Here is a 72,089-nt window from a genome sequence, read left to right as displayed (position 1 = left end):
TTTTCAATTATCTATACATCTAACATCAGTTCACAAACTCAATCATAAAGCATTCATCTCAGAAAATTCGAATTCATAGCAAGATCACATGAAAACTTCAATTTAACATATCGGGAGCATACGATAACGAAATCAATTGATTCTTGAGCCTAAAATTAGTAGTTTTTCAATAGTAATCCATCTACATACTTATATTTACAGATAACAAAGTCAAAATTCCAGAAACATGGCAAAATAATTCGGATTTCATGTAATATCATGTTAAACTTCAATTAATCATACCGGAAGCAATTCTAAACGAAATCAAGTGATTCTTGAGCCTAAAATTAATAGTTTTTCACAAGGGTTTCATTTATAAGTATTTCATAAACTAAAAATATCATGTTCATATCAGTAGCATACCATTCAAATTCGTGATTCATCAACAAGTCAACAAATGATCAAATTAACGAACAATATCATGCATACATACAAGGACTTGAGCACTAGACACTATATCTACCCTAATATGTAACAAAAATATGAAAACTAGAAAATTAGAGTTTTTAAAACTTACACAAATCAAGAAATTGTTGGTATGGCTGAGTAGAGCTCTTCGAGAGGAGTCCGAATATGTAAACGATTTTATGATCAAGTGATTTCTTAAAGGTGTTTATAAGGAAAGAAGATCGATGATGATGATAAATAGTAATGGGTATTTTAAGGAGAGAGTCTATGTACGTGTGTGTTAGATGAAATGAATTAGGTTTAATAATATAGATGGGATAAAGAGTCACGGGTGATAAATCTATCTCAATTATTGATATCACGGACGTAATAATGTGTAGTCACGGGTATAATAATTAAACACGGGTATTACTATGTAATCACGGGTTATAATTAAATTTTTATCCGATATCTAAAACCCAATGTATTTTATTTTAATATGATTCAATAATTGGTAAATTTTTATATTTATAAAATACATTTACATATATATTGTTCGAAACCTTTTAAATTCTAGACATCGTACCTAGTTGGTGTTTTTCATAAATACTTATTTAATATATTTTTAAACTAAATAATATATGTCTTTTATTGAAAATATAAGTGTTTAAAATAATCCCCCGAGTTTAATTTAAGAGTATACTAATTAATTAAAATGATTTTAGAACTCAATTATTGTAAAATATAATATTTATATTAAGTACTCATACGTTTCGTTCTCTGGAAAAAAATTATTTTATTTTATTATTATTTTATTTATTTATTATTTTTTCTGGTTACACTAATTGTAGTGTTTTATTTAACACCTATAAAACTTATGTAATAATATATATATATTTTTTTTAAAAAAAAATTTAGCGTTGAAAAACGTTGAATTTAACAGACAGTTGTTAAGTTTTTAACGAAAAAAGTCGGGTTGTTACATTACCTACCCCTTAAAGAAAATTTCGTCCCAAAATTTTGGTTGGTGTGATTAAACGGCGTTTAGGAAACAAGTGAGGATAGATTGTTCATCTTGACGTAGTAAGATCGAGCATCTTGTAGTTAAGTATGAAAGTTGGGCAAAACGAGATCATATTTCTTTGTTAACGAATACCTTTGAATAAATGGTTCGGAGTGTAAGTATGATATAACAAAGATGAGAAGGAAACCACACGTGACTCAAATGATGTCACATATAGAGTCTTGGTATATTCAGATATCAGCGCAGAAAACAGAGTCTTGTAACATGGTACGTGGTGAAGATAAGGTTGATCAAGCATTACCACCATCACGTTCCATTAGAACTTCTGCATGACTTACCGTAATATAACCACGTTGATCAAGCGTAATTATATTACACTAAGTCATACTTCCATTCCAACACTACTCCAAAATATTTTTGGATATGAAACAAGTGTTGAAAGGACCCGTCCTAATCCACCTGGATGAAGTCATCAACATTTGGTCCCATTGCAATGATCAGCTCCAAGTAATGTCCTTATATTGAGCAAATGCATAGCGGAAGACTTAATTCGTACCTGAGAATAAACATGCTTTAAAGTGTCAACCAAAAGGTTGGTGAGTTCATAGGTTTATCATAACAATCATTTCAATATGTTAATAGACCACAAGATTTCATAATCAGAAACATAATACACTCGCAAGTGTATGTAAAGCATTCTAAGTGGTTGAGCACTTGGTAATCATACTTAACATTTAATCAACGTCGCATATTCCCTTTATTATGAAATTTCACTACACCGTACCAAGTGTAGTCACCAAAACGAAGTACTGTGCAACCGTTGAATACTGGTCGTCCAGTCCGGTTGGGGTTGTCAGGCCCGATAGATCTATCAACAGGATTCGCGTTTACAATACCCATGTAAATAGTAGTTACCAAGCTACAGGGAAAGATGCCAGTGGTACAACTCAACGTAGAATATATTTTTAAGTGCTTGTGTCTATTTTGTAAATATTTATAAAAGCAGCGCATGTATTCTCAGCCCAAAAATATATATTGCAAAAGCAATTAAAAAGGGAGTAAATGAAACTCACTTTTGCCTTGAAGGTATTTAATTCGACTTGGTCTCCGATAGATATCACGAACCTAACCATATATATAATATATCAACATATTTTCTTTTTAAGTAATCGTTATATATATATATATATACTTTTAATATTTTCTTAGTCCGTAGTTAGCGGTCAGATGTTAGTGGTCTACAATTAGTTGCTTAAATAAAATAAATAAAGACCCCATCGTATTCGTATTGATCAGAATTAATCTAGACCCATGGTACCATGTTGTCAAATGACGTGTTGCGTACATAAAGTACCGTGTTGTCAAATGACGTGTTGCGTACAATCATGAGGTCTTATGATTAATCTTCTCGTGTTGTTTACGGGTGGTCCTGATATATATAAAATCAAATCATAAGTAATTATATATAAAATATCATATTAATTAGAAAAGATATGATTAATTTACTTTTTCTCCAAATATTTTCGTAGCTAAACTAGCTTCGGATACCCAATCTTGTTTTAGTTGTAGTTTCTTCATTACAACTCCGTTTTTGTTGGTTCAACTTGCCACTTCCTTGGATCGAGTTAAATTTTAAGAATATGAACTGAAAATACCTTAGTTTGTATTCGAAATCATAGGTTATAGGTCAAACTTTGGTGAAACTTATGAAAGTGATCATTTTCCATCATAAAAACAACATTTAATGATCATTTTTCTAAAAATACTTACACTTTGAGTTAAACCATGAAATTTTTATGTGTTAACATATTCATAAGAAATATCATTTTTCCGGAACATGAACTTCCAATTCAAAGTTCAAGATGGTTTTTAATTATCCAACCCAAAACAGCCCCCGGTTGCACTCCGACGACGTAGATTCAATTTTTAAGATGTTCTTTGTAAAACCAAGTTATATCTTGTTAGGTTAGCATATCATTATGATATATTACAGGTCTTGAAGTGTTTTAAAAGTCAAGTTAGAAGGATCTATTTAGTTTGCGAACAAGTTTGAAATCATTCAAACTATGTTCTTGTTGTTAAAATTTTATACCACAAAATAAGATAGCTATATGAATATGAATTGAATAAGATTATGAACAAGGTTACTACCTCAAGTTACTTGGACAAAGTTACTGCAAAAGATAAGAAATAATCTTGGAATCAAAGAGTGGTGGAGTTAGATCAAAAGGTTGGAAGTAAACTTCTTCAAATGGGTGGTTATTTTGATATGTTCTTGAAAGAGTTTTCTTATGGTGTTTAAGGCTTGTAATTGAAGCTAAATGATGGGGAAAATGCTTGGAGATGATCAAGTATGAAGTTAGGAGTATTTTTAGAGAGAAATGAGGGTGTAGGTATGAGAAAATGGAGTGAAGAAATGGTGTTCATTCATAAAAACATTTTTAGTTTATAAAGAAAGAAAAGGATTCCTAATTTTGTTTTCTTACTAATAATTCATGCTACTTGACAAATCCTAGTTACCTCATATCTAGGGCAGTAATAATGTTGATTAGGATGTTGATTTGATGTGTATATACCAATAGTAAATACAAATAGAAGTTGGGTATGATACGGGTACATATACCCTAGATATATGTATAGAAATCTTGAGGAAACGGAATGAGAATTCAATTATAGCTATCTTTTGTGAATATACTTATATTGTTTTATGTATTTAAGTCCTTAAAAAGTGATTAAATACATTATATATACGATACATGTATAAGCATTATAGGTTATAAGTATATATATCAAAGAATGTTACGTATAGTTATCGTTTTGAAAACTTAAGTTAGTAGTTTCAAAATATACTTATAACTCATTGTCATTAGTACATAATGAGATGTTAAACCATCCTTAGATCATGTTAAATATATATAAATACATATATATACACAAACGAATAATTATCGTATGTTATATAGTTCGTGATATCATCGATTAAATTGGACGGTCAAACGTTGTGTAAAACTCTTTTCAAAAACATAAGTCTCAACAATTTGGATTGCTTATCATGTTGGTAAGGTTTAATTTATGTAAATATTAATCTCATAAGTATAAAACGATTGGAAAAATCCGGGTCGTTACAGTACCTACCCGTTAAATAAATTTCGTCCCGAAATTTGAATGGGATGGTCACGGCTGACAACAAGTATGTTTTCATGACGTATACGAGTTGGAAATTAGAGTTTTATTATCATCAAGTAATATTGATAAAGCAATTTGATTTTTGAGAAGAGTACGAGTGAGGCTATCACCAAAGGGTGAAATGAGTAGGTATAGATTCGTCATATCTTTTAACGTAGATAGGATTGATTTCCAAGTTCAAGAGATTTGGAGTAAAATCTTCATAATGAGATTTGATTCTTCGATAATCAAGGAAATTAGAATCTGCTTTAAATGCGATCATCTATTTTGATTGCTCTGTCAGATCTTTTACTATAAATCTACCTCCCTTCATTTCCTTACAACTCATACCTTCTATTCTTCCTCCCTCAATTCATACTTTAAAACATTTATCAGTATGCTTCATCCAGTACTGATCCTGGATATACTCTTAACTTTCATCTCTGTCATTCTTCTTTTTCATCTACCACCAGAAGAATCTATTTACTTCTACTATACTCTTGTGTTTATAGTGTTTCTAATTCTCCCGTGTCTCTATATTGCTATCTGCATCGATATACACGGTTTGTAATTTCAGAGTTATTATCGGAGTTTATATTCTTCATTATTTTTCGGAGCTTCATGCTTTCGTTTTCTCTTCCCTACTTCGAGTCATGCGAGTAATGGTCCGAAATTCGTAGATATGAAATTCAGAATGAACATAGCTAATGCTCTAAGAAGAAAATGGTAATAGAACGATTTTGATTTGTTAAATTACCAGAATACCCTGGAGAAGACCAAGTCATCCAGAAAAATATTCTCTTGATATGTTTAGAGATTAGATAGAATGTAAGAGTCGTGTAAATGGCACATGATGACGGTACTGTGAATCATCATGCTTCATTAGAAACTCAGCATGACTTACTGTAATATAATGATGTTGATCAAGTGTCATTATATTATACTAATCCATGCTTCAGTTCCCAACACTACTTCAAAACATTCATATTTTAAACTCGAAGGTTTCAGAATTTAGAGACTAACACAGTTTCTTTTATGTTGCAAATATTAAGGAGAGATAAATGATCTCAGATAAGAATAGTTGTGAAAATATCGCCAGAAATATGGAGGATATTTATAATAGAACATACGAGAATATCTTAGAATTTCTAATATCAATGGATGATGGAGAAGATTTGTCTGTGAAGGTTTAGAATGAGAAATAAGATGTTTGCTAATGATTTCAGCAGGCACAGAATCATTTGGATTCTTTGAAGGCAAACTTATTCTTTGTGATTTGTCCACAGCTTTCTTCATAGTTTCGCATAATCCGCTTTTCGGTACTAAATTTTCTATCGAGCGTTCCTAACACTCCTTTCTTTATCATCAAACTTTTGGCCATTAAGATCATCTACAACATGCTGCTTCGTCAGCATTTTCAAAGTTAACTGATCTAGGTCATCGGTTATCAAACCGAGGTAGTTTTAGGAGAATTGTGTTTTTAGAATGATTAATCGCTGATGGTAATATTGTGGAATATAAAAGGTTCCCCAATAACAATAAAGAATACGCATATATATCGCGGTTATAATAAAGTTGTTTCGAATGAAAAGTCGGAGTTGACTTGCTGGAGCTGTGACAAAATTAGCTACTTTGGAAAGGGATTGCAAAACGATCTTCGGTAATAACAATGTCAAAGGAACTAGAACAGATACGTGTCAAACGTTTACTCAGTTTCCGAGGGTTTTTCAGGTGCATAACTATATGCATCAATCTTTTCTTCCGTAGATGAAGTGCGGTTGGTTTATCCTCTCGATTGAGGTGTTTTTAAGAATCATGATAGATTTGAACGCTGATTGCAATCGTCGAGATACAATGAGGTTTAAGATGAAATCAAGTGGCAATCTTGAAGAAATGTTTAGTTTCATATGTTATAATCAATATTTTAATTCATTTTAATTGTCCAATATCATTAGTCCACAGTTGATAGTCCACAGTAACAGTCCAATAATTCATATATAGTTTAATATATAATATACGAATTAATTAATACGTGTCGTGACCCGTATACGTCTCAGACTCGATCACAACTCAAACTATATATATTATTGTAGAATCAACCTCAACCCTGTATAGAGAACTCGATCATTACTGCATATAGAGTGTCTATGGTGATTCCAAATAATATATATAGATGCGTCGATATGATATGTCAAAACATTGTATACGTGTCCCGATATTTAAAGTGCGTAAAATAATTACAGAAATTAAATGACGATAAATAAAAGTGCGATAATTAAATTGCGATAAATAAACTGCGATAAATAAAATGTAATCACTTAGCTAGGAACAGTTAGCTGGAACAGTTAGCGTGGTTTCTTAACAAAATTTTTCATAGTTAATTTGTTTGTTTCTAACAGATTTTATTTTGTCATATGTTTTCTTCATATGCCACTTGTTGGATTCTAGGAAGTCAAAATCCAAATATAAAATTGAATGAAAATGGTTATTCTGCGGTGAACGGATACGTATATCGGTGGTTGTAAGTAGGATAGTAAATGACTGTTGAATCAGCTTCGACGAATGTACAATGTAACTTATTTAGATGAAATCTAATTATTCCTCGGGTATTACCTACCCGTTAAAAAAAAATTTCACCATTAATATTTTGTACAAAAGAACTTTTAATTACAATCTTTATGAAAACATATATACACATATATTTTCTTCAGATGAAATCATGAATTTAATGAGTTAATATGATATTAATCTCATTTGCTTTTCGGTTTGAGCTAGAATAAGAAATCTCTAAAACTTTTTGAAACCACATATTCTTCGCAGAATATCAATGAAGTTATGGATCAATACTTCATCGTTCATTATTGTTGGTACTCCTTGGTATCTATGGTGCGTATGATGTTGATGTTTGTGGGGCAGATTATGATGTCGAGACGTGTGATGCGGATGTTGTTTGTTAGTGGTGATGATGGTATTGTTGATGTTATTGATGGTGGTGCTGATTATGCTGCTGGTGCTGCTGCTGGTGTTTGCAACCTTCGCACCATGTTCTCCAAAGCCGTCACGCGAGCGCGAAGTTCGTTAACTTCTGCTAGTACACCGGGATGATTGGCGGTTGGAGCGAGCGAATGAACAAGATTTGTAATATGGGATAGTATATAATTGTGACGAGATACTCTAGAAATGAGAGAGAAAATGGTGTTTCGAATAGGTTCGCCGGTAAGTGCTTCAGGTTCATCTCCAAGAGGGAAATTTGGTGGATGGAATGGATCACCTTCTTCTTGTCTCCAGTGATTTAGTATATTACGAACCCATCCCCAATTAATCCAGAATAGATGATGGGAAATTGGTTGATCCATTCCGGTGACGCTGCTTTCGGAGCCCGAATGGAAATCCATATTGGCATAACTGTCGGAATCTGAAGAATTCGAACTAGATGCGGAATCCATCTTGTATAATGGGGAAAATGAATTTTTGGTATGGAATAGATTATAGGAGTTAGATTTGGTACTCTTCAATACATAATTTACATATGTATATATAATACCAAAATCCTGTAAATTACGGAGAATCTTTGAAAAGGTATCAGTCAAAGTTCGCAATAACAGATATGCTAAGATAAGAATTCGTCTATACACTATCAATGCAGTAAATGCAGTAAAACGTGTCTAGACTTATGAATGATAAGCAGGTAATTTCCTAAGGATGATAAGTAGATGATTTCCGACTAGAAATGATAAGCAAAACCTTTGACATGTAGACACGGTCGAAGTCCAGACTCATTAATGCATCCTAACAACTACAAGTTAGACACACTAATGCAAGACCTGGTTCGCTACGACCACCGCTCTGATACCAACTGAAAGGACCCGTCCTAATCCACCTGGATGAAGTCATCAACATTTGGTCCCATTGCAATGATCGGCTCCAAGTAATGTCCTTATATTGAGCAAATGCATAGCGGAAGACTTAATTCGTACCTGAGAATAAACATGCTTTAAAGTGTCAACCAAAAGGTTGGTGAGTTCATAGGTTTATCATAACAATCATTTCAATATGTTAATAGACCACAAGATTTCATAATCAGAAACATAATACACTCGCAAGTGTATGTAAAGCATTCTAAGTGGTTGAGCACTTGGTAACCATACTTAACATTTAATCAACGTCGCATATTCCCTTTATTATGAAATCTCACTACACCGTACCAAGTGTAGTCACCAAAACGAAGTACTGTGCAACCGTTGAATACTGGTCGTCCAATCCGGTTGGGGTTGTCAGGCCCGATAGATCTATCAACAGGATTCGCGTTTACAATACCCATGTAAATAGTAGTTACCAAGCTACAGGGAAATATGCCAGTGGTACAACTCAAAGTAGAATATATTTTTAAGTGCTTGTGTCTATTTTGTAAACATTTATAAAAGCAGTGCATGTATTCTCAGCCCAAAAATATATATTGCAAAAGCAATTAAAAAGGGAGCAAATGAAACTCACTTTTGCCTTGAAGGTATTTAATTCGACTTGGTCTCCGAAAGATATCACGAACCTAACCATATATATAATATATCAACATATTTTCTTTTTAAGTAATCGTTATATATATATATATATATATACTTTTAATATTTTCTTAGTCCGTAGTTAGCAGTCCGATGTTAGTGGTCTACAATTAGTTGCTTAAATAAAATAAATAAAGACCCCATCGTATTCGTATTGATCAGAATTAATCTAGACCCATGGTACCATGTTGTCAAATGACGTGTTGCGTACATAAAGTACCGTGTTGTCAAATGACGTGTTGCGTACAATCATGAGGTCTTATGATTAATCTTCTCGTGTTGTTTACGGGTGGTCCTGATATATATAAAATCAAATCATAAGTAATTATATATAAAATATCATATTAATTAGAAAATATATGATTAATTTACTTTTTCTCCAAATATTTTCGTAGCTAAACTAGCTTCGGATACCCAATCTTGTTTTAGTCGTAGTTTCTTCATTACAACTCCGTTTTTGTTGGTTCAACTTGCCACTTCCTTGGATCGAGTTAAATTTTAAGAATATGAACTGAAAATACCTTAGTTTGTATTCGAAATCATAGGTTATAGGTCAAACTTTGGTGAAACTTATGAAAGTGATCATTTTCCATCATAAAAACAACATTTAATGATCATTTTTCTAAAAATACTTACACTTTGAGTTAAACCATGAAATTTTTATGTGTTAACATATTCATAAGAAATATCATTTTTCCAGAACATAAACTTCCAATTCAAAGTTCAAGATGGTTTTTAATTATCCAACCCAAAACAGCCCCCGGTTGCACTCCGACGACGTAGATTCAATTTTTAAGATGTTCTTTGTAAAACCAAGTTATATCTTGTTAGGTTAGCATATCATTATGATATATTACAGGTCTTGAAGTGTTTTAAAAGTCAAGTTAGAAGGATCTATTTAGTTTGCGAACAAGTTTGAAATCATTCAAACTATGTTCTTGTTGTTAAAATTTTATACCACAAAATAAGATAGCTATATGAATATGAATTGAATAAGATTATGAACAAGGTTACTACCTCAAGTTACTTGGACAAAGTTACTGCAAAAGATAAGAAATAATCTTGGAATCAAAGAGTGGTGGAGTTAGATCAAAAGGTTGGAAGTAAACTTCTTCAAATGGGTGGTTATTTTGATATGTTCTTGAAAGAGTTTTCTTATGGTGTTTAAGGCTTGTAATTGAAGCTAAATGATGGGGAAAATGCTTGGAGATGATCAAGTATGAAGTTAGGAGTATTTTTAGAGAGAAATGAGGGTGTAGGTATGAGAAAATGGAGTGAAAAAATGGTGTTCATTCATAAAAACATTTTTAGTTTATAAAGAAAGAAAAGGATTCCTAATTTTGTTTTCTTACTAATAATTCATGCTACTTGACAAATCCTAGTTACCTCATATCTAGGGCAGTAATAATGTTGATTAGGATGTTGATTTGATGTGTATATACCAATAGTAAATACAAATAGAAGTTGGGTATGATACGGGTACATATACCCTAGATATATGTATAGAAATCTTGAAGAAACGGAATGAGAATTCAATTATAGCTATCTTTTGTGAATATACTTATATTGTTTTATGTATTTAAGTCCTTAAAAAGTGATTAAATACATTATATATACGATACATGTATAAGCATTATAGGTTATAAGTATATATATCAAAGAATGTTACGTATAGTTATCGTTTTGAAAACTTAAGTTAGTAGTTTCAAAATATACTTATAACTCATTGTCATTAGTACACAATGAGATGTTAAACCATCCTTAGATCATGTTAAATATATATAAATACATATATATACACAAACGTATAATTATCGTATGTTATATAGTTCGTGATATCATCGATTAAATTGGACGGTCAAACGTTGTGTAAAACTCTTTTCAAAAACATAAGTCTCAACAATTTGGATTGCTTATCATGTTGGTAAGGTTTAATTTATGTAAATATTAATCTCATAAGTATAAAACGATTGGAAAAATCCGGGTCGTTACAAGTGTCGTTTTCCAAAATTTATGAATCAAAATGATTTCAAAAAGAGTTGTACTAAAAATAGTATGGGAATATAATATTATAATTAATAATATTGAAAGGGAATGTCATAAGAATGTCTTTGAAACTACTGAGAATCTTCGTGAGTCGGAAAAGACTTCTTCCGATTCACAATTTGAGACGTCCGGAATTTCTTAATCGAAGCACATAAGCACATGTTATAACACAAATGATATCTAAAAAATTATATAAGTAATAACTTACGTAGGAATGTCGGAAATTTCGAAAGTCCTGAATGACGCTTCCTGGTTTTTCAATGACCGGGGTGTTGAAAATGAACTCGTTTGAGCATGAGAAGGCTTGTAATCAAAGGGAGAAATACTTTCTCACCGATAGTAATAATAATATTATATTAATATCAGAATATGCACATAATCACATATAAGTGTAATGACACGGTTCTAGACTAGATCACTAATGTATCCTAACGGTCCATGTCAGACACATTAATGCACCTAATTTCCTAGAACCAATGCTCTGATACCATCTCTAACGACCCGCCAAAACCGCTATTGACGCGGTACGTTATCTACGGTCCCACAGCGAGGTTTCGACCTCTATATGATATGTTTTGATAAAACGTTGCATTCATTTAAAAAAAACATACTTTCTATACATAGAAAGTTTACCAAAATATAGACATATCCCAAATATATATGACAACTTATACAAAATGACTAAATCATCAATTTATTTGATAACAGATTATAACATTAATATTTGAATGCAATGTCTTTTTGAAAATATGGCATAAAAGACTCCATGCAGCACCTTGAGCAAATAGCAAGCAAAGAGCGGAAGCACTTTTGAAAGACCTGAGAATTAAACATGCTAAAAGTGTCAACCAAAAGGTTGGTGAGTTCATAGGTTTATCGTAACAACCGTTATCAATAGTTTCAATAGACCACAAGATTTCATAATCATAAACATAATACACTCGCAAGTGTATGTAAAGCATTCTAAGTGGTTGAGCACTTGGTAACCATACTTAACATTTAATCAACGTCGCATATTCCCTTTATTATGAAATCTCACTACACCGTACCAAGTGTAGTTACCGAAACGAAGTACTGTGCAACCGATGAATACTGGTCGTCCAGTCCGGTTGGGGTTGTCAGTCCCGATAGATCTATCAACAGGATTCGCGTTTACAATACCCATGTAAATAGTAGTTACCAAGCTACAGGGAAGTATGTCAGTGGTACAACTCAACGTAGAATATATTTTTAAGTACTTGTGTCTATTTTGTAAACATTTATAAAAGCAGCGCATGTATTCTCAGCCCAAAAACATATATTGCAAAAGCAATTAAAAAGGGAGCAAATGAAACTCACCTTTGTAGCCCAATAAACAATTCACGTAGATGTAACCAATACTCGGAATGCAAGTAACCGTAGACCTCATTCTAAAGAATATATGTTGGTTAATAAATGTCTAACAAGCTAGGTCAGGTCATAGGGTTCGCATAGTCCTATTGCTCAAGTCCGACTCATAAATTTATCAAAATTTAGCAAAAGTCAACAAAAGTCAACGCAAGTCAAAGTAAGTCAAATGTAAGTCAAACGCAAGTCAAACACAGTCAACATGATTAACACAAGTCAACAACCGCATAAAATTACACAAGTTGATCAAGTAGTCAAACATAGGTCAAACTTAAGTTATTCATTTTTACTTAGAAAAATTTATATTATTTACATATATGTATTTTTTAGTATTTTGCAGCTGATTCCGGGTCCCACTAAATTTGATATAATACCTTAGGTCATGACCATTGGAAAGTATGTCATCCCACCTTTCTATAGACAGTTTATTTGACAAAATTGGAGTTACGGTTTTAAAGTAATGACCTCGCGAAAACAGTCTCCCGAAACATAAAATGCTGATAAAATTTTTGTTAAGTGTTCAAAATCAGCAACGATTGCCCATTTTCTCGCTTGTTTTATACCTGTTTAAACTCAACAAAATTATACAAATAATATATCGTTTTAAAGCTTGTCGCAAATAATTTCAATACCAAATAATAGTTTTTATCTAAACTTAACTGATTTCAACTTGCGAGTCCTCAAAGTAGGTCCGAGAGTCATTTTGACAATTTTGTTAAAATACTAAAATTTTCGGTTGCCGATCCAAATTTGAATCCGGCTGACCTGACTTAACCAAATTTTTATCACAGCTCAAAAATGACATTTTAGATGTGTTGGTGACTTTCGTTTTCCAAAATTATGCATATGGGTCAATTTATGCACGTTTGACCCGAATGAGTCATAAAACTTTCTTTAAACCAAATTTGACCCAAACTCATTTTTAAAGCACCAAAACTTGCAAACATACTTAAATCAATATACGGGATGTGTTACATACCTTTGGTTCTCAATATTTCGCACATGGGTCAAAGTAGGCTCGTATGACCCAAATGGGTCATAAATACCCATTTTGACCAAAACATGCCACAACTTATTTTTTAAACACCACAACCTTTAAACTTACTTAAATCGACGTTTGGGACTTTTCTACACTGACCGTTACCCATTTTGACCCATTAAACCCATTTGGTCAAACAAAGTCAATTGCACATATTATTTAGCTTAAATAATGTAGTCAACTTCCAGAATTTTTATAAAAATAAGTACAGGTCCATTTGACTTGAAATACGCGCCAAAATCTCTGAAATTTAGTCGACTATAACATATCCGAAGCACAACCTCTAACCCTAAACAGAAAGCTCGCAGTGACTAAAAACGTACCAGGCTTTAATGCTGAATCGTTTCGGTACTCATGTATAAACTTTGAAAAATCATATCAAATCCAAAAAGTATCCAAATGACGCGTTTCTGGAGTCTAAACTTATTAATTTTTCGATACGCATGCAACCGTGAACCCAGAATTCTGAGATCAGGTCGCACGCATCCCAATGAAACTGTTCTGTCCGGTTTTAAATAATATAAAATTCTAACTTTGATTTGGCCATAGATTTTGACTCTTTTATCGGAATTGGACAATATCTAAATGAAAACCAAATCTTTTTTTTCGCAAGCAATACAACTATATACCTCTCCGGACCTGAATATATAGCATACTTTCCCAGATTCACAGTTTCAATTACGAATTTTTAAACCGAAATAAATTTTTAAGCATCAAAATCACAAACCTTTAATTAACCATAACGAGGGCTATACATATCCGATTAACATGAATCTTAAGTCTATCTTGGGTGTTCTTCAATTATCTATACATCTAACATCAGTTCACAAACTCAATCATAAAGCATTCATCTCAGAAAATTCGAATTCATAGCAAGATCACATGAAAACTTCAATTTAACATATCGGGAGCATACGATAACGAAATCAATTGATTCTTGAGCCTAAAATTAGTAGTTTTTCAATAGTAATCCATCTACATACTTATATTTACAGATAACAAAGTCAAAATTCCAGAAACATGGCAAAATAATTCGGATTTCATGTAATATCATGTTAAACTTTAATTAATCATACCGGAAGCAATTCTAAACGAAATCAAGTGATTCTTGAGCCTAAAATTAATAGTTTTTCACAAGGATTTCATTTATAAGTATTTCATAAACTGAAAATATCATGTTCATATCAGTAGCATACCATTCAAATTCGTGATTCATCAACAAGTCAACAAATGATCAAATTAACGAACAATATCATGCATACATACAAGGACTTGAGCACTAGACACTATATCTACCCTAATATGTAACAAAAATATGAAAACTAGAAAATTAGAGTTTTTAAAACTTACACAAATCAAGAAATTGTTGGTATGGCTGAGTAGAGCTCTTCGAGAGGAGTCCGAATATGTAAACGATTTTATGATCAAGTGATTTCTTGAAGGTGTTTATAAGGAAAGAAGATCGATGATGATGATAAATAGTAATGGGTATTTTAAGGAGAGGGTCTATGTACGTGTGTGTTAGATGAAATGAATTAGGTTTAATAATATAGATGGGATAAAGAGTCACGGGTGATAAATCTATCTCAATTATTGATATCACGGACGTAATAATGTGTAGTCACGGGTATAATAATTAAACACGGGTATTACTATGTAATCACGGGTTATAATTAAATTTTTATCCGATATCTAAAACCCAATGTATTTTATTTTAATATGATTCAATAATTGGTAAATTTTTATATTTATAAAAATACATTTACATATATATTGTTCGAAACCTTTTAAATTCTAGACATCGTACCTAGTTGGTATTTTTCATAAATACTTATTTAATATATTTTTAAACTAAATAATATATGTCTTTTATTGAAAATATAAGTGTTTAAAATAATCCCCCGAGTTTAATTTAAGAGTATACTAATTAATTAAAATGATTTTAGAACTCAATTATTGTAAAATATAATATTTATATTAAGTACTCATACGTTTCGTTCTCTGGAAAAAAATTATTTTATTTTATTATTATTTTATTTATTTATTATTTTTTTCTGGTTACACTAATTGTAGTGTTTTATTTAACACCTATAAAACTTATGTAATAATATATATATATTTTTTTTAAAAAAAATTTAGCGTTGAAAAACGTTGAATTTAACAGACAGTTGTTAAGTTTTTAACGGAAAAAGTCGGGTTGTTACATATATATATATATATATATATATATATATATATATATATATATATATATATACTTTACAATATAACGAGATATAATAATAACGTAGTCATAAAATGTTTTGAATTAAAATAATATTATTATATAACGAGACATCGATTTATAGAAGCAAATGATCAAAACACTCAAATGAATAAGTTACACTTTGAATGAGATAGTTTTTCATTGATTTGAGTCTTGTCATGTATAAAGGTACAATACACGAAACATAAAGTACCAGTTTTCTAAGCGTACAAAAATGCGTTTGAGAAACTGGAACCGGAACGTAAGTCAGGCGTCAACGTACAATTCATCGGTACTAAAATTACAAATCAACTATGCACGAGAATATAATATAATATTTAATTAATTCTAACGATTAAATATATTATATATTAAATAATATAAATAAAGTTTCAATTGAGATCTAAAACGTGTTGTAGTGGGACAGAAGGCCATGCGATCGCATGGCCATGAAACTCAGACCCCATGCGATCGCATGGAGGGGGTAGGTGGGATATATTGCCTATAAATCAAATTCGAGTGTGTTTCTGATTCATTCTAATCACATCCTCCGTAATATTATTATTATTATTTATATTATTATTATTATTATTATTATTATTATTAAGATTAATATTATAATTAATCGTATTATTATTAGAGTTATTATTATTAGTAGTATTATACATAAAATACTACGATGAGATCATGAGCGAGTTATTTCAAAACATGTTTTTGAACGGGAAGGAGCTAAGGAAATTATGGGTTATTGCTAAGGAGATTATGGGTATGATTTGTGGGTATGCTCGTGAGGTCAAACTAGTGTTTATCATCTCCGTTACATCTACGTACTTTCCTGCAATATTGAATCACAATATTGATGCGTGAGCACTCATAACTTAATTTTTTTATATGTTAATAGTGTATCCCTGACTAGTGCTCGAGTATATATGATTATGCATGCTTGTATGTTTAATTTTTGTCGTTAGATAGTTATGATAAATCACGAATTTGATACATATACGATTGAGATAAGGTATATGATATGCATGTCGTTAGAAAGCTGGTGAAAAATTGATAACTTTTCATTTAGAAAGCGTATGGTTTCGATGAACGGTTTAAAAGATATAGTCAACTGAATTATTATTAATTTTAGTGTTATTATTGTTAAAAAGATTATTATTACTATCGTCGTTATTATCATCGTTATAATTATTATCTAATAATAATAATAATTATTATTATTATTATTATTATTATTATTATTATTATTATTATTATTATTATTATTATTATTATTATTATTATTATTATATTTATTATCAATATCGTTATAGGTATTATCATTAAAAATTGTTATTGCTATTATTACTATCATTATTATCATTAAAGTTATTATTAATATTATCATTATTATTATTATTATTATTATTATTATTATTATTATTATTATTATTATTATTATTATTATTATTATTATTATTATTATTAGTATTATAATTATTATTATTAGTATCATTATTATTAAAACTATCATGATTAGAATTATCATTTTATCATAACTAATATCATTATTAGTAAATATAATTATTGTTATTATTATTAGTAAAATAATAATAATTATTATTATTTCAAAATAATACAACTTTTAATTCATTATTATTATTATCTATAGTATTTAAATATGTGATACAAATATATTTTAATCACACGTAATATAATTACATTAATAATAAATACCACTATAATTTTACGATATTAAGTGAACTTTATAAATTTTATTATTTAAGATATATAAAAGTATCTTTTTATCATATATATATTTTAATATAAATTTTTATTAATAAATGACTTTTATTATTTACTTTAATAAAATCTGGTAAATATATTTAAATATATATAAAACGACTATATTTAAGTTATATAATAAACACGTATAAATTTTGGAAAAATCATTTTTAGTCAGATTGACTTCTGTTGACTTTTGCATGATAATCTCGAGCATTAGGATTGTGGTACACTATGACTCGACCATAATTGTTAGACAAACATTGACCATTATATAAATATATATATACTTTATATAGGTTCGTGAATCCGAGGCCAACCCTACACTTGTTCAGTGCCGTCATATGTATTTTTACTACAAAATACAGTATTGTGAGTTTTCATTTGCTCCCTTTTTAAATGTTTTTGCAATATATATTTTTGGGACTGAGAATACATGCGCTGCTTTTATAAATATTTTACGAAATAGATACAAGTAATCGAAACTACATTCTATGGCTGGATTATTAAACCGAATATGCCCCTTTTTAGTCTGGTAATCTAAGAATTAGGAAACAGACACCCTAATTGACGTGAATCCTAAAGATAGATCTATTGGGCCCAACAAGCCCCATCCAAAGTACCGGATGCTTTAGTACTTCGAATTTATCATGTCTGAAGGGAGTCCCGAAATGATGGGGATATTCTATATGCATCTTGTTAAGGTCGGTTACCAGGTGTTCACCATATGAATGATTTTTATCTCTATGTAGTGCGAAATGCCTGATATGAGATGTATATTTATGAGAAATGGAAATGAAAATCTTGTGGTCTATTAAAAATGATGGAAATGAATATTGATGATAAACCAATGAACTCACCAACCTTTTGGATGACACTTTAAAGCATGTATATTCTCGGGTATTAAAGAAATCTTCCGCTGTGCATTTGCTCATTTAAAAGATATTACTTGGAGTCAATCATGGCATATTTCAAAAGACGTTGCATTTAAGTCATTGAGTTTAATGAAGATTATTATTAAGTAAATGACAGATTAGGTCATTTATAGTTGGATATTATGAAATGGTATGCATGCTTGTCAACTTACAATGAAATGAAAGTTTGTCTTTTCAAAACGAATGCAATGTTTGTAAAATTTATCATATAGAGGTCAAATACCTAGCAATGTAATCATATATTATTGTATTCGTCCTTATGGATTAGGACGGGTCGTCTCAGGTTCTATCTAGGTTTGTGGTTGTTTGTGCTGCATGGAACGCTTTTGGTTGTTGTTCTTATCTGTATCTTTATTATTACTTTTAATAATAATATTTACCAGATAAAAACTTTTACCCAAAATAATAATAATAATAAGAGAAGTTAATACAGAATCTAGTTCTAACAATTTACTTAATTCTAGTATGGCTCTATTTTCATTCGCACCTCGCAATGATAATAAAACGAAGAATATGCAAAATAGCAAAAGGAATTTATGTTATAAGCAAGCCCAAAATATAGCTACTTAGTATTAATCATAGGTCTCCTTTGGAGATTCTCAAATATACAACCACTAATCCACCACTTGAGTAAAATAGTAAAAGGAATAACACATGTAAGGGTAATTCTAGGGGGTAAAATTTTGTTTTTAGTGGAGACGATTATATGGAACTATATTACAATAGAAATCGTTATATCAATCAATTCTATTGCATTACAAATCTTTTACACAACCTCTTTCCTTGTATTTTTGTGCGATTTCATGATTTTTTTGAGGTTTTACTTGGTCCGCGTTCAATTAGATCCATAACGACTACTTTTAATGCTTTGTTGGACGTTACACGAAAAGACTTGGGATTTATGCGCATTAGTTGTATTTTGATATTATTGATTATGTATTGCATCAATATTGTTTGTTTTTTTTACAATTGTTGTGAGTAACAGTAGTAGATTGTTAGATCATTTCAAGTAGATTTGTATCATGTACTCAATTGGAACTCATGTGATTATTGAATGGCTTTTAAGTTATTTTTTATTTTTTGAAAAAATATAAATAATTATATGAATATGAATTAATAAACCATGCTTTAACTTTCCAACTAATAAAAAATATTTGTTGTAGATATGTTTAGTAAGTTATGAATGAGATTGAAGACATGACTGGTTCGACGAGCAAAATGTGAATTGTGTTCGTTTTCGCAGATTCGATTTTTTGGGTGTCCAGGCTTTATGTTTGATGCTCCTTATTTAGCTTTTGTCATCATATTGGCGTGTTCCTGGAACCTTATCCTCACAACGGTAATTTCAAAATTTTCAAACTCATATGCCTTCAACCACCCTATTCCGCTACTCACCTCCACTCAACCTCCTTCTTCGACTAACCTCCCACAAGCTTCTTCACCCTTACAATGTCCATCTCATGTCCGCGTAACCTTATTGGAATACCTCAACTCGAACAACTTACACTCCCCCTCTGATGACGTTTCTCTGCCGGGATTTTCTATGTCCGACAAAGATATTCTGACAACCTTCGACGCTTCCAATTTCACCATCTTCAATGATAGGTTGTGTGTGGGGGTTCGATAGGGGTAGTCTCTCCAAGATACTTTTTTAATTGTCGAATTAAAGTTGTGTTCATTCATTTGATCCAAATCATCGACGTCGTTTTGTGTTCGTACAGTGATAATGAGGTTGAACATAAACATAAATTTTGATATCACTGACAGGTTGAAACTGAGTGTTTTACTAATCATTTCAAGGCTTGTTCTAATGATCATTTGGTAGCTTATCTCACTCGAAGAAGAGTAATCGCAAATGTAATTTTTCCATGGGGAGCTTTTTGTTTTATCGTAGTTGTTTCTGAACCATGAAAACTTGAATGAATTCTTGGTCGACCACCTTAGTAAGGACGGGCTGACCTTGATCTCTCTCTTTTTCACTCGTGTCAATAGTTTTTTACGATTTACATGGGTGGCAACTTCTGGTATACTGGTTAACTATTTACATGGGACCTGAACCACATGCTAATCATTTTGATAAAGTAAACGTTGTTAAATTACATTCTCTAAAGGTAGCCGATTCCATTGTAGTCGCGAACATGAATGACGTCGTGCCAGTTTGTTCTAATCATGTTCTTGGGGATATCGTTGAATGAAATCACATTAAAAACTTATACGAACTAAATATCAACAACAACAACAATAATCAGTATAATAGCAGCAACAACAATCAGTATAATAGTAGCAGAAATCAAATAGTAGCAGAAGAATATGAAGAACAAAATGAGGATCAGTAAATAGAAAATGGAACTTCATTTAGTAGATTTAAGTTCTCCAACCTGTAACAAGTAGTAAGAGCAAGGATGATCACTGATGCTCGTCAATCAGCATGGATTAACCGATTAAGGGGGTGATTGTTAGAGATAATCGGTTACGAAAAGGCGCTACAGTCACACATTGGAAACTGATAGAAATAAATGTATGTATATAAGCTTAGGGGACTTCCCTCTATCACCAATTGATTATAAAGTACTGTGAAACTCATGAGCTTATATGTTGTAAATGTTAGTGGACCTGAAACGATCATACACGATTAATGTTTTATTGAATATCCAATGAATACTCATTAACCCGCTTAATCCATTGGACATGGATATGGATGTGAATATGATATCATCCAATCCATATTCAAAATATATTATCATCCCTGGTTGACAGTTAGTTTATTTCTTTCTCATTGTATTTGTTCATGCTTACGTTTCTCGTTAGGTTCTTTGTGTTGTTGAGATTGGTAGTTTTCGATGGGATTCTACGATTTTAGGGGTTCATGTTTTATGAAACTTCTCATTGATTATTAAAATTTTGACGTTTTCTCCGTTAAAAAAAAGTCATGTCGTGTTTATTGGTTTAATTTGTGTTTTGTAATTTGCATTTGTAGTTTTCTTTTTCGTTTATTTCATTTTTTGTTTTTGTTTTTTTTGGCTTGCGAGCTCTTTATTTTTTACAAGAGTCCTTTTTTGTGTTTTAATTAATACTATTCTCGATCCGGCCCGCGCGATGCGGCGGGAGCTTTCGGCCTGTGTATTCATATTTAATGTAGCGTTGTGTATTTACAGAGAGGAAAATGGCTCATGTCTTAAGCGCCGTTTTAGATGTCGTTGTCTTAAGCGTTTTTTAAAAAGTGTCTTTTTCGAACGTAGTTAGTTTCGTTTTGTTTATAAAAAAATTTCGAGTGTAACGGTGTTGTCGGAAAAATTTAACTTGCAACGAACAGAAAGATACGGGCTGTTGTTGTGTTAAGCATTTTTTAAAAAGTGTCCACTTCGCATATAGTTAGTCAAGTTGGGTTCGTGAGACTTTTTCGAGTTGAACGGTGGTCTCGAAAAAATTTAACTCGCACCAAGCGAGAAGATAGAGCCAGTTATAAATTCGGGGGAATTAGTTTCTTTTATTTTAATAAAATTATATGTTTAGTAAATGAAAGGATCCGTTCATATCGATTACAAACGATTCACAATAGTTGATTACATCGCGAGGTATTTGACCTCTATATGATACATTTTACAAACATTGCATTCATTTTTAAAAGACAAACTTTCATTACATCGACAGTTGACGGCATGCATACCATTTCATAATATATCCAACTATAATTGACTTAGTAATAATCTTGATGAACTCGACGACTCGAATGCAACGTCTTTTGAAATATGTCATGAATGACTCCAAGTAATATCTCTAATATGAGCAAATGCACAGCGAAAGATTTCTTTAATACCTGAGAATAAACATGCTTTAAAGTGTCAACCAAAAGGTTGATGAGTTCATTAGTTTATCATAATCATTCATTTTCATCATTTTAATAGACCACAAGATTTTCATTTCTCATAAATATACGTCTCATGCATAGAGACAAAAATCATTCATATGGTGAACACCTGGTAACCGACCTTAACAAGATGCATATAAAATATCCCATATCATTCCGGGACTACCTTCGGACATGATAAATTCGAAGTACTAAAGCATCCGATACTTTGGATGGGGTTTCAGTGATTATAATGATTCTTCGGAAGGTCAAAGATCAGTGAAGTTGTGATTAAGTTTATTGCTAATGTGGTGAAACATGAAAGGTTCTCCGGTAACAAAAGGGTAATAATATATATCTAGATTATGATAAGGCTACTTCGAATGAAAAATCGAAGTTGTCTTGCTGGAGCTGTGATAGAATTTGCTACTTTGAAAAGGAATTGCAAAGTTATTTTTGCTAATAAATGCCAAAGGATCTGACACAGATCTGTGTTGAATTATGACTTTGGTTTCGAGAGCTTTTTAAGTACATAACTGTGGGTAATATGTGGTTGAATCATCATCTCGATTGCTCATTATTTGAAGTGTCTTCAGAAATTTTCGAAGGGTTTGAACACAGATTGTAATCGTTAATATACATTTGATGTTCTAACACATTTTTGAAGTCAAAGTATAGCTTTGAAAGATGTAAGAATCTAAAAGTGATGGTACCGGTTATATTTCGTATTGAATTCTGAGGTTTCAAAATTAGAATATGTAATTGGGTTTGAATGAGTATTGTTGTTTTGATTGCTATGAAAGAATATATATTATTGTGAAAGTAGGAAATATAGTTGATAATTTGCTTAATCAGATTCAAAGAATGTAACATATTAATTGTGAATATATATATATATATATATCTCTCGGATATTACCTACCCGTTAAAAAATTTCACAATTAATATTTTGTACAAAAGAATTTTATTACAGTATTTATGAAAATATATATGTATATATTCTCTTCAGATGTAACATAGATTTCAATGAGTCAATACTAAATTAAACTCATTCGATTTATGGTTGAAACCAGAATTGAATAATCCCTTGAAGGCTCTAGAGATTACATAAGTATTTCTTCAATAATATTGAAATTATAAATCAATACTTCGTTATTTGTTGAGATGTGATGTTGGTTTTCGTTAAATTCTTGTGAACTTCGCAAAGTACAAATGATATTATCTGAAAAGTTTCGGTTACATCAATGATGAAGTGTAAAATCAAATATATACTTGATTTATTAGGAATTGGAATTTGTTGAATTGAGACAGAGATTGTAGTTAACGATGGTTAAGTCGCGGGCGAGGGACGTACATTATTGCATATTTGTAATATGAATTAACCGCGTAGTTAAGATTCACACACAATAGCTTAGCACGGAAAGATTTATTTTTATTTCAAAATATATATATATAATATACATATAATTTCTTCAGAGGGAATGAGTTAATTCTTCATAACTTGTTGATACAATATACGCGTTATTGATTCGTAATGATGTCCACAGTGATTCTTGAACTGACGGAGTTTGTGATGTTATAGGTGTTGTTGATTCTGATGTTGACTGTACTGACGGTACTGTTGATGCTGTTGGTAAAACAAGTTTAGCTTGTTAATCACACACCATTTTTGTCAGAGTTTCTACTCTTCCTTCTATCATTTTGGTTCGCTTAACTGATTTATGGTTAAGGCTAGATTAGACAATCTCTAAGACTTTAGAGATTTCAAAATCACCGCGGAATGTTTCTCCAATGAAGTTATGAGTTAATACTTCGTCAGTTATTGTTTTTGGTACTCCTTGGTATCTATGGTGCGTATGACGTTGATGCTCGTAGGACAGATTGTGAAGTTGAGGTTTATGACGCGGTTGTGGTTGGAGGTGGTAATGGTACTGTTGGTGTTGATGATGGTGGTACTGGTTATGCTACTGGTGCTGCTGCTGGTGTTTGTAATCTCTGCACCATATTCTCCAAAGCCACTACCCGAGCGCGAAGCTCGTTGACTTCTTCTATTACACCGGGGTGATTGTCGGTTCGGACGAGTGGATAAATAAAATCTAGAATTTAATGTAGTAAATTATTGTGACGAGATACTCTGGAAATGAGAGAGAAAATGGTGTTTTGGACAGTTTCGCCGGTAAGTGCTTTAGGTTCTTCGTCAAGAGGGCAATGTGGTGGATGGAAATGATCGCCTTCTTCTTGTCTCCAATGATTGAGGAGGCTACGAACCCATCCCCAATTCATCCAGAATAGGTGATGACTGATTGGTTGATCTATTCCGGTCACACTGTTTTTGGAGCTTGAGTGGGATTCAATTTCAGAATCCGAAGAACTTGAACTAATGGCGAATTCCATTTCGTACGATTGAATAAAGAATTTTTCGATATGAAATGATCTTCCGGCTATCGGATGGTATTCTAATTACATAGAATATCTATATATATAGAGCAAAAGATTTCGTAAATTACGGAAGAATAAAAAAAATATATCAGGCAAAGTTTAAAGTAACAGATACGATAAGACATGATTTAGCAGATACGCTAAGATATGAATTTTGTCTATACACTACTCATGCAATTAATGTAGCGAGACGTGTCTAGACTAATAATGATAAGCAGGTAATTTCCTAAGGATGATAAGCAGATGATTTACGACTAGAAATGATAAGCAAAACTTTTGACATGCAGACACGGTCGAAGTCCAGACTCACTAATGCATCCTAATGACTTATCAGTTAGACACACTAATGCAAACCTGGTTCGCGAAGACCACCTCTCTGATACCAACTGAAAGGATCCGTTCATATCGATTACAAACGATTCACAAAAGTTGATTACATCGCGAGGTATTTGACCTCTATATGATACATTTTACAAACATTGCATTTGTTTTTAAAAGATAAACTTTCATTACATCGACAGTTGATGGCATGCATACCATTTCATAATATATCCAACTATAATTGACTTAGTAATAATCTTGATGTACTCGACGATTCGAATGCAACGTCTTTTGAAATATGTCATGAACAACTCCAAGTAATATCTCTAATATGAGCAAATGCACAGCGGAAGATTTCTTTAATACCTGAGAATAAACATGCTTTAAAGTGTCAACCAAAAGGTTGGTGAGTTCATTAGTTTATCATAATCATTCATTTTCATCATTTTAATAGACCACAAGATTTTCATTTCTCATAAATATACGTCCCATGCATGGAGACAAAAATCATTCATATGGTGAACACCTGGTAACCGACCTTAACAAGATGCATATAGAATATCCCCTATAATTTCGGGACTCCCTTCGGACATGATAAATTCGAAGTACTAAAGCATCTGGTACTTTGGATGGGGCTTGTTGGGCCCAATAGATCTATCTTTAGGATTCGCGTCAATTTGGGTGTCTGTTCCCTAATTCTTAGATTACCAGACTAAAAAGGGGCATATTCGGTTTAATAATCCAGCCATAGAATGTAGTTTTAAGTACTTGTGTCTATTTCGTAAAACTGTTATAAAAGCGCATGTATTCTCAGTTCCCAAAAATATATATTGCAAAAGCATTTAAAAGGGAGTAATGAAACTCACCTATTGTATTTCGTCGTAAAAATACATATAACGTCATTGAACAGGTGCAAGGTTGGCCTCGGATTCCTGAACCTATATTAATTATATATATATATATATATATATATATATATATATATATATATATATATATATATATATATATGTTGGTCAAAATTTGTCTAACAATTTAGTTTAGGTCATAGTGTATCACAATCCTAATGCTCGAGACTAATATGCAAAAGTCAACAAAATTCAATTTGACTCAAAATAATTTCCAAAAATCTATACATGATTAATATATAGTTTAAATATCGTCGTTTTATATTTTTAAATATTTTTAAAAGATTTATTAGAGTAAATAATATAATTCATTTATTAGTAAATAAAATTTTATATTAAAATTTATATAAAAAATATACTTTTATATATATTAAGTAATAAAATTTATAGAGTTTATTTAATATTATAAAGATAATATGATAGTTATTATTAAAGTAATTTTATTACCCGTAGTAAAATATGCTTGTATCACATATTTATTTGATAAAATAATATCTACGATAATAGTAAGTAAAAGTTGAATTATTTTGTAATAATAATTATTATTATTTTATTAATAAAAACATCAATATTTATAATTACTAAGATGACATTATGATAAAATGATAATTCTAATTATGAAAACTTTAATATTTACGACACTTTTTAATATTACCTTTAAAATAATAATTCCATTTAAAATGATAATAATAGTGATATTTTATAATAACAATGACATTTCTATTAAAATGATAATTTTTGTTAAAATGATAGTTTTAATACTAACGATACTTTTAATAATAATAGTAATGATAAAAATAATAATAACGATAATTTTATCTAAATCAATATCTTACAATATTTTAATTTCATTATGATACTAATACTCATTATTTCCTAATCAATTTGTTAATAGCTTTTAAATCGTCTTTTATATCGCGCTCATATTTGTAGTGACCCGAACTTTTCCATGTTTATATATATATTAAATGAAATTGTTATTTACATGATTAAGTGTTTCCAAAATGTTAAGCAATCAAACTTGTTAAGAATTGATTAATTGAAATAGGTTTCATATAGACAATTGACCACCCATGTTGACCGGTGATTCACGAACGTTAAAACTTGTAAAAACTATACGATGACATATATATGGTTATATATATATATAGTTAACATGATTTTATTATAAGTATATATCTCATTAGGTATTTTAACAATGAGTTATATACATAAAAATGAGACTATTAATTTAAGAAACTCGAAAACGATATATATAACGATTATCGTTATAACAACGTCTTACTAGGTACATATGAATCATATTAAGATATTGATACACTTGGTTAATTATGTTAAATGATAATTAAATATATTATTAAGTGTATTAACAATGAAATACATATGTAAAAATAAGACTACTAACTTAATGATTTCGAAACGAGACATATATGTAACGATTATCGTTGTAACGACATTTAACTGTATATATATCATACTAAGATATATTATATATCATAATATCATGATAATATAACAATTTAACATCTCATTTGTTATAATAAACAATGGGTTAACAACATTCAACAAGATCGTTAACCTAAAGGTTTCAAAACAATATTTACATGTAACGACTAACGATGACTTAACGACTCAGTTAAAATGTATATACATGTAGTGTTCTAATATGTATTCATACACTTTTGAAAGAATTCAAGACACTTATCAAAATACTTCTACTTAACAAAAATGCTTACAATTACATCCTCGTTCAGTTTCATCAACAATTCTACTCGTATGCACCCGTATTCGTACTCGTACAATACACAGCTTTTAGATGTATGTACTATTGGTATATACACTCTAATGATCAGCTCTTAGCAGCCCATGTGAGTCACCTAACACATGTGGGAACCATCATTTGGCAACTAGCATGAAATATCTCATAAAATTACAAAAATATGAGTAATCATTCATGACTTATTTACATGAAAACAAAATTACATATCCTTTATATCTAATCCATACACCAACGAGCAAAAACACCTACAAACACTTTCATTCTTCAATTTTCTTCATCTAATTGATCTCTCTCAAGTTCTATCTTCAAGTTCTAAGTGTTCTTCATAAATTCCAAAAGTTCTAGTTTCATAAAATCAAGAATACTTCCAAGATTGCAAGTTTACTTCCAAGTTTTCTAAATCCATTCCAAGTAATCATCCAAGATCAAGAAACCTTTGTTACTTACAGTAGGTTATCTTTCTAATACAAGGTAATAATCATATTCAAACTTTAATTCAATTTCTATAACTATAACAATCTTATTTCGAGTGGAAATCTTACTTGAAATTGTTTTCGTGTCATGATTCTGCTTCAAGAACTTTCAAGCCATCCAAGGATCCTTTGAAGCTAGATCTATTTTTCTCATTTCCAGTAGATTTATCCAAGGAACTTGAGGTAGTAATGGTGTTCATAACATCATTCGATTCATACATATAAAGCTATCTTATTCGAAGGTTTAAACTTGTAATCACTAGAACATAGTTTAGTTAATTCTAAACTTGTTCGCAAATAAAAGTTAATCCTTCTAACTTGACTTTTAAAATCAACTAAACACATGTTCTATATCTATATGATATGCTAACTTAATGATTTAAAACCTGGAAACACGAAAAACACCGTAAAATCGGATTTACGCCGTCGTAGTAACACCGCGGGCTATTTTGGGTTAGTTAATTAAAAACTATGATAAACTTTGATTTAAAAGTTGTTATTATAGAAAAATGATTTTTATTATGAACATGAAACTATATCCAAAAATTATGGTTAAACTCAAAGTGGAAGTATGTTTTCTAAAATGGTCATCTAGACGTCGTTCTTTCGACTGAAATGACTACCTTTACAAAAACGACTTGTAACTTATTTTTTCGACTATAAACCTATACTTTTTCTGTTTAGATTCATAAAATAGAGTTCAATATGAAACCATAGCAATTTAATTCACTCAAAACGGATTAAAAATAAGGAGTTATGGGTAAAACAAGATTGGATAATTTTTCTCATTTTAGCTACGTGAAAATTGGTAACAAATCTATTCCAACCATAACTTAATCAACTTGTATTGTATATTATGTAATCTTGAGATACCATAGACACGTATACAATGTTTCGACCTATCATGTCGACACATCTATATATATTTCGGAACAACCATAGACACTCTATATGTGAATGTTGGAGTTAGCTATACAGGGTTGATGTTGATTCCAAAATATATATAGTTTGAGTTGTGATCAATACTGAGATACATATACACTGGATCGTGGATTGATTCAAGATAATATTTATCGATTTATTTCTGTACATCTAACTGTAGACAACTAGTTGTAGGTTACTAACGAGGACAGCTGACTTAATAAACTTAAAACATCAAAATATATTAAAAGTTTTGTAAATATATTTTGAACATACTTTGATATATATGTATATATTGTTATAGGTTCGTGAATCAACCAGTGGCCAAGTCTTACTTCCCGACGAAGTAAAAATCTGTGAAAGTGAGTTATAGTCCCACTCTTAAAATCTAATATTTTGGGATGAGAATACATGCAGGTTTTATAAATGATTTACAAAATAGATACAAGTACGTGAAACTACATTCTATGGTTGAATTATCGAAATCAAATATGCCCCTTTTTATTAAGTCTGGTAATCTAAGAATTAGGGAACAGACACCCTAATTGACGCGAATCCTAAAGATAGATCTATTGGGCCTAACAAACCCCATCCAAAGTACCAGATGCTTTAGTACTTCGAAATTTATATCATATCCGAAGGGTGTCCCGGAATGATGGGGATATTCTTATATATTCATCTTGTTAATGTCGGTTACCAGGTGTTCACCATATGAATGATTTTTATCTCTATGTATGGGATGTGTATTGAAATATGAAATCTTGTGGTCTATTGTTACGATTTGATATATATAGGTTAAACCTATAACTCACCAACATTTTTGTTGACGTTTAAAGCATGTTTATTCTCAGGTGAATACTAAGAGCTTCCGCTGTTGCATACTAAAATAAGAACAAGATTTGGAGTCCATGTTTGTATGATATTGTGTAAAAACTGCATTCAAGAAACTGATTTCGATGTAACATATTTGTATTGTAAACCATTATGTAATGGTCGTGTGTAAACAGGATATTTTAGATTATCATTATTTGATAATCTACGTAAAGCTTTTTAAACCTTTATTTATGAAATAAAGGTTATGGTTTGTTTTAAAAATGAATGCAGTCTTTGAAAACGTCTCATATAGAGGTCAAAACCTCGCAACGAAATCAATTAATAAGGAACATTTTTTATCAATAAGAACGGGACATTTCAGTTGGTATCCGAGCGTTGGTCTTAGAGAACTATAAAAATTTGCATTACTGTGTCTTATCGAGTTTGTTAGGAAGCATTAGTGAGTCTGGACTTCGACTGTGTTTTCTTTAAAAATGATTGCATAACATTTTTGTTGGAAACTATATATTATTAACATGTAAATATTATGTGATATATTAATCTCTTAACGTGGTTGATATTATGTGATAGATGTCTACCTCTAGAACAAGTCCCATTGACTCACCTAATAATAATGAAGAGTCAAATGTAAATTGGAATAATTCGTGGACTGATTCACAAGTTCCCGAAGATAAACCGGAAGAAGAGTCGGAACCGGAAGAAGAATCGAAACCGGAAGAAGAATCGGAACTAGAAGAAGAAATAGAACCAGTGGGGGAAATAATAAAATGGTTAAGTAGAAGAAAATCCTCAACCAACCGACCAAAGTTAATTATGGTCAATGGTGTTTCCGCCAAGGAAGCAAAGTATTGGGAGGATTACCAATTCTCCGATGAATCGGATCCCGACAAGGAATCCGATGATGTTATAGAAATTACCCCAACACAATTTAATAAGGCAAAAGAGAACAATAAGGGAAAGGGCATAAAAATAGAGAAATTTGATTCCAAACCCGATGAACTTTATATGTATCATCAACACCCGTATTTCTTAAGTTGTGACAATAACCCGGGAACCTCTAAACCACCAGGTTTTTCTAAACCAATGTGGAAAATGACGGCTCGTATTAGGGGAACATCATATATCCCTAGAAACTTGTCAAAACGAGCCAAAACCGAAGAAGAAGAAACGAGCGAGTCGGAATAAGATAGTTGTATTCGTGTGGTGTAATATAGGTAATATAGTGTGCTTATGCTTTATGATATATGTAAAAATTGCTTGTATTAATAAGTATTTTTTTTATGAATCTAACTCTTATCTATTTTACAGTATAAAAACACAAAATGGATAGACAACCTAATATTTTAAGAGACCTACCCGGAGACATGATTGATGAAATCTTGTCTAGAGTCGGTCAGAATTCCTCGGCACAACTATTTAAGGCGAGATCAGTATGTAAGACATTCGAAGAACGTTCCAAGAATTCCTTGGTTTATAAAAGGCTTTCGTTCGAAAGATGGGGGATATCACATTGGGAAATCCATAAGTTACGATGTGTTTACTTTGACGCATATATTGCGGGAAACCCAAATGCTATTTTATGCAACGGGTTAAGAAATTATTTTGACTCAATATATCCGAATATAGGACTTCGTGATTTAGAAAAAACGGCTAATATGCAACATAAAGAAGCATGTTATGCTTACGGCTTAGTAATGTTCGCTTCTCACCAAAGTGAGAAAAAGAACATCGGGCTACAACTATTAAACAAAACGTTCCCACAAGTGACGGAGTCGGTAATTGGGGTAAGAAATGAGGTTTTTAGGTTATTACGAGACTGTTGGTCATTACGTAACCCTCGTCCCTTTGACGACGTTACAACACGCTGTCTTATCAACGGCCATAACGGTTATGTTCCACAAGACCAAGGATGGGAAGTAGTCCTAGTAAAACCAGAATGCATGACTTGTTTCTGGACGTATGAATTACGTGTCTTTATTGCCTTTGCTGAACGACTTGTGTACTAGCTAGAATTATCTTCACAACTATCTTGTATCAAAGTTATTGTGTGCTATATTTCATGCTTTATGTAAAATAAGCGGTATTGTAAGTTTGTAAAATATTGTATAAAAGTTTGAACGCGAAATATTATTATAATCAGTTTTTCATATAGAATTGTAGTAGTTGAATTGTATATTAGCTACTAAGTATGAACTTAACGGGTAGGTACTACCCGAATTTAAACTTATAAAACGCTAATATGAAGAAAAAGCTTTTATAAATGAGTTCATATTATGCTACGAAATACTATTAACTACTCTTAATATTCCGTATGATTAACTTGTTCCATTTGACTATTTTCAAGGAAATGGCACCGACTACTCGACACACCGTGAATATGAATGAAGAGAAATTTCGTACTTTTCTAGCTTCAAACATAGCCGCAGTACAGGCTGCCCTACATACCAACAATAACCTTGGATCTAGCAGTACAGGAAATCGTGTAGGATGCACCTACAAAGAATTCACTGCCTGCAAACCTTTGGAATTTGATGGAACCGAAGGACCGATCGGATTGAAATGGTAGACCGAGAAGGTCGAATCGGTGTTTGCCATAAGTAAGTGTACTGAAGAGGACAAAGTGAAGTACGCTACGCATACCTTCACAGGTTCTGCGTTAACATGGTTGAATACCTATCTAGAGCAAGTGGGACAAGATGATGCGTACGCACTACCGTGGTCAGCATTCAAGCACTTGATGAACGAGAAGTACCGTCCCAGAACCGAGGTCAATAAGCTCAAGACAGAACTTAGAGGGTTACGAACCCAAGGATTTGATATTACCATGTACGAAAGACGATTCACAGAATTGTGCCTATTGTGTCCGGGAGCGTTCGAAGATGAGGAAGAGAAGATCGACGCGTTTGTGAAAGGATTACCGGAAAGAATCCAAGAAGATATAAGTTCACACGAGCCCGCCTCCATACAACAGGCATGTAGAATGGCTCACAAACTAGTGAACCAGATTGAGGAAAGAATTAAAGAATAGACGGTTGAAGAGGCCAATGTGAAGCAAGTCAAAAGAAAGTGGAAGGAAAACGGTGATAAGAATCACCAATACAACAACAACAGCAATTACAATAATAATCGCAACAATTATCCCAACAATCGTAACATCAATCGCAACTATAACAAACGGCCCAACAACAACAACAACAACAACAACAGCAACTACAACAATCATCCCAACAACAATAACAACCACAACAACAACAATAATCAGAAGCAGCTATGCCAAAGGTGTGAAAAGTATCACTTGGGGTTCTGCACCAAATTTTGCAACAAGTGTAAAAGAAATGGTCATAGCGCGGTGAAGTGTGAGGTCTACGGACCAGGGGTTAACAGAACGAAAGGAACAAATGGTGTCAGAATGAGTAATGGCGGAGCAAGTAGTGTCGGAGCAAGTTATGCCAATGTAGTTTGTTATAAATGTGGAAAACCGGGCCACATTATTAGAAATTTCCCGAACCAGGAGAACACGAATGGACAAGGCCGCGGAAGAGTTTTCAATATTAATGCGGCAGAGGCACAGGAAGACCCGGAGCTTGTTATGGGTACGTTTCTTATTGACAATAAATCTGCTTACATTTTATTTGATTCGGGTGCGGATAGAAGCTATATGAGTAGAGATTTTTGTGCTAAATTAAGTTGTCCATTGACGCCGTTGGATAGTAAATTTTTACTCGAATTAGCAAACGGTAAATTAATTTCAGCAGATAATATATGCCGGAATCGAGAAATTAATCTGGGTAGCGAAATATTTAAGATTGATTTGATACCAGTAGAGTTAGGGAGTTTTGATGTAATAGTTGGCATGGACTGGCTGAAGAAGGTGAAAGCAGAGATCGTATGTTATAAAAATGCAATTCGCATTGTACGAGAAGAAGGAGAACCCTTAATGGTGTACGGAGAAAAGGGCAACATGAAGCTACATCTTATTAGTAATTTGAAGGCACAAAAACTAATAAGAAAAGGTTGCTATGCTGTTCTAGCACACGTCGAGAAAGTACAAACTGAAGAAAAGAGCATCAATGATGTTCCCGACGCAAAAGAATTTCCCGATGTATTTCCGAAAGAATTACCGGGACTACCTCCACATCGATCTGTTGAATTTCAAATAGATCTTGTACCAGGAGCTGCACCAATAGCTCGTGCTCCTTATAGACTCGTACCCAGCGAGATGAAAGAACTGCAAAGCCAACTGCAAGAACTATTAGAACGTGGTTTCATTCAACCAAGCACATCACCATGGGGAGCTCCTGTTTTGTTTGTCAAGAAGAAGGATGGTACATTTAGGTTGTGTATTGACTACAGAGAGTTGAACAAACTTACCATCAAAAACCGTTATCCACTGCCGAGAATTGATGACTTATTTGATCAACTACAAGGCTCGTCGGTTTATTCGAAGATCGATTTACGTTCTGGATATCATCAAATGCGAGTAAAGGAGGATGATATTCCAAAAACTGCTTTTAGGACGCGTTATGGTCATTACGAGTTTATGGTTATGCCGTTTGGATTGACTAACGCACCAGCTGTGTTCATGGACCTTATTAACCGAGTGTGTGGGCCATATCTTGACAAGTTTATCATTGTTTTCATCGATGACATACTTATTTACTCAAAGAATGATCAAGAGCACGAAGAACATTTGAGAAAAGTGCTAGAAGTATTGAGGAAAGAAAAACTGTACGCTAAGTTTTCAAAGTGTGCATTTTGGTTGGAAGAAGTTCAATTCCTCGGTCACATAGTGAACAAAGAAGGTATCCAGGTGGACCCGGCAAAGATCGAAACCGTTGAAAAGTGGGAAACCCTAAAAACTCCGAAGCATATACGTCAATTTTTAGGATTGGCTGGTTACTACAGAAGATTCATCTAAGATTTCTCCAAAATAGCAAAACCCTTGACTGCATTAACGCATAAAGGGAAGAAATTTGAATGGAAGGATGAACAAGAGAAGGCGTTTCAATTATTGAAGAAAAAGCTAACTACGGTACCTATATTGTCATTGCCTGAAGGGAATGATGATTTTGTGATTTATTGTGACGCATCAAAGCAAGGTCTCGGTTGTGTATTAATGCAACGGACGAAGGTGATTGCTTATGCGTCTAGACAATTGAAGATTCACGAGCAAAATTATACGACGCATGATTTGGAATTAGGCACGGTTGTTTTTGCATTAAAGACTTGGAAGCACTACTTATATGGGGTCAAAAGTATTATATATGCCGACCACAAAAGTCTTCAACACATATTTAATCAGAAACAACTGAATATGAGGCAGCGTAGGTGGATTGAATTGTTGAATGATTACGACTTTGAGATTCGTTACCACCCGGGGAAGGCAAATGTGGTAGCCGACACCTTGAGCAGAAAGGACAGAGAACCCATTCGAGTAAAATCTATGAATATAATGATTCACACTAACCTTACTACTCAAATAAAGGAGGCGCAACAAGGAGTTTTAAAAGAGGGAAATTTAAAGGATGAAATACCCAAAGGATCGGAGAAGCATCTTAATATTCGGGAAGACGGAACCCGGTATAGGGCTGAAAGGATTTGGGTACCAAAATTTGGAGATATGAGAGAAATGGTACTTAGAGAAGCTCATAAAACCAGATACTCAATACATCCTGGAACGGGGAAGATGTACAAGGATCTCAAGAAACATTTTTGGTGGCCGGGTATGAAAGCCGATGTTGCTAAATATGTAGGAGAATGTTTGACGTGTTCTAAGGTCAAAGCTGAGCATCAGAAACCATCAGGTCTACTTCAACAACCCGAAATCCCGGAATGGAAATGGGAAAACATTACCATGGATTTCATCACTAAATTGCCAAGGACTGCAAGTGGTTTTGATACTATTTGGGTAATAGTTGATCGTCTCACCAAATCAGCACACTTCCTGCCAATAAGAGAAGATGACAAGATGGAGAAGTTAGCACGACTGTATTTGAAGGAAGTCGTCTCCAGACATGGAATACCAATCTCTATTATCTCTGATAGGGATGGCAGATTTATTTCAAGATTCTGGCAGACATTACAGCAAGCATTGGGAACTCGTCTAGACATGAGTACTGCCTATCATCCACAAACTGATGGGCAGAGCGAAAGAACGATACAAACGCTTGAAGACATGCTACGAGCTTGTGTTATTGATTTCGGAAACAGTTGGGATCGACATCTACCGTTAGCAGAATTTTCCTACAACAACAGCTACCATTCAAGCATTGAGATGGCGCCGTTTGAAGCACTTTATGGTAGAAAGTGCAGGTCTCCGATTTATTGGAGTGAAGTGGAGGATAGACAGATTACGGGTCCAGAGATAATACAAGAAACTACCGAGAAAATCATCCAAATTCAACAAAGATTGAAAACCGTCCAGAGTCGACAAAAGAGCTACGCGGACAGTAAAAGAAAAGATATAGAGTTTGAAATTGGAGAAATGGTCATGCTTAAGGTTTCACCTTGGGAAGGCGTTGTTCGATTTGGTAAACGGGGGAAACTAAATCCAAGGTACATTGGACCATTCAAGATTATAGATCGTGTCGGACCAGTAGCTTACCAACTGGAGCTACCTCAACAACTCGCGGCTGTACATAACACTTTCCACGTCTCAAATTTGAAGAAATGTTTTGCTAAAGAAGATCTCACTATTCTGTTGGACGAAATCCAAATCAATGAAAAACTTCAATTCATTGAAGAACCCGTCGAAATAATGGATCGTGAGGTTAAGAGACTTAAAAAAAACAAGATACCGATTGTTAAGGTTCAATGGAATGCTCGTAGAGGACCCGAGTTCACCTGGGAGCGTGAAGATTAGATGAAGAAGAAATACCCGCATTTATTTCCAGAAGATACGTCAACACCTCCAACTGCTTAAAATTTCGGGACGAAATTTATTTAACGGGTAGGTACTGTAGTGACCCGAACTTTTCCATGTTTATATATATATATATATATATATATATATATATATATATATATATATATATATATATATATATATATATATATATATTAAATGAAATTGTTATTTACATGATTAAGTGTTTCCAACATGTTAAGCAATCAAACTTGTTAAGACTTGATTAATTGAAATAGGTTTCATATAGACAATTGACCACCCATGTTGACCGGTGATTTACGAACGTTAAAACTTGTAAAAACTATACGATGACATATATATGGTTATATATATAGTTAACATGATTTTATTATAAGTATGTATCTCATTAGGTATTTTAACAATGAGTTATATACATAAAAATGAGACTATTAATTTAAGAAACTCAAAAACGATATATATATAACGATTATCGTTATAACAACGTCTTACTAGGTACATATGAATCATATTAAGATATTGATACACTTGGTTAATTATGTTAAATGATAAGTAAATATATTATTAAGTGTATTAACAATGAAATACATATGTAAAAATAAGACTACTAACTTAATGATTTCGAAACGAGACATATATGTAACGATTATCGTTGTAACGACATTTAACTGTATATATATCATACTAAGATATATTATATATCATAATATCATGATAATATAACAATTTAACATCTCATTTGTTATAATAAACAATGGGTTAACAACATTCAACAAGATCGTTAACCTAAAGGTTTCAAAACAACATTTACATGTAACGACTAACGATGACTTAACGACTCAGTTAAAATGTATATACATGTAGTGTTTTAATATGTATTCATACACTTTTGAAAGACTTCAAAACACTTATCAAAATACTTCTACTTAACAAAAATGCTTACAATTACATCCTCGTTCAGTTTCATCAACAATTCTACTCGTATGCACCCGTATTCGTACTCGTACAATACACAGCTTTTAGATGTATGTACTATTGGTATATACACTCCAATGACAGCACATGTGAGTCACCTAACACATGTGGGAACCATCATTTGGCAACTAGCATGAAATATCTCATAAAATTACAAAAATATGAGTAATCATTCATGACTTATTTACATGAAAACAAAATTACATATCCTTTATATCTAATCCATACACCAACGACCAAAAACACCTACAAACACTTTAATTCTTCAATTTTCTTTATCTAATTGATCTCTCTCAAGTTCTATCTTCAAGTTCTAAGTGTTCTTCATAAATTCCAAAAGTTCTAGTTTCATAAAATCAAGAATACTTCCAAGATTGCAAGTTTACTTCCAAGTTTTCTAAATTCATTCCAAGTAATCATCCAAGATCAAGAAACCTTTGTTACTTACAGTAGGTTATCTTTCTAATACAAGGTAATAATCATATTCAAACTTTAATTCAATTTCTATAACTATAACAATCTTATTTCGAGTGGAAATCTTACTTGAAATTGTTTTCGTGTCATGATTCTGCTTCAAGAACTTTCAAGTCATCCAAGGATCCTTTGAAGCTAGATCTATTTTTCACATTTCCAGTAGGTTTATCCAAGGAACTTGAGGTAGTAATGATGTTCATAACATCATTCGATTCATACATATAAAGCTATCTTATTCGAAGGTTTAAACTTGTAATCACTAGAACATAGTTTAGTTAATTCTAAACTTGTTCGCAAATAAAAGTTAATCCTTCTAACTTGAATTTTAAAATCAACTAAACACATGTTATATATCTATATGATATGCTAACTTAATGATTTAAAACCTGGAAACACGAAAAACACCGTAAAACCGGATTTACGCCGTCGTAGTAACACCGCGGGCTGTTTTGGGTTAGTTAATTAAAAACTATGATAAACTTTGATTTAAAAGTTGTTATTCTGGGAAAATGATTTTTATTATGAACATGAAACTATATCTAAAAATTATGGTTAAACTCAAAGTGGAAGTATGTTTTCTAAAATGGTCATCTAGACGTCGTTCTTTCGACTGAAATGACTACCTTTACAAAAACGACTCGTAACTTATTTTTTCGACTATAAACCTATACTTTTTATGTTTAGATTCATAAAATAGAGTTCAATATGAAACCATAGCAATTTGATTCACTCAAAAAGGATTTAAAATGAAGAAGTTATGGGTAAAACAAGATTGGATAATTTTTCTCATTTTAGCTACGTGAAAATTGGTAACAAATCTATTCCAACCATAACTTAATCAACTTGTATTGTATATTATGTAATCTTGAGATACCATAGACACGTATACAATGTTTCGACCTATCATGTCGACACATCTATATATATTTCGGAACAACCATAGACACTCTATATGTGAATGTTGGAGTTAGCTATACAGGGTTGAGGTTGATTCCAAAATATATATAGTTTGAGTTGTGATCAATACTGAGATACGTATACATTGGGTCGTGGATTGATTCAAGATAATATTTATCGATTTATTTCTGTACATCTAACTGTGGACAACTAGTTGTAGGTTACTAACGAGGACAGCTGACTTAATAAACTTAAAACATCAAAATATATTAAAAGTGTTGTAAATATATTTTGAACATACTTTGATATATATGTATATATTGTTATAGATTCGTGAATCAACCAGTGGCCAAGTCTTACTTCCCGACGAAGTAAAAATCTATGAAAGTGAGTTATAGTCTCACTTTTAAAATCTAATATTTTGAGATGAGAATACATGCAGGTTTTATAAATGATTTACAAAATAGACACAAGTACGTGAAACTACATTCTATGGTTGAATTATCGAAATCGAATATGCCCCTTTTTATTAAGTCTGGTAATCTAAGAATTAGGGAACAGACACCCTAATTGACGTGAATCCTAAAGATAGATCTATTGGGCCTAACAAACCCCATCCAAAGTACCAGATGCTTTAGTACTTCGAAATTTATATCATATCCGAAGGGTGTCCCGGAATGATGGGAATATTCTTATATATGCATCTTGTTAATGTCGGTTACCAGGTGTTCACCATATGAATGATTTTTATCTCTATGTATGGGATGTGTATTGAAATATGAAATCTTGTGGTCTATTGTTACGATTTGATATATATAGGTTAAACCTATAACTCACCAACATTTTTGTTAACATTTAAAGCATGTTTATTCTCAGGTGAATACTAAGAGCTTCCGCTGTTGCATACTAAAATAAGGACAAGATTTGGAGTCCATGTTTGTATGATATTGTGTAAAAACTGCATTCAAGAAACTGATTTCGATGTAACATATTTGTATTGTAAACCATTATGTAATGGTCGTGTGTAAACAGGATATTTTAGATTATCATTATTTGATAATCTACGTAAAGCTTTTTAAACCTTTATTTATGAAATAAAGGTTATGGTTTGTTTTAAAAATAAATGCAGTCTTTGAAAAACGTCTCATATAGAGGTCAAAACCTCACAACGAAATCAATTAATATGGAACGTTTTTAATCAATAAGAACGGGACATTTCAATATTAATGGTAATAATAATAATAATCATAATAATTAGGTGTTACTAATATTAGTTTTAATAATGATAATAAGTATTATGATGATAATACTAATAACTATTTTAATGATAATAATAATAATAATACTAATTATAACTTTAACGAAAATACGATAGTAATAATAACTAAAATAACAATTTTTAATGATAATACTTTTTATTGATAATGATGATAATAATAATAATAATAATAATAATAATAATAATAATAATAATAATAATAATAATAATAATAATAATAATAATAATAATAATAATAATAATGAGATAAAAATTAGAACGACGATAATAATAATCATTTTTAATAATAATACAAAAATTCAATTGACTATAACTTTTAATCCGTTCATCGAAACCATTCGATATCTAAATGAAAAGTTCTTAATTTTTCGCTTGCTTTCCAATGATATGCATATCTTATACCTTATCTCAACCGCATAGGTAACTAATTTAAGATTTAACATAACCTATTTAAGGGCAATATCAAAAGTACAAGCATGCATAATCCTATATACTCGAGCACTAGTCAGGGATACACTATTAATATGTAAAAATTTAATTATGAGTGCTTACGTATCAATATTGAGATTCAATATTGCAGGAAAGGTACGTAGATGCAACGGAGATGATAGACACTAGATTGACCTCACGAGCATACCCACGAGCATTACCCATAACCTCCATAGCTATAACCCCTAATTTCCTTAGCCCTAGCCTACTTGAAAAATCCGTCTTGAGATAATTCGCTCATGGCCGCGTCGTAGTATTTTATGTATAATACTAATAATATCGCTCCTAATAATACTAATACTAATAATAAAATTAACCTTAATAATAATTATAATATAAATAATAATATAGTTAATAATGTAAATATTAATACTACGAAGTAAGAGGGAATGAAAAAATGAATGAGGCAGAGCAACAATTCAGGTTTGTTTTATAGATGGTTTCTAGTTCAGCATGTCAACTTTACAGCTACGATCTTTTAACTCATATTACTGACACACATTTTTAATTTATATTATATTTAATCTTTATAATTAATTAAATATTTTATTTTATTTACGTGCATAGTAAAAATATAATTTTTGTTCAAATGACTCGTACGTTGTCACTCAACTCATGTACCACTTTCGGTTTTTCGAGCGCACTTTCGTACGTTTAGAAAACTTGCCTTTTACGTTACGCGACGTGTACCCTTATTAATAATTTGACTTACTCATCAATAAATTATCTTATAAAAAATGTAACTTATAAAATTGAGCGTTGTGGTCATTTGCTTCTATAAATCAGTGACTCGTTGTTTATCAAAATATATTATTTTAAATCAGGACGTTTTATGACTAAGTTAAAATATATATATATTTTTATTTAGAATTGTAAATTTGTACATAATATATTAAGTTTGAAATATTTATCTAATGATATAATATTTAGTCTTTCAAAACTAATTACACTTCAAAGTTCGTTTTATATAATATAACTCGTTTTAAATAATAGTAGTTATTTTACCAAATAATGTTTTTAATATGTAAACTAAATAGTTGATTTATCAAGGGACACGAGTTAATCAAAGTAAAGTACACTTTTGAAATTTAAACGGAAATGATTACTAACTTTTAACTAACTCTCGTTAATGATACTTTTGTAAATCACTTTTACCAAATATTCCGGATACCGTTAAAAAGGAAATGTTTACTAAACCAAAGTGGTCCTCTTAACAGAGACTCGTAATCATAATTCAAGGTAACTGTTAAATCAATCATTTGATATAATCTTCTAATTCCATCGATAAACATATTGAAATAAATACGTTCATGTAAAGTATTATACGTTTAATACTTGCTAACGTTTTCAAGTTATAATATATACATATATACATATATAATCATATCCGTTCCTATAATGGTTCGTGAATCTTTGGAATTTGGTCGAGGTTAAATGAATGTATGAACACAGTTTAAAATTCTTGAAATTAAACTTACAAACTTTGCTTATCGTGTCGGGAATATATAAAGATTAAAGTTCAAATTTGGTCGGAAATTTCCGGGTTGTCACAGTAAACTTAAGGGTCTGTTGTGTAAATTGAGTCGAATTTGAAAGACCGATTGTAGTGTGAACGTAAACTCTAAACTAGTATCCAAATCAATTAAAACTACACAATTACCCATGTGTTTTAGTATGTAAGGGTTAATTAATTAATTAATTAATAATTAATAATTAATAATATTCATTTACGCACCAAAAAAAATTAATATATTCATTTTTTCTTTTCAATGAAAAAGAAAAAAAAAACACAAAATCCAATTTGTTCACCATAATTTTCCCTTGGCTTCTGGGAAAAAATAGATATCTTTCTACCTGTTATCATCTCTCAACATCGATCGAAACCATCAATAAATAATGGCCTCAATTCCTCCGCTTCTAGACAGCGTAACATCCCTTTCCCAATTCCGTTACACCACCGTCTTCCACCGTCAGCTGCCTTGCCTGATCTCATCTTCAATATCTCTTATCTCTTCATTACCGTCTTCTTACCTCATACCTGTTTCTCGTAGACCCACCCTCACCGTCACTGCAGCAGCAGCAGCAGCAGTAGGTGCTACGTTGAAGGGTAATTCCGTTCCGGTACATCCTTTTCCTTAAATTTTTATCTGAATTTTATTTCTATCTGTATTTTTCTTGTACTTTTTTCATATGTAAAGGGAAAACTTATTCAGTGTGTTTGCGCAAATTTCGTTATTGTAATCAGAGATATAATAAAAAAGTATCATTGAGGAATTTCATCGAACACTACGTAGGCAATAGGCTAGTAGAAGATATTTTATATGCGGAGTGTAACTAACACACCCAGACCACTCAGTGGCGGAACTTGAGTTCCGCCACAGATGGGGCGGCTTTCAAATTTTATTAAATTTTTCAATGACAGCTGGGGCGAACACTAAAAAAAACTTTATTTTTTAGTAATTTTTTTTTTTTTTAGCGTAAATTTTTTTTTTTTTAAATCCAGCTGGTGCCCCGCCCCGTCTCCACAATGTTCCGCCACTGTGACCACTAGTTAGTCAGATAGATAGTTTATAGTTAGTTACACAATTAGTAAACGACTGTAACTGCCTGGTTGAGTATGGCTCATTTGGTCATTTGAGCATCATGAATTTATAATTTCTTCTTTATGCTCTCCTTCTCAAAATTAATGTTACATTGAAGCTTACTGATTCATGATCTACTTTATACATGAGACTTCACTTGATAATTTGAGATGTGTCATTGGTACAAGATGCAAAGGTCTCAACATATCATCATGGGGATCACTAGTATTATGGCTAGGAAGCAAAGTAGTGGATCAGATTTATCATAAATTGGCATGAACTCAATTCTTAATAAACAAAGAGATACTTAATCTGATGTATATATAGAACAACTGAGTTCCATTATTGCATAAGACCTTACAGATATCCATTATTACATAAAGTTGTCCTAGAACAACGTACTTCAAGAATTGTATGGGGTGATTAAGGTCATGTGTAAGTCGAGTTGAGTACATAACGTATCAGTGTAGCTCCTTTTACTATTGAGCATTATAAATGATATTTCCTGATTATCATTCCTTCTCGAAATCACTGCTACATCAGATCTTATTAATTTCGTGATATTCTACGGACTAGATTACCTAATTGAATAAATAGCTGCATGATTGTTAGTTCACCAACCTTGATCATTTTTAAGCTGTACTAGAAACGACATAAAAGCAGGTATCAAAATATGAACCAAGTCACCGGCAAAATGGAACCGAGTAACAGCTTACGGTTGCATCTTGAGAATTTGTTAGCGCGCTAATCGTCAATTCCTCCCATAAGCTGAAATCAGTCGAGATTTTGTTTAAAACTCAAGGCCACCTCATCTTACCTTATGCAATTGACGAGATCAATGGATCCATCTATGTGTGATGGAGCTCAATTTTCTAGATAGCTTAATCCCTGATTCATTATCACAAAAAGTGGAAGAAGGCTCTTTGGCTTGAACTGAATTTTTGCAAGAATATATCATTACCACATTACCTTACCAAACGTTCCTGCAGAGTCTGAATTTCAGCTTCGGTTATTGCTAATGTGATACAAACCGAGTGCTTGTATCTTAATATAAACAAATAAATGGTAAATAAAGACAGGTAATCGACTTTCAAGAGGTCGATAAGCTCTCCCAGGGTTTACTTTTGATAGGTAACCCAACTCTCAAAGGATATCCAAACCAATTATCAATATTCTCCCTTTAACATAATCAAATTACCGTAAGTCCCTATATATATAGATGAAGTCTAACTTGTTCTCCTAAGACTTTTGTAACCAGATAAGATTCGAACAATATATCGTAATAATAATAAAGCATAGCTAATTTATTTCCCATTATTAAAATAATAAACAATAAAACCTATAATTGTGTCCAGATAATAATTTGGTTCGTATCATAATGTTATAATTCATTGCTTCTTTGGAGACTACGAATTGTTGATGTTGCTGCTATATATATCAGGAATGCATCACAAAATGTACCTTTTTCCATACCATTAATTGATTTCTTTCTTCATTATCCCTGTAGTACACCCTGTTTTTGCAGTACCTTGCAAGGATCTATATGTTATTTTGGGTAGAGACGTATCTAGTTGTTATGATAGTCATTTAATATCTTTTTGAACAGTCCTGTCCTATCTGTTATTCAGTATCTTATAAAAATTTCATAATTGTTTCTAGCCAAGAAATGGAGTCTTGATTGTGGGTGATTTTATGACTACAAGAGATGAGTTACACGTAGTAAAGGCCACAACAACAGTAGATGAAGGTATTATTTTTATTAATATATAAAAGTTCATTCATCACTCTAATTTTCTGTGGTCTTATAATTGATTTACTTTGAAACAGCTCTGGAAGCTCTTGTAGCAAACAGAATAACTGGCTTCCCTGTAATTGACGATGACTGGAAATTGGTACGTTTTTTCTCGTCTTCAGTTTATTATACAAAATTTTCAAGTTTATACAGTTTATCTATTGATAACCTGCAAGTTTTCAAGTATAGGCATTAACTGCTAGTTAGATACTTAGAAATTAAGCTGAATTATAGTATTGAACCCGTTTACTATAACTATGATATAAACTTCCTGAACTTGATTAAGTCGAAGAAGTTGATTGAAACAACCTGGGAATCTTAGGTCTAGAAACGGATTCTGAGATTTGTAACGATTTGGGGATTTTTATTGAAATTCAATTGAAGAAGAATTACAGAGGGAATTGTACAATTACAACTTGATAACATGACTAACTGAATTCTGGGTTTACAGATTTATACACAATCAGAATTTTACGATCCCACGTTGCCCAAGTATGGGATTAGGTGATGGTTTATAAGCTTCGGTGTCCCCTCCTCCTTAAAGCTAGCTTTTGGGAGTGAGTTCCTCACTCAGGCTTATGGCTATGTCCAAGGTTTAAAAAAACGGAAACGCGCCTCGAGGCGTTTCTTCTTTGTGAGGCGAGGCGAACCCGAGGCGTACGTTCGAGGCGGAGTTAAAAAATACATAAAGGCCATCGAGGCGTACGAGGCGTACCGCCTCAGCAAAAAAAAGGCCATCGAGGCGTACCGCCTCAGCAAAAAAAAAAAAAAGGATACCGCCTCAGCATATGAGGCGTACGACTTTTAAAGGCCATCGAGGCGTACGTTTCAAAACGGGATTTTCCAAAAACGTTCCGAGGCGTACGCCTCTGCCGTTTTTTAAAAACCATGGCTCTGCCGGGCTATCCCCTCGATTCTTAAGTGAATTCAGGGTTAGTCTCGGGTCTCCTCGATTCAAGTTATCAATTCAGGTAGATCATAACAAACTATAGTGTATTTATAAAATACAAATTAATAAATACACTATAATTATTGAAAACATTATAAAAACCTATATATTAGTTAAATTAACATCATATGATCTTATTTGTAAATCATGATTTTTAAAACATTTATGTTTGAAATATTTATATTTAGAAGTCAATGTTGGACAATGTCCGTCTCGACCGACTTGGCCTTTCAAGGTCCTGACCAACTCGTCTCCGTCTCACGTCTTTTTCAACCTTGATTCAAACTTGAAAAATATCTTATATTCTGAGCAATTTCATCAATACTTGAAAAGTATCTTATATTTTGAGGAGGTATTCATACATTTGTTCTTGCTACAGGTTGGGCTGGTTTCAGATTATGACTTGTTAGCACTGGACTCTGTATCGGGTAAGCTATAACTTGACATACCAAATTTTGTATTTTATTCTAAAATGAAAAAAAATACACACTTGTTCCTCTTGATATGTTTTGCTCCTCCTACGAACTTTTATCTACAATCTACATTTTCATCACAGGTGCTACGAGATCAGATACCAACATGTTCCCAGAGGTTGATAGCACCTGGAAGGTAAGTATCCACCATCTCTTCCATTGATATTTTAATGAAACTCTTGTTTTTGCGAACCAAAAAGTTACTAGCTAATCATTATGTCTACTGCAATACTAATTTACAAAAAGATTAATGCGATAAAGCTCCCAACCGGTTGACTTACATAAAAACGAGTTATCAGAAATGAAAATGTGTTTAATCTTTGATATTATAATCTATTACATGCAATTTTCTCGTGATATCAAACTGTTAATTGCAGACATTCAACGAGGTACAAAAATTGCTCAGTAAAACCGATGGGAAGGTGGTTGGTGATTTAATGACGCCCGCACCGTTAGTAGTTCGTGAAAGTACTAATCTTGAGGATGCTGCCAGGTTTATTCAACTTTCTTAATTCCTTTACTCTAATCTCATGTTCTATAAAACTGCAAAAGTCTTTTTCTACTTTGCGCCAACTTACAAAAGAATTCTATGATGCCAGATTGTTACTTGAAACTAAATATCGACGCCTTCCAGTTGTAGATGGTGAAGGAAAGCTGGTAAGATCTTTTTCACAATATCTTTTGGTGGTCACCCAAGGTTGCAAAAACAGAAAGTACTCGGTCGGGACTTTTTATGGAGTACTCAGCAACTCGAGGATTACTCGGATTACTCGGAGGAGGACTCGGATGTTGACCGAGTTTTGACTGATTTTCCGAGTAATCCCGCCGAGTTTGACCGAGTACTCCCCTAGTTACAAAAACTGAGTACTCGCCGAGTAATTCCAAGTTCTGCAACACTGGTCGCCTAATTCTTTTCAACTTTTTCATCAAAAGTTGGTAATTGTTGGTACTTGATATGAAGGTGGGAATTATAACAAGAGGAAATGTTGTAAGAGCTGCCCTACAAATAAAGAAGGCTAGTGAAAAGGAAATCTAACGTTTGAAGGGAAATAGTATAATGTTGCTTGGCGATTTGAATGCATGTAGCAGTTAAAGTTAGTTACAAAAATTTTGGTAATTTCCTCACAACTTGTTCTTCAATTGTCTAAGTTTTGCATTCGATTCATGTTTGTATATGATCTGTAGATCCATTATAAATTCCCACGTAAACTTGCCTTCACTACGTGAATAAACGTGGTAGAACAGATATAAACAGATGTCTGAATAGGTAAGTTATGTTTAAGTTTACTCAGAGAGCATGGTCTTTCATAATCGCAATGAATTTGGTGCCATGAAAGTTGACATATGTGTGTTTGAATTTGATACTATATTACAACGATATCCAATCCTACAATTGTTCGGTCTTGAGATGTAGATAATCATTCATCTACCTACCTACGAATAAGAATAAGAGTGAAGTCGTATAGAAAGTATGAGGTGTCGACCTGTGAAAGAGTGAAAAGTTTACGTTCAAAGTTTGTTACTTCAGTTTATTACCAATCAGTATCCTAAATGGCTAAACCACACATAAGGATTACTATGAGGCATTTCCAGAAAGATAAGTGCCAATACTAACCGTGCGTTAGTTACCTCCGTCAGATTACATGGACAAAACTGACGAAAACTAACGGAGGAGCCTAACGGTTAGTCAGTTTTGTCAGTTGGACATGTGACGTAAAAACAAAATTCGTCACTTTTGCCTTCAACCAGTCAGATTTTTTTCTGATTAAATAGATATATATTTTTTATAATTAATTTTTTTCCCACCCAATTTTCAATCAGATTTTACCACATCACCCTACCCAATATTTGACACAAAAAACTAACACAAACGGTTATAAAATGTCAGAAACTGACAATGCCTAATCACATCACATGCAGTTTGTACTTTTTGGCCAAAAAGTGCAGTAACTGCCTGTGATATCACATGCATGTTTGGAAATGATCTTAGTGTATCTATTTAATGTATCATTTGTAAGCGGAGAAAGATTAAGAGAAACAAGATTATCATTCGTCCATCTTTTTCCCCAAAGGCCACCTACTACGTCCATGGTCAACCTAGTGGCCATGCATAAACATACTGCTAAGCTTGGAAATTGGATCCGTGATTCATCTGTACCATGGCATTGACTAAGCGGACACAAACCTAGTAAGGAAGCATTTTGTATGGATAACAATTTGAATTGGAAATGGTATAAAAAGAAAAAAGCCAAAAGTGAATTTTGAAATATGGAATTGGCCTAAAAAGAAAAGAAAAAAAAAATGAAATGAAAAGAATACGGATTACACATTTCTGGTCATCTTCTAGGCTCAATCGAGTATCTTTTGAGTATAGAAAAATGATGGAGAATAAAGGTAAGCAAATTGAAGGATGTAGATGGTACTACTGACTTGGAAGAGTCTGCAGTTATGCAGCTATGTTAGAAGTCCAAAGTGGAGAATCTACTCCTCTGTCTCACCCCTCAAGTAAATTGGTTTTAAGAGCATTCCGCCACTTTTCGACGACTTTCACTTTCAACCCGATGATTGGCTGGCTAGCGAGGAGACTGAACGTTAACCATCACACACACTTTTTCACATTCTTGAGGGCAAGGATTGTTATGGGTTTTATTGAAAACATGTGCAAGGCACTTGCAGTTGGTTTCAACAATCCGGTGTGCAAAGCACGTGCGTAGTTGCAAGTGTTATAATCGAATTTAACGGAAGTATAACAGAATCAGTTACCATAGCTTGGTTCATTCAGATATGAGCAGTTGAGTAGTGAAACAAATTAGTTTATGAAATTTTGTGTGAACACTTGCACCCTCTCCTGTCTATGTGAAATCATTGGCTAAATCTATAAAATCAATTTGGCATTCAACTCCATTGTTTTGTTCTTCTCTGTGACCTTTCAGAATTATTCTATTATTCTAGCAAATCTTACACTCTCTCCTATCTATTATTCTAGCAAATCTTCGGAACATATGGAGGTATAGGAATGGAGTTAGCTTTCAGAATTCTAATTTCAATATAAGTCATATATTGTATTGTATATAGTATCAATGTTAATGTTAATTCTTTCAAATGACATTTCTCTAGGCATAGAAATTCTAGAATAAATTGGAACGCAAGGCTTCAATATCCTATGGATTCTTTGTCTAGCTCCATGCTAGTTTTGTTTTATATAATTGTCGTTCAAAAATATAAAATAATAATAACAATGACATCTAATAAAAAAAGAATTTACAATTTAAAGAACAAAAAAAGCAAGCCTCTTCAAAGGATAAAAAGATGGATATGATATATTTATAACAATTGGTCGAGACTTTGGAATGCGTAATCGGGGATATTAGAATCCTGAAAATTAAATACATCTTGTATTCGGGGATATAGATTAGCTTTCTGGATTTGTTGATCAAGACATGTTGAAGAAGCTTATCTGGGAATGGAGTAAATCTCTCTCTTTAGCTTCTACTCCATTGTCAAAAATCTGTGTCTGAGTACAAAACATCACCATAATCAAATGTACTGACAATTAAACAAAAGGGCAAAATCCAGTATGCTAACATGGGAGGTGATTTGATACCTCACTGACGATTCTTTATATACAAAGTGCACCCATGTCAAGGGAACCATCATCAGAACCATGCAAAACCGATGAGTTTGCCGATCCTCCTTTCGTTCCACGCTTCTTATCTTTTCTACCCTTCCCATTGTCAACGCTACTGTGTTGGAAATCACCCATCATGCCAAAATAACAAATATAGAAACGTTAGCTATTTCTGTGATAGGAAAAAGAACATAAATGTTTCTAAAAATACAGCTGAAAGCACAAAGATAAGCCTCTAATCAGGCTCGTTGACTAGGTTAGTCAACAATGACGTGATTCAATATGTTCCAACACATTGCAGCTTAGAGTTGCATGATGAAATGAGTATATAATCTCCACTTCTAAGGTATTGTCTATTTTCAGATATTCCAAAAAAATTGCGACACACTAACGTGGGCTTAAGAAAAAATATGTATGTTTAACTCCTAAACTAAGGGTTCATTTAGACGTAATAATTTAATTCAAAGTTAAAAAAATTATTACTAATTAAAAATCTCAATTCTCATAACTCTAATAAACTGAAAAGTAGATTGAACTCCTAAGAAATCACCAACACCCCTGAAGCTCTCTAAGTGATGACCGTGAGCAGTTTGGATAAACAACTTCAGCATGATTCCTAGTACTATTATTAAATATTAAATATTCTATTATAAAAAGAGAATATGAGGACGTTTTACAGGTGTTAAATTGATCAAACCAAAACAAATAAATCAATTTTGTACTAGGATATCAATCTATGTTTGACCCTACCAGTACTGCAGTACATAGATACCGAATAAGCCAAGAACGAAATTGATCTCGTATAACCTATAACCTTCTATAAGTTAAGATGACGTGTTTTGAGATTTCGTAAACGAACAGAAAAAGATAGCTTTCAATCAGTGAACATTGAAGATGCGAAATCATCTAGACGAGATACAGAATAAGAAAAAATCACTGCCTTGATTTCTACTTTACAAGAAACAGAGATTATTCTGAGCTTTAGTATGATGAAATTTGAAGAAGCTTGATTTTGAGGACTGAATTGACCAATCCCTTAACTTGGAATAAATGACAAAATGATACAATTTGTCTTGAGTCTACTGATAAGAATTAACCAAATTCTGAAATTGAAATTGATGAAACTTTAGAAAATTGAATCACTTTTGACGATTTTAATTGACCAAATTCTAAACTAGAAATCAAACAGCAAAAACCTTCACGATCAAAAGACTAGAAGTAATCAATTTCATACAAATTAACTAGCATTTTCCATCAGTTAATGAATTAATCAAGTGCCTATTAGAGAGTTGGATAGAAGGTCTAGCGGATTATTACTTTCAAACATAAATCGTTCAGTAAGGGGGAACCAATCTAATTCCTATCTAAAGTTATCTGAAGCCAAAACTAGAGATTATATGCAAACAGAAGATTGCTATAATAAAATTATTAAACAAAACATCGACAAAAAATCAATACGTACACTGCAACTGCAACTGCAACTGTAGAGGATCTTCTTACTGCCGTCCCACAACAAGACTTGTACTTTTTCTTCGATCCACACGGACAAGCCTTATTACGGGCTATTTTCTGCAGATAATTGAAATACAGAATTACCATTTGTCTTAAAACCTATATACTTCAAACAGATTTTACCAACCAAATGATATAAAACCTTTTCATCGTGCACTGAGTTGCTATTATCATTTTCTCTTTTAGTGTTTCTACAAGTCGGTTTCTCCTTCGCACTTATGTTTTCAATCTTTTCCTCGCACTTCTCTCTTTGCGAAAGGTCATTGCTACTAGAAGATCCTAGATATAGTAGGTTAACAAAACGTATATGTTATTACTTTGAGCTGAATAAGCCAATAGATATCGATATATGTAACATCTGTATATATGTACTAACCAGTCATTACCATTAGAAGTATCCATTGAAAAAATAGCTCTATCATATTCAACCGAGCATTCTTCAGTTGTTTTGTCTGCTATTATAAACTCTATTGCAGCATCAACGTCTCCATCCACTTGTAATAGCACCTAAACATAAATCAAACATCAGTGTTGTAGAACTCGGAATTACTTGGTAAGTACTCGGTTTTTGCAACTAGGGGAGTACTCGGTCAAACTTGGTCAAAATCAGTCAAAACTGCTCAAACTCGGCCAAAACTCGGAAAATTGGTCAAAACTCGGCCAAATTCAAGATTACTCAAAAAAATCGGTGAAAACAGTCAAAATCAATCAAAGTCAAACTTGGTCAACATCCGAGTACTCCCTGAAAAGTCTTGACCGAGTACTCCCCGAGTAGAGATTTTTGCAACCTTATCAAATATACATCACTACAAATTTGCAAAACGGTACACATCAGTTGTTATCCATAAATAAAAGCACATAAAAACAAGAAAGAAAATGAAAATATAGCATAGAACCTGTTGAATTTTATCCTCGTTTTCACATCCACTACCAACTTTGACAATTTTTAATGATTCTGGCGGGATAACAGTCTTAGCAAATCTCCGTTCGTTCTTAGAAACAGAAGAATTTACTTGTTGTGGTTTCACTGAAAGATCAGCATCGGCCTTTTTCAAATAGCAAGGTTATTACATTTATGTAAACAGTTCTATTGCATTATAATATCCTAAAATAGTATAGCCGTGAAAAGTGACTAGAGATATATTATAAACGGCTATGATGTCAGCAAAAAACCTTAATTATGATTGGCATGGCTGGTCCATTGCAAGTGTCATCCTTTAATCGCACACTATTGTAATGTTCAAAATCATGATAAGATCTGCAAACAAAGAAACTTTAGCCTAGCCTGTTGCAATTAACTTAAAAAGAAATGTTATGAATATACATACTTACAAATGGATCATCTTGACATCATGGTCACTAAAATTCTTTATATACCAGCGAGGTGATGACTTCTGTAAATTAAGGTTATCAATATATCTGGAAATTGTTATGCTGACAATTTCTATTTCCAATGATAAAAGAGATAAAGTTGAAAAAGCGAGAGTGTACTCGGTGTATGCATATGTTAGTATGAGTCACAAGAGAAGTAGCCTGTAACTCCATATGTCCAGCCCATGTACCGTCCTTACCCATGGACAGACAGTATTCATCGAACGGCACTTCATCTTCAATGAAAGGCTCAAAATTCTCACGATTATCCTGAAAATAAATGCTCAACAATAGGACACTGGTTCACTAAACTTAAGCATATCTGTTGTTAAGATGATAATATATAATATAAATTTATTGAATATCAATAAATGAGCATATTCAATCAGAAAAGATATAAAAAGATGGTATAAAAAAACAAACGCACATGTAGAACAATGATTTAATATTCTAATGTGCACTGCTTTATGATTACTAATAGAGTGGCTCCATGACTCAGAAACTTATATACCAGTGAATCAAAACTCGATTTTTGAGTTGTTCCATGTATTCGCTTTTGTTGCTCTCTTTGCAACATGTTTTCGAGTTTTCCATAGTACCCAATTAATTGTAATGGGTGCTATTTCGTGTTGTTACTCTTTCTCGTGTTAATAATATGTTGCCTTTCGAAAAAAAAAAACTCAATGATTTTTTAGAGAATGAAAAGAAAAAAAACCCTTCCACTAGCAACCCTTGCAGTTGCAGAGCACAAGTGATCTAGTATAAAGTTCCAGTAAAAGCATCCAACAAAAAAAACTAGGGTTCACACAAGGTTCTTCTTTACACGTGTTTGACAAATGGAAGTAGCTTTCTTCTGAAAGTTAGTAGAATTACAGTCTATAGTACTTTAATGGGGTGCTAAACAGGTTGTCACTGGAAACTAAAATACACTATTACTAGAAACGTAAAATTGGATTAGTAGTTAATATTAACAGTTTGAGTAGAGTTGGCAAGATAACTTTATTGCTATTGCTTTTACTATTGCTATTGATATTGCTGCATTAATGTATAATAATGGCCACTATTATTTTCTCCTTCAACAAGAAACTATATTCTTATTAGTGTATACCCTTCGAATTTAAAGGAAAGTAGCAGAGATGATCAGAGCTCTAACTAACGAATGATGTCCTTGTTTAGCCTCTAAGATTGGTAAAAAAATATTGACCAAAAAAAGCAAGAAGATCCTCTTTAAGTAGTACACAACGGACACGTTCACACCTAGCTTTGAGATACCTGAATTTAGTTTCTCACTAACTACAATTGGCAAGCATACATGTGCAAATTTGATGTTTACAGCGTTTTACTAAATCATTATATCAACGTAAACTATTGCCGGTGGAGGACTATGTCTCAGCTCATATCATTTCCTACAATTTGCTCAAGCTTGATGTTTTTCATCTTACACTTCCATTAAATTGACAGCTTATCAAAGAGACTGAATAAAGCATAACAAAAATATTATTACAAAACAGACATATCTACATAATAAATCAAAAGCAAGATATAATGATACCGTTATATAATCCACCACCATTTTCCGGTACTTCTCATGGTTATCCTCATCACCCTCCAACTGATCTGCCAAAGCTCTGCCACAACAAATATCATTATTCTGTCAATTCGAGAACATTGATCCTTCAGAACTTCAAATACCAAAGAGTTTGTGTGTAAATTTTGACCATTTCGTGAAACTATATATACATATATACATGTTATATATAAAACAAATCAGCTAGGTGTATGTTTGGCACGCGAGCTTGTGGGAGCTTATGAGAGCTCATAGGAGCTTCAACTTATGACTTTAATAAGCTCCAAGTTATAAGCTTTGTTTGGTAAACAAAAAAGTAGAGCTTATGAAAATCATAAGCTCTTAAAAAATAAGCTATTTGTAATAGCTTATGAAAAAAAAGTAGAGCTTATAAATTGAAGAATAAGCTCCAGTTAATTTACCAAACACTTATAAAATATAATAAACTCCAGGCCTCCAGCTGCCATCTTCAAAAATAAGCTCCAGCTCCGGCTTCAGCTCTAGCTCATAAGCTCCAGCTCCAGCTCATAAGCTCCAGCTACAAGCTAGGTTCATCCAAACACACCCTAGATCACCCTAACAAGCATCTACAACTTTAGCACAAACCTGAAAAAGCAATTTCCGTCTGCCGTTACTTCTATAATTCTCAGACCTAATGCATCAAGCTGTGCTCGAAACTCTGATATGTCAGATTGCTTTCCTGTTCTTTTATTCTGTCAAATCAACAGCTCAAATTATTATACAATCGACAACTCAAATACAAATAAGTTCATGAAGATCAAACAATATTACAAACTACAATCACAATTTCCTAAAATTAATTTCCATATATAAATATGAATCATGTATATAACGCTGTTAATAGGTCAATTAAGAAGTTAGCAAGTTGAATTAGACAACAAAAAGAAGTACACATAATGCCTAAATTTTAACTACTTGAACTGATTTCAATTAAATACAATAATTGATAATTACTCTATGAAAAAAGGTAAATTAGGTGGAGCAAAAATTATGATACTTTAATCAAATACTGAGCAAATTATACACAGAAAAAATTGAGATAAACAGATATAGAGCTCGACTGACTTACATTTGGGTGCTTATTTGGTTTAGATTTTTTAATTTTCGTTTTTACCATGATTAATTTATTTATATTTTATATTTCAATAAAAACAAATCGTTTGGAGTTGATGAGGATGGTGAATGAAGAAGACGGCGGTTCTCATGATCGAGTTTCTGGACAGGTTGTTTATTCAGGTGGCCTATAATAGTTTGGGCTGGGCCAATGGTTTCTTGTTTCTTTTTTCTTTTTTCTTTTTTATGACAAAAAACTAAAACTATATAAAACACGGGACATTCATCAAAAAAATGAAGCTCCGGAACAAATATACAAGCAAAGGTAACGAGGCCCGACCCCAAAGGCCTAACAACAACAACGAAAAATAAACATCTGCTAAACAAGAGAACTAAACCACGCAAAACAAAATGAAACAAACATACGAACAAAAAGACAATAAAGATAATAAACCTTCTATCCAAATAAACGTAAACAGGGGTCGAAGACATCGCATACCATCCCCGCTGACCTTACAAACCACCTTCTCGTGACCTCTTTTTGCCTTAACCTTCTTGCTTACTTTTTGTTTCGGAAGCGAACATGAACCAATCAACTTTCCTTCGACCATAACACAACCTTCAAGATCCTGTGCCACCTCTTCAAAATAACTTATGGCTTTACTCGACGAACCTCCTTCACCTAGGCCCCCCTCTGATGCAGGCCCAGGCCCAACAAACCTTTCACAACCCACCTTACCATCACAACATGTCTTCATCCCATTAACCGCAGTCTGTATAGCAGAACCCTTTGTACCCCCAAAGTCATTCAAACTTTCCGACTCACCCACCCCCATTAACCTTCGCGACCACCACCGAACCCACACCATCTTCACATGAACTTAACCACCGAGCCCGTTTACGTTACGAAAGCCATGAAAATCAAGAACAGCTTGAACTTTATCAAAAGAGGATGAAATCATAGGGGACCTCACATAACTCAAACCAGTTACGTGCCCATCTGTTTTTGTACCCAACACCACCGGAGAAGATAATCCAAACTCGAAAACGCCATCAACTTGACCTTCAACACCTTGAACAAACTGTCATGTTTCACCAGGATCATTACCCGAAGTAACCACCTTTGAAACGAGATCATTAGCAACTTGGACAAAATTATCAGATAATGAAAGCGCCTGTAATCTATCCATAATCGAGACATCAGAAATCTCGTTGACCCATATATATCCTTTTGCAAGAGAATCATTGATCATTGCCACCAGAACAAGCTCATTAATCAGGCATAAAATGGTCCAAGGGGTTCAGTTCATGCGAGATCAACAACAAAGGGGGGTTTAAGGGTTTTTTGAGTTTAACTCTCCAGTCCGGAGTACCGTGAATAACCCTCATACGAGATGATGATCTAGGAAAGGGTGGTTAAACGTAACTCACCATCATTCGGGTTAACCGGAGTTGATGGCCCAAGGGCGATGTTAGGATTTACGTGGTGTGCGCTGCCTGAAATCGCTAAGTGTTTGAGGATGCTATGCTGGTTGCGCGGTTTAGCTGGGGTGGAATATACTTGAGAGTATTCTTGTAGGTGAAGGTATAATGTAATTCCCAAGTAGATCCTTTTCTCGTTCAAGTTACTTTTATTTATACTTGTGAACTTTTGTCCCTTACTTCCACGTAAGGGGACAAAGAGGATATGTTGTTGCCACGTCGTATTGTCTCCGTCCTTTTATTCCAAAAAGCTGAAAAAGTGCTGCCATTATCCTAGTGATGTCCCCTTTATACCATGTTGTCCTTTTCTGTTCGCCCTGCAATGTCAGGACCGCATCGTGCTGCCACGGGTGTCCTTTCTTCTTTAGTGTCGCCATAGTACCTTTCTAGCCTTATCTGTTTCCTAATGCGGCCATGTTCAAATGCGCGATTAATGTTCGTGAGTTCTTTATTAAAGCGTGACGAGATTGCGCGCTATCCAGTGTAAGATATAAGCTTGCACGATTTATATGGGGTGACGCGCGCAGATCTGACGGTGGTTGAGCCACCTTCACCATAGCACCCACCTTACCCGCAGTAGTCCTTAAGTTCTCTTCAGATACAAACTTGGCCGGAAAATCCCTTAATTCCACTCAGACATACTTGAAAAACTCGTCTACCTTAGGAGAAAAAGGAAGCACCAAATCAAAACTGGAACCCTTACCACTTGCAAGAATGGTGGGAAAAAAAAGCTAAATCTTCACACTTAATCACTTCATTTCCTGAAATTCGTAATACGAGCCTTGCACTTTAACAAGAAATCCTTCACCTCGCCCTCAACAAGAGGAGCTGAATCAACTAAGTGGATACATAAATCTAAACCCTCGACCACAGAACTATTAGGAGCAATCGTCATACAGGATCCTAATCGGTCACCACGGTTGGATAGACCACTGTCACGCTTACATGGCCGTCCAACAAAAATTGGTTTTCCAAAAACCTTCGACCCGTTCATTTCTTCAATCGCCAAAGAAGTCTGCTCAATTCCTTCGAACGAAATAAAAGTGAAACGCCGGGAGGACCACGATTTGATTTCTCGGATCAGTCTAAACTTACCGAATGCATCTTGAAGCATATTGTGCGAAATCCATTCCAATCTTCTGATGAAAATAGTATCGAACATGATGAGAAGTAAATTAGGGTTAGGGTAACAGAATGGGAACGAAGAAAAATGAAGAAGAATAAGGAAGAAAATTGAAAGGATTTGAAAGGAATTGAATGGAAAGACGCCACTCCGAATGCAAAAGCGGTGGAGATTGACCGGATTTCAACCGTCCGGTTAAATATACCCGTTAGGTGGGTTTCCCAAGTCAGAGAAAAAGGGTTTTTGAAGTGTAACTTTTTGGTTTTCAATTTACAGCTCTCTTCATACCCACTCATGGGGCCAATAGTTTCTCTCAGTTACTTGGAGAAATGATTTAAATACACAACTTTTACAATAAGTTTTTGGATTTTAGAGGTTGTCACTAACCTGATAGAACCCCATTATGTAGATATCCACCTTCTTATATGAATATGGGAGCTGATCTCTACACCGCTAGTTTTTTTGCCATCCAGCACCAAATTACATATCTGGACCATTTTGCCTTTTCTACAATTATATTATTGACGCCTTTTATTAGTCCCTTAAAAAATCTACCCTACCTTCGCTTGTACAGCACTTCCTCTTCCAAAGAAACCCAAATATTCAACGATTCAAGATCATCATCTTTCTTCTTTTTCAAAATTCTGTGGAAAAACCCTACCCTGTACACTTAGTTTTCAAGCTTATCCCACCAAAATCATTGAATCTTAACTTGAATCTATCATCAAATTTGCATGAATGATTGAATCGTTTTTTTGAGTTCGATTGATTTTTTTCTCTTGTTGTTCTAAACCTTCCTAAATCATTGAATCCTTCAATGGATCTTTCATCTAATCATCCCGAATCTCATAATCGAGCCCCTTATTTGAATGAATCTTAAAAGTTTCTTACGCCTCTTCAACTTTGAATGAACCCGTTTTTTGGGCTGGATTTGTGTATCAAAATTTGTTCAGTCATAAAGTTCATAGTGCTTCTAAAGTACTTGCTCCTATTATCTTTATTCAATTTCAAAAGAGGCATGGGTAATTAATGAATGTGAATGATTTTATTAGTTCGAGTTTTTTTTTTTTTTTAGTTTTGTTCAAAGGCCAAAGGTTGAAGATGACATCTGGGATTAATCATGTGAAGCTACTTGTAGAGAGATATTAAGACCATCCCTAACGCAGGCGTGTTTGGGCCTCATGTGCACCGAGCACGCCACCAACACGTGGCTAATGGGGCGTGCTCGCGTGTGTGCTCTCGGCGTGTGTGTTCCAAGCACATGAAACCATTTTGGTGTGCTGATTTTTGATTAGTTGATTTTTGTTTTTTTGATTAATTTTTATCCTCTTTTTCACCCAACTTCAAATCAGATTTTAACACATCATCCAACACGTCACTCAACACTCCACCTCATTATTTCTCAGTTTACTAGCACACCTATCAAGCACCTCACCTCCACCCAGCAACACGCCAACACGCCCGTGAGAATTAAAGATGGTCTAAAAAGAATGAAAACTGTTAGGCAAAAATATAGTCAAAATACTTAGAACAAAATTGCGTGAACTGATTAAATTAAGATAAGGGTAGATTAGTCTAAAGACGTATTTTGGTGGTAAATGATAAAAACTTAGTGGTGTAAGGATGAACTCCCTATGAATATGGATTGAAACTAAATGAATATTAATATGGATATGAATGAACTTAAGTGGATATAAATATGGATATGGGTACGGACATGGATATAGATGAAAAGTTTCATACATGAATATACTGATTATTATCCGAGATACATTTTATAAATATATAAATATAGATATATGCTTACATATTTACTATTATACATGCATCTACCGTTAGATTTTCATTTTGCTCTCAACTTCAACTAATGATAATGAAATAATTATTATATATTACAATAAAATACATATATCTAACAATATTAACATAAAAATTATATATTTAATTTTTCATAATCTATATAAAATAGTAATATCAACAAATTGTGTTTTATATTCGACAAAGATTACACATTCTTGTAGGTATATTTTAATTATGTCATGTTATATTTAATTTTGTTATACTGCGTTATTCTATTAATCACATATTAAAAAATATTATAATATATTTAAATATCCAATTGATATCCATTAACACGTTTAATCCGATGAATATGGATCGATGAACTAAAATTAAGATGGATATGAATATTGATATGAATGAACAAAAACTCAATGGATATGAATATGGATACGGTATCACTCGATCTATATCCGATCCATTATCATCCCCCGATACAAAATGTATGCGTTGGTCCCGAATCAATCACATGAAGTTTGTAGAGGAAGGGGGTGAATACATTCTTTTTGTTAATACATATTGGTTAGTCGATTAAGTGTAATTAACAAATAATTAAATCCGAGTCACAAGTAATTTTCAACGGTTATTCTTTTATTGATATAATCTTAAAGAATCGCGGTTATCCTTGGCAGAAGTGATAGACCTGGCAATTGTGACCCATACACTCAAATTTGGGTCAAGTGGGTCAAGCTTTCAGGTCAATTGGGTCTTGAGAAAAACTAAGCCTAATGATATCGGGCAAAAAGACACGTTTTTACCCCCTAAATCAGGCCCTAAAACAATAAAGATTAAAACGCAAAATTATCGTTTTTTCGGTTGATTTTGTAGATTAAGTAATTACAAAGGCGATGCAAAAAGAATCAAGTAAAACGGAGCTAAAACGAAGATTCTAGAGCGAAAACGGTGAAAGACAAGAAATCAAGTTACGATCCAGTGAATCAAGCCTGATCAGCAGACCATACGGCCTGTCATACGGCCTGCCATACGGCTTGCCACTATGGAAATGGCCTGCAAAATACGTGCCACCACACGAGCCACTATGCGGCCTGCCAAGCATACGGCCTGCCAAAAGCGGGCTGCCATACGCCCTGCCAGGCGTATGCAGGCAAATTCCAAGTTTATTTAAAGGGCCTTTCTCCATCCATTCCAACACACACTCAACTTGAAATACAATTTATCTTTTCAATATTTTTAGGTAGTTTTTAGTAGTAGTTAGCTTAGCTTTTATTTTTCGGAGGATATCCCGGCGAGTCCCTGCGATCCCGGGCATATTAGTTCGGCTTTTTCAGGTTTTATTCGAAACGCTTGTCTTTTGTATTAAACATGTATTCTTATCTTTTATGTTTAATAATGCGTTCTGATATTGCCATGATAGCTTAATTTATCTGTATGTTGCCATGATAGAAGTTTGGGTTAGCGTAATTATGTTAATATAGTACGATTACTGTTATAATACTGAATTAGGAAGTCTGATATATTTGTATGCTAGCATCTTAAGGATTGACCAACTTAGGTTGTGATCAGAACTTGTCCACCTATATGAAATTAGCTACTTCATAGGATTAAGACCCCTGGTTATACTGTATCTGAAGATTCTATGAACTCGGTATGGTCGGAGTTCCCGAGAGGCATCTAATGCACTTTTAGGACACGGAACCTAGGAATTGAGACATGAATGACCTAGTATGCCTATTGACTGTTCCGAAGAGACCTCTTAGGAGCTGTTAAGATCCAGTTAGTGCCTCTACTGTATGACCCAAGCCTATTGCATGTTCTTGTCTGATTGTTGCCCTAGGTCTTAGTCATATCAACTGTTTAGGTACTTATTAGGTTTCTATCTGCTTTACTATCAGTATATTAACTGTAATGCTGTATAATGTTTGATTTGCTGTGATCTCACTATTATGATGAAATGATTGTTAGTTTTCATTTAAGGTTTTGCCAACTTAAACCGACGGACTCCTTCCGTTTGTGATCAGTTTTTAATCAACACGGCACGTTCTTATTCAGTTATCTGAACTGATAATGAGGGTTAGGATTAGAGCTTAACTCACTAATAAACCTAGTACTCTACTGAGGATAACCTTCGAGGTATTGTTACACTTCAGTTATACGACCAAGTGACATACTTCTCACTGCTCAAAGAGAACTCCGAGAGTTCAGAGATAAGTAGGTCTGTGTAATTGCCTCATCCAACCAGATCAACATCAATCCAAGCATAGTCTTAACATAAGCATAATTACCTTTCCCTAACCCAATACTGATATCTTGGTCAACATTTCCTTGATCTGCATACTCCGGATATCCTCTCACTTTATTTACTTTTTCTGTATTTAGGACCTTTAGCTAAAATCAACTACTATCTTTTATCCCGGTAATTTAACTAAAAGACAATTATCCACTTGATCTTCAATTCGTTAATCAGAATAAAATTCGACACTAGGTTAACTTACACCTTCTACACCTTAGAAAGTAAAGTAAATTTAGGCCCCGCAAAATATAAATAAACGAAGACGCTGTGTGCTATCGAATCGGACACCGTGCGACCTAACGATACCGCACAAAATAAAAACCGTCCGTTAGTGGCATATTAGTAGGTAACCTTCTTCTTGGCGCCGCTGCCGGAGAATCGAATATTTTGATCGAGAAAGATTTTAAACAGACAAAGTGTTGTTTGGTGGTGTCTAAGAAAGACAATTATACACGAACTTGGTTATTGGATTTTCCGAACAGTCTCCAATTATATTGGAACCAAAAGGATTCTGCCTCTCCGTAGTCGGCCTGGCCACCTCGATACAAGTAATCTGTGAGAAGTCCTATCAGTTAAGATATCCGATATGGTTAGTGATCGAATTTCAAGAATAATTGTTTTTATTAAATTATCGATCCTTTTAGTGAATTAATATTTTCTAAAAGTTACTTTTAGGTCTTTTTATTAACAGAAAATTAGAAAAAAAAAATATGGAACAACAAGACACCCTTGCTTCTATGCATAAGTCATGCTTAGAGGAAAGAGGAGGACCAATCACCTTAGGAACCGAAGGAATTCCTGAAATCAGTTCACACATGATTAAACTAGCCAGTATGATCTGTAAATTTCAAGGATTACCGACTGACGATCCTAATTTTCATATAAACAAATTTATCAGACTGGTTGACTCTTTTAAGAACGAATCAAACGAGAAAAACATTTTAAGACTTCATCTTTTTCAATAATCACTTTCTAAACACGCATCAGCATGGTTTGACGCACTTAACCCGAATTCAATTCATACATGGGAGGAATTAGCCACTAAATTTCTAAATAAATATTATCCACCCTCCCTACAAACCTGTTTAAGAAATGACATCACTAACTTTTCCCAAAAAGAAAATGAGTCATTGTGTCTAGCATGGAATAGAGTGAAGATGATGCTTAAAAGATGTCCGAATCATTTGTTAAGTCGGGCAGACATAGTCTGTATGCTTTACAATAGTTTGACCAAGGATGATAAGTCTCTTCTAGACATGGCCTTGCAAAGAAATTTCATGTCTCGAACAGCAGATGAAGCATGGGATCTCTTGGACACAATAACTGCACAACAGGAAGACTGGAACAATGAAGCTGCTGAGAAGGATGATGTCTTCGCTCATACGGTAAAAATGCTGGAAACTAGGTTACAAGATCTCACCCTCACTCTTCAAAGTTTACAAATTCCTAAGAACTCCGATGCTACTAGAACCAATCTAAGGTATCCTTACCCTAGATGGGCACACAAACAGCAAAATAGCTCGGATCATAATATAATTTTTCCATTGCACAAACCTACTCTCCACTCTAAGGAAATTTTAGCTGAATTTATGAAAAAGCAATACATGATAAACCTTCAAGTCATAGAATGTCAGAATAAGTTCGACACGTTGATAAAGACTTTTGAAGAATTAATCACTAATTTTCAGCTTACGCTTAAACGTTTAACCACTAAAATTGATATAGAGTGTAGTGAGTTTGATGCCCTAGTAATTACTAGAGGAGGAAAAGAGACAACTGTCAATATACCCATACAAGATTTTTCCGATAAAGAACCTGTGCCAATTGACCCAGTCGTCAATCCACCGGAACCTATCTCTCCTAAGGCCCCGAAAATTATTCCGCGTGCCCGCATACCTTTCCCAGGTAGGCTTAGGAAGGAAAAACAAGAAGCACAATTTGCTAAGTATTGGGATATTATTAAGAATTTGCATTTGAATGTACGTCTAGTAGATGCTTTAGTAGAAATGCCAAATTGCGCTAAATTTTTCAAAGAACTGCTTTCAAATAAAGAGAGATTAAGAGAGATAGTTAGCTTGCCCTTAAGTGAAGAATGCTCGTTAGTGTTACAGCATGGAATTCCCCCTAAGTTAGGAGATACAGGAAGATTTACGGTACCTTGCTACCTGCAAGATGTCCAAATTAGCAATGCGTTAGCAGACTTAGGAGCCAGTGTAAACCTAATGCCCTATTCATTATTCAAGAAGCTAGGATTAAATGACTTAAGGCCAACTAGAATGACTATCTAACTCGCGGACAGATCAGTTAAGATTCCTCGGGGAATAGCTGAAGATGTCCTAGTTAGAGTGGATAAGTTCGCATTTCCCGTTGATTTTGTTATTATGGATATTGAGGAAGACACGAAGGTCCCACTCATTCTTGACATACCATTCCTAAATACTGCCAAGGCCGTAATTGACGTTCACGAGAAATCTCTAAAGTTAAGGGTTGGAGGAGAAGAAATAACATTCAATGTTGATCGCCTCATGAACCACCCTACAGAAGAGAATGTGAATCTCTCTGATTCTTTTCAAGTACTCGTCAATGAATACCTGGAAGAGACTATGGCTATTTGCAGTCAAGATCAAATTTCTAAGGATCTGTTATTTACACCTCCTGAAGGAAATCTCGACAACCATTCAGCCATAGACCTTAGTCATCCCATATCTCCCCTCTCTGAAAGTAACCTTCTTGGCCATACTATTCAAATAGCACCGCTAGGACAAGGCATTCCTTTACCTCTACTAAGGAGAAGACCGAATGAAGAGACAGATTTCATTCCGGTATATCAGGAACCCCAGTCAAGGAAAGACTGTGAGGAATTTTCCGAACCGACCTTCGAAACTAAAGAAGACGTTTCTGAAGAGGAAGCATTAAGAAGGACAATTTCCAGAAATGAAGAACAGATAGCATCAGTGACCGCTACTGAAGAATCAGAATTCCAGGAGAGGTACGACTCGTTAGACCGTAAGGAGATAGCTAGAATGAAGCCATCTATCGAGGAGCCTCCGGAATTAGAATTGAAGAAGTTACCCGACAATCTGGAGTATGCATTCTTAAAAGGAGAATTGCAACTCCCTGTGATTATATCAAAAGACCTCACGCCACAAGAGAAGGCGAAATTGATTCAAGTGCTGAAATCACATAAGAAGGCAATTGCTTGGAAGATCTCCGATATCAAAAGGATTAGCCCCAACTATTGCACCCATAAGATCTTCATGGAAGTTGATTTCAAGCCATCAGTTCAGAGGCAAAGAAGGGTCAACCCTATGATTCAAGAAGTCGTCAAGAAAGAAGTAATCAAACTTCAGGACACCGGTCTGATCTATCCCATCTCTGATTCACCATGGGTCAGTCCTGTTCAAGTGGTACCCAAAAAGGGAGGGACGGCCGTAATTCAAAATGAGAATAATGAACTTATTCCAACTCGGAAAGTTACCGGTTGGAGGGTTTGCATAGATTATCGTAAATTAAACGATGCAACCCGGAAGGATCATTTTCCATTACCTTTCATTGATCAAATGTTGGAACGTCTATCAGGAAATGAGTACTACTGTTTCTTAGACGGTTTTTCCGGCTACTTTCAAATTCCCCTCGATCCAAAGGACCAAGAGAAAACAACCTTCACCTGTCCTTATGGAACATTTGCCTATCGACGTATGCCCTTTGGGTTATGCAATGCACCAGCTACATTTCAGCGATGCATGGTAGCAATATTCCACGACATGATTGAACGTTGTATGGAAGTCTTCATGGACGACTTATCAGTCTTTGGAAGTACCTTTGATTTGTGCCTATTAAACCTTGACAAGATGCTCACTCGGTGTGAAGAGTCAAATTTAGTTCTTAATTGGGAAAAATGTCACTTCATGGTAAAAGAAGGGATAGTTTTAGGACATAAGATCTATAAAGCAGGAATAGAAGTTGATAAGGCTAAGATTGAGACCATCACTAAACTTCCAGAACCTACCACAGTAAGAGCAATAAGGAGTTTCGTAGGACACGCCGGTTTCTACCGACGTTTCATTAAGGATTTTTCAAAGGTCACACGACCTCTCACTCATCTCCTAGGAAAGGAAGTCCCGTTTGTCTTCGATGAAGAATGTCGAAAAGCATTCCACTATCTGAAAGAACAGCTAACACATGCACCGGTCATGATAGCTCCTGATTAGAGTCTACCATTTGAGATCATGTGTGATGCGAGCGATTTCGCAGTTGGATCAGTGCTTGGACAATGGGTAGATAAACACTTTCATCCAATCTATTACGCCAGTAAAACCTTAACCGGAGCTCAAGAGAATTACACTACCACGGAGAAGGAGCTGCTAGCCGTAGTATTCGCCATCGACAAATTTCGTTCCTATCTTATCTTGTCCAAGACTACGGTCTATACAGATCATTCAGCCCTCAAATACCTATTCACTAAGCAAGATGCAAAACCAAGACTCCTACGATGGATCTTACTCCTTCAAGAATTCGACATCGAGATTAAAGACAAGAAAGGAGCAGAGAACGTCGCAGCAGATCATCTTAGTCATTTGGAAAACTCAACGATGGAAAAACCTGCAGAACAAGATATCAGAGATAAATTCCCGGAAGAACAGCTTATGAGTTTAGGACAAACTCACATAGGATAACAGTTTAATGACACTCCTTGGTATGCCGACATGGCCAACTACCTAGTTTCCGGAGTAGTACAAAAGGGCATGAGTACCTCCCGAAGAAGGAAGTTCTTCAGGGATGCCAAGTACTACTACTGGGAAGATCCTTACCTTTTTAGAATTTGCCCTGATCAGATAATCAGGAGGTGCGTAGATGAGAAGCAAGCAGCAGGGATTCTTCACCAATGTCACCATGGACCAACTGGAGGTCATCATGGAGCAAATTTAACCGCTAGGAAAGTCTAAGAATTAGGATTCTATTGGCCATCTATATTTCGATATGCGCAAGGGCTTGTAAAGCGTTGCAACGCATGCCAAAGGCAAGGCAATATCTCTATGAAGAACGAGATGCCTCGGACTAATATCCAAGCTTGCGAGATCTTCGATATATGGGGATTAGACTTCATGGGCCCATTCCCAAAGTCTAACGGGAAAGAATATGTCCTCGTAGCAGTAGATTACGTCTCCAGATGGGTCGAAGCTCAAGCATTTCCAACTAATGATGCCAAAGTCATCACAAATTTCCTGAAGAGACTATTCTGCAGATTTGGAGCTCCCCGTGCGATAATAAGTGATAGAGGCACACACTTCTGTAACACTCAGTTTATGAAGGTGATGCAACAATACGGAGTTACCCACAAGATGTCCACTGCCTATCATCCGCAGGCCAACGGACAAGCAGAGGTCACGAACAGAGCACTCAAAAGAATCTTAGAACGCACTGTCAGCCATCATGAAAATAAATGGGCCGAGAAGCTAGATGATGCTCTGTGGGCATTCCGGACTGCTTACAAGAATCCTCTAGGAACTACACCCTATCGAATGATCTATGGAAAAGCTTGTCACCTTTCGTTAGAACTCGAATACAAAGCTCTCTGGGCGCTGAAGACCTGCAACCTTGATCCCTCAGTTACCGGAAGACATAGAAAAATGCAATTGAACGAACTCGCCGAATTGAGAGACCATGCATATGAAACGTCATACATCTACAAGGAACGAACGAAACTTACGCATGATGCCAAATTAATCCCTACAAAGTTTGCCCCTGGAGATAAAGTTCTTCTCTTCAATTCTCGGTTCAAGAAGTTTGCGGAAAAATTTAGATCCAGATGGAGTGGCCCATACAAAGTTGTACACGCTTTTCCACACGGAGCCGTGGAGTTGGAAGGACCTACTGGTAATTTCAAAGTCAATGGCCACCGGTTGAAAGCCTATTTAGAAGACCACGATAAGGAGGAGCATATCTTCTCCTTCGATCCATTCTGAAGATCTGACAAGGAAAAGTCGAGCTGTAACGACTTGATAAACAAAGCGCTCTTGGGAGGCACCCCTTGCTTATCCTTTTTATTTCTTATTATTTTCTTTTTAAATTATTTTCAGTTTTAAGATATTATTGCTGTACTAACAAACTAAGCGCCATACTTGCGCTTAGTGCTTACAAGTTTGTTGAATGTGTTTAGGCGCAATGCCAAGTTCAGGAGCATCAACTTACATTCCCGTTCGCAGGAGGAGGACTCCTGTAGTTTACTCATCCGAAAGCAGTGCTGATCAGAACAGGCCATCAACAGGGTAATTAGGCCCAAAGAGATTAGTATTAGAAAGCATTGAGGAAGATATCGGCACAGCACCGCCATCTCCTCCCGTCCGACCATCTAGACGTCTAGCCAGGAGACCGGTCGAGCATACACAGTTGCCAGATGCGCTTGAGCCTCAGATGGTGATCCATTACGGAGCTACTTTGAGTGACCCTAATGTTGCATGGGCACTACTCAGAGATCAGCAGAGCCTTTACAAAGCTCTAAGAGCATACCTCTGGCGTGAGGGGATGCCACGTACTCTGGGCCCATCTTCATTTAGGCTAGCACGCCGTGTTCAGCCGACACGACAGTCTACGCCCGGGCATTCCACACCAGCTTCAGTTCACTCTGTTGCCATGCCTGCACACGCTACTCCTACTCCCATCGTGCCGCCTGCCCCAGTTACAGAGCTAGTTCCAGTTGCTGAGTTGCCAGAGGGTTGTCATTTAGTCACTATTCCTATTTCAGTGGAGCTGCCAACGGCCCAGGCATTTGAGATCACTGGGAGCATGCCTGACGAGAATCTATTCCCAGACTTATCCCACCTGGAGATGCCGACAGACTTATGTCTAGAGTCTTTATTAGGCCCTGAGATGGATATAGGGCAGCCTTTCGAGCACATGCCGAACCTGGAGGATGACATCTTCAGATACTTTGCAGAGCCGACACACATTGCCCAGGATAGTATCCCATAGACTACTTTATCTTTATTTTATGTTTTAGTTTTTATCTTTTTGAAGCATTGTATAAAAAGTTATATATAGTGGAAATGCTGCCTTTCTCTTTTTGTTCTTCATGCAGAAATATTATTAAAAGAGACTGGTATGTAGGAGATGGACCATAGGAAGGCCCAACACTAGGAAAGTAACACGACCATAGGGAAGTAATCCTTCCTCAAACCTATTTCAATTATAACGTACTAAAATCTCTAAGTGTGGGGTAACCCCCGCAACGAACTTAGAATTTTAGAAGTCATGTCCTTAATTCATATAGTATCGAAATATTCTTTCGAGAGAACATTAGGGACAATGTTCTTCTAAGTGTGGGGTAATGGGTAAGGTTTTTAAGGTCGAAAGTTTGAAGTCAAGTAACCATAAAACGCCAGGTTTTGAAAAATTCTTTTGTCCAAAAGTAATTAAGCAATGAATATTGGGTAATTTTGAAAAATTCTTACTTTGTTTTTGCCCAAAAGATCTAATAAAATTGCTAGAAATCGGTTTTTGAAACATTTATTAGAACGGAACGATTAAGCTGAAACTAATGTTTTGTGTCAAAAGATTTCTTTTAAGAAAATATGTTAAAGGCTACGCATGATCAAGCACGACCCCTACTCTAAAAAGTGAGGAATATTGGACCCAAAGTATCTGTATGACCCATCAAATCTACAGTACTTTATTATTTCAATTGATGAGCGTGTCGGTGTACGGTTCAAGTTAGAACTTGGTTCAGTCATACGTTTCAAGGCCTATGGTTAGTGAGCGCCATACGTGGTGCAGGTGCGATACTCCTTCCGAAATCATTCTGAATAGAGAAGACAAAAAGCCATCCGTTTCCGTTTCCACTCCACGTATTTCAACCCGACCAACTCACATAAAGAGTTGATGAATCAGAAATATTCACCCCAAATTCACTCCCAAAATAAACCATTCACATTTCATTCCCCTTTCTATTCACCAAAGATCCCGAGATCAATGAAGAGATAGATCGATCAAATTCGCTTTAAAAGCACTAGTCGAAAGATTCCGAACCCCTGATTGTTTTTAATAGGTCAAAGACCTATTTTCAGTGGATTATCACTTCCTCTCTGGGCACCAGGAACGAAAGACAAAAGTTATAAAGAAAGGGTATGCCATGAAAAAAAAATAAAAAAAAAATAAAAAAAAATGATGAAAGAGCAAAGTCTCTAATAAGGCAAAAAGAAACCCAAGGAGATGCCCTGAAGAAGAATGAAGGAAGAGCAAAATAAAATTCTAGACAAAGTCTTAGCATAATCCGCCTCTTCCGAAGAAAACCTTTACGAAATTCTGAGCCATTATCTATCCAAAATGGATACTCTGAAGAATTAAAGTCTATCAATTCTCTCAAAATCAGAAGATCTGGATACCTTTTACCAAAACTCATAAATTTCCAACCAAACCCTATAACCCGTCTTCCTCTTGAAAGAATGCTTAGGAAGAAGATCAGTGACGTCCTTACTTAACCGGTGGAGATATTGATGCTTTACCAAGCCTATGATGAGAACTGTTACACGACTGGCTTCTGAGCGACAATACAATTAGAATAGGACACCCTAAACACTTGAGTGATATGAGTGATCCGTCAGTGAGGAGCCTGATCATGTATACTCTACATCTGAGAGTTAGAAAGTGCGCCTTTTTCACTATGGACGCAATTGGAATCTAGCGACCAAATCATTAAAGTTCGAAACTTTTTCTAATACTTTCGAAAGATGAACCGACTTTTGATGAAGTCATAATAACAAGATCTACGGGTGGGGCACAGAAGAATCTATTAGAAAGATCCCGATATTCCCGCTTTCTTGCTTGAGGACTAATGGTGTGTCCTATCGTATACACACATAAAAGGTATAATGGTTGCATAAAAGTAGCATCAGAAAGGCTGGAAACAACAGTTTTGTGGAGTTAACCGTCCAGCGTTCTCCGTTGTACAGCCTGCTCCGTCTTGCGTAAGCCCTGAAGGCCGCCTAGCGCGTAAGCCCTGGCTGGAGAACGCCACCTTGAGCATAAATTTCAGATCACGAATAACAGAACGTATCATCATTTGACACGTGTCCCCGAGCAATCTGGTGGATCTGACACTATAAATAGACCCCTTGGGTCGTCATTTTACACAGTTCAGATATTCTGACAACTTTGAGAGCTGAGACTTCACTTCTCTTTCTCTCTATACTTTCTCTCACTAGAAGTTATCTGGCTGGCACTTCTACGCTCTACAGACGACAGATTGATTAAGCCACCCCACAAGTTTCTACACTTGTGAACCGGGTCTGCAGGGATTATTTCCCGAGGGTAAAAATCAATCGGCAACACTCCA

The 72,089-nt window shown here is 33.9% G+C and overlaps 2 protein-coding genes across 3 annotated transcripts; one reads left to right on the top strand and one right to left on the bottom strand.

Annotated features, from left to right (window-relative positions):
• The first annotated feature begins 42,914 nt into the window (after positions 1-42,914).
• Positions 42,915-48,269, top strand: LOC139891834 (CBS domain-containing protein CBSX1, chloroplastic-like). The gene is made up of 8 exons (XM_071874844.1): positions 42,915-43,236; positions 45,357-45,444; positions 45,525-45,589; positions 46,818-46,866; positions 46,995-47,047; positions 47,289-47,404; positions 47,511-47,568; positions 47,873-48,269. The coding sequence occupies exons 1-8, from the start codon at positions 43,012-43,014 to the stop codon at positions 47,945-47,947; spliced, it is 729 nt and encodes a 242-aa protein (XP_071730945.1). The 5' UTR covers positions 42,915-43,011; the 3' UTR covers positions 47,948-48,269.
• Positions 48,270-50,516: 2,247 nt separating this feature from the next.
• LOC139891833 (OVARIAN TUMOR DOMAIN-containing deubiquitinating enzyme 7-like) lies at positions 50,517-56,536 on the bottom strand. 2 transcript variants are annotated; one of them, XM_071874843.1, is made up of 11 exons: positions 56,518-56,536; positions 55,596-55,702; positions 54,975-55,050; positions 53,543-53,692; positions 53,384-53,445; positions 53,225-53,309; positions 52,948-53,097; positions 52,438-52,558; positions 52,194-52,330; positions 52,002-52,108; positions 50,517-50,654 (listed from the first exon to the last, which is right to left on the bottom strand). In XM_071874843.1, exons 3-11 carry the CDS (start codon positions 54,993-54,995, stop codon positions 50,531-50,533), a joined length of 957 nt encoding a protein of 318 aa, XP_071730944.1. In that variant the 5' UTR covers positions 54,996-55,050; positions 55,596-55,702; positions 56,518-56,536; the 3' UTR covers positions 50,517-50,530. The 2 variants fall into 2 exon arrangements, with proteins under 2 accessions (XP_071730944.1, XP_071730943.1); XM_071874842.1 differs by lacking the exon at positions 56,518-56,536 and adding an exon at positions 56,080-56,220.
• Between the last annotated feature and the right edge of the window lie 15,553 nt (positions 56,537-72,089).

The sequence above is a fragment of the Rutidosis leptorrhynchoides genome, chromosome 2 (genome assembly GCF_046630445.1).
Source record: "Rutidosis leptorrhynchoides isolate AG116_Rl617_1_P2 chromosome 2, CSIRO_AGI_Rlap_v1, whole genome shotgun sequence".
NCBI classification, from domain to species: domain Eukaryota; kingdom Viridiplantae; phylum Streptophyta; class Magnoliopsida; order Asterales; family Asteraceae; genus Rutidosis; species Rutidosis leptorrhynchoides.
The sequence above is the reverse complement of the archived record's forward strand: the minus strand, read 5'-3'. Positions and strand labels throughout refer to the sequence as shown.

What these genes read in the sequence shown, in the direction of transcription:
- LOC139891834 (XM_071874844.1), top strand. Translation starts at nt 43,012, where the DNA reads ATGGCCTCAATTCCTCCGCTTCTAGACAGCGTAACATCCCTTTCCCAA. An exon ending in TTGACGATGACTGGAAATTG is followed by an intron (nt 45,590 to 46,817) that starts GTACGTTTTTTC and finishes TTCTTGCTACAG; the next exon opens with GTTGGGCTGGTTTCAGATTA. An exon ending in AGGTTGATAGCACCTGGAAG is followed by an intron (nt 47,048 to 47,288) that starts GTAAGTATCCAC and finishes TGTTAATTGCAG; the next exon opens with ACATTCAACGAGGTACAAAA.
- LOC139891833 (XM_071874842.1), bottom strand. Translation starts at nt 56,127, where the DNA reads ATGGTAAAAACGAAAATTAAAAAATCTAAACCAAATAAGCACCCAAAT. An exon ending in AACCAAATAAGCACCCAAAT is followed by an intron (nt 55,703 to 56,079) that starts GTAAGTCAGTCG and finishes TTGATTTGACAG; the next exon opens with AATAAAAGAACAGGAAAGCA. An exon ending in CTAACATATGCATACACCGA is followed by an intron (nt 53,446 to 53,542) that starts GTACACTCTCGC and finishes CTTAATTTACAG; the next exon opens with AAGTCATCACCTCGCTGGTA.